Raw genomic sequence first — 72,089 nt, 5'->3', positions numbered from 1 at the left:
ACAGTGTCAAAGTCATCGTCGTCTTCTTCATCTTCGAATGACGATGAGTCCTCCAAACCCATCTCCGTCAACCTCTTCATCTACAATTCAAACGGCTTGGTTCAATCCAAACGACCCGGTTCACAAAGAAACGATAAAAAACTCACCTAGCCAATTCGCCGAACACTTGCGGTGCAGAGGTGGTGCACCGACCGGCCGATGTCGTTCTGACCAAACAGGCCGGCAGCGACGAGAGGGAACAACCTACAACGGTGTGCAATGAACGTGAGATGCGGCGGCCGGCAGAAAAAGAAGAAGAAGAAGAGAAGCAATTCGACGAATCAACAACAAAGGCGACGATGGCCGCGGTTCACCTAATTCCGGTGACGGGGACGGGGGGTGGGGGGGAAGGGTTGGACGTCAGGCAGAAGGGCGGCGGAGGGCAGTGGAGGCAACGTGGCAGTGGTGGGGCCGGCGGGGGTCGTGCCGGCGAAAGTGCAGGTGCAGGGGGCAACGCGAAGGAGTGGCTTACTCAGCCGCCAATCGGCAGAGTAAATTTAGGGAGAGGATTGGAGAGAGGAGTAAAATTTTAGTCCCTTACGACGGATAAGGGATCGGGTAGGTGTCGATTAGAGAAGTAAAACAGAAATTTTACTCTAACCGGTTATAAGGGATCGGTTAGAGTTGCACTTAATGTGCTAAAATCTTAGCAAGTATTTGTATGCAATTGCCACGATTTACCTACCATCTTATTCTTAAGCACTTATTTGATAAGAATTTATCGCTTTCCCAAAAAGTATGTTTTTACCTTGGTAAGTTAATAAAACATGAGACAAGTGATTCCATTTTAGGGAAAATTGATGGGAGGAAAATTAGAAATGAGAGAAAAAAATGTGAACCTTGTAAAGAAGGAAAGTGTGGGACGTATGTAAAGGAAGTTGGACGAAAGAGATGTGAAGTGGGAACCTTGCGTTCTTTTTTAAGTAGTAGAGATAACCTTCGCCGGATGGACGTACACGTTGCCTTTTACTAGTACTCTGTATTACTCCAGTATGTACTCCGTACGTATTACACAAGGAAAGTGACAGCAGCTAGTGCACCCAGTCGGAGTCGGTTTCCGTTACCGACTAGCAATACGGCAACTCCCTGTACCATCTATATATGTGCGTTCCCGCTACACGCAAGGTCGCCAGCTTAATCCACTAGTTCTTTCTTTTAAAATAATCCACTAGTTCTTAATCGTAGGTGCGTCAATTCGGATGGCGGCCTCCTGTTGGTCGGGACTCCCACAACACCTCCTACGGCTGTTCATCGCCCGCCTGCCTTTCCCCGCCGACCGCGCCCGGTTTCGAGCAGTGTGCCGCTCCTGGCGCGCCGCTGTGCACGAGCACGTCTCCTCGCGGCAGCTACCATGGGTGGTTCTACCCGACGGATGCTTCTTGACACCCTCAGACATCGATTTACACCGCCTCCCTTCCTTCCCCGAGAACGCGAGCTGCATCGGCTCCACCGATGATTGGATCATCCTTCGCCGCGATGACACTGACAACTTCATCTTGCACAACCCGTTCTCTGACGCAACAGTGCCGCTTCCTGAGCTAGACACCGTTATCGGCAACAACTCTGAGGTCCGCAAGGTGCTCATGCGGTCCACCGCTGATGATCTCATTGTCGTGATCACTGACAACGGGAACTATCCGGTCATCATAACCCGCCCAGGAAAGGGCTCATGGTTGCCTAGTACATGGGAGTTCCCCTACATCTACATCATCGACGTCGCGTTCTTGGGGGACAAGCTCTACGCAATTACCAAGGCCGAGGATCTCCTTGCAATCGATGTCGGTTCCGATGACGACAACAGACCCACAGTTATCCGTGGCACTCGTGTCATTAGACACCCGCCGGGTTACAATGATTATGATGCATGGTGCGAGGAAGTAGACGAGCTGGAAGCGGCGGGAGATGCGGACCAGGAGGCGGAAGAGGGTGTGGCGATGAATGAACAAGACGGTGGAGGGGCAGCAAATGAGCAAGAGAAAGTGAATGGAAAGGAAGACAAGAGTATCGTAGATGGCGTTGACTATGCATACGACGAACTCGGAGATCGCATCATCATCATCCGCTACCTCGCCGAGTCACGGGGAAAGCTTTTCATGGTGAGACGACGACTACAAACCCGTCGTCAGCAATGTTGTTTCGACTTTACACTTGGGGTGGATATCTTGGAGGCCGATGAGAGCGTTGGCGTGTGGGTGCCCGTCGTCGATGGGCTAGGCGGTGGTCAAGCGTTGTTCATCAGCAGACGCTTCTCTAGATTCGTAGTTGCACCCGGCGGAGATGTGCAGGAAGATACCGTCTATTTTGCCGACACGGGCGAGGAATTTGATGTGCGGTCTCAGACTTTTAGCCCAACAAGGTGGTGTATGCCTTTCAGGGAACCATCCTGGTTGTTTCCCACGCACGAGGCAGTTGTTTAGTAAGGAAACAAATCCGCGTGGTTTTCAAGACATGCTCGATGGTTGCCTGCACGATCCTGCCATTCAGCCGACTTACTGGCTGATGTCAACATTCAACTCCAGATTTGGTTTTCCCGATGCTAAGAGCATCTCTAGCAGCAGCACCCCCCCCCCCCCCCCCCCCCCAAGTGCCTCCCACGGTCATTTTTTTGCACCGGCCATGTAAAAAGGGCAAAAAAACAGCCCAGCTCGCCTTGTTCAAAGATTTCCTGTAGAAACAGAGGATCGACTTCGACGAGGTCCTCGCTTCAGTGGCCCGCCTAGAGTCAGCCTGCCTTCTGCTTGCGCTCGCCGCGCACGAGGGATGGCCAATCCATCACATGGATGTGAAATCGGCCTTCCTCAATGGCGATCTGAAGGAAGAGGTTGACATCTAGCAGCCTCCAGGCTTCATTGTCGTCGATCGCGAGCACAAAGTGCTGAAGCTGCCGAAGGCGTTGTATGGACTCCACTAGGCACCCCGGGCATGGAACGCCAAGCTCGACGCCACGCTCGTCGACACGGATTTCCGCCGCTGCAACTCCGAACACGCTATCTACGCATGTGGGTCAGGCCGCGAGCTCCTACTCCTGGGGGTGTACGTGGATGACCTGGTGATCACCGGAGCCGAAGCCACAGAGATCGACAGGTTCAAGACGGAGATGAAGGCCATGCTTCCGATGAGTGACCTTGGGTTGCTCTCCTACTACCTGGGCATCGAAGTGCGCCAGGTTCCCTCCGGGTGACTGCTACTTGTGAGCTGCGTTAGGATTTTCTCCAAAAAGGAGAGTAGATGAAGTACAGTGAAGATGGCAAGGTTATTGAACCAGTAGGAGAATCACGCAAAGTCTTGTAAACAGCACCTGCACACACATAAACAAATACTTGCACCCAACACGGTCCCCTTGAACTCGTTACTTACAAGAATCAAATCTTATAGTGGTACATAGATAAATTACAAAATAAAATAAAAGGACGTGAAATTGCAACAAAAGTATTTTGAATTTTTATATGATTAAAGTAGACCTGGGGCCATAGTTTTGGAGATGCTACCAATACATGGAAATTGACCCATTTCGCTGCCAATTACGAAAGTTGTTTTAAGATGCTGCAACTTGTTGAAATATGTAGCTTGTGATATATTCGTGCATGTATGTTCTGTTGTAAACGTGATGTACGTCTGGTTGTCAGGCTGTTAGGCTTGATCCTAGTTGTTGTAGAATATCTAGTTAGTTGTATAGATAACATAAGGATCAAGCCAGATCGATAACCCAGATATAAACCTCTCTGTAATTCACACGGCATTGGCATATATATTAACATGCACGCTTCCCTGCAGTAGCATCCGCTTCAGGCAAGTATTATAGTGGTTAATCATTGTACACTACACACATAAAGTATTAGAGCATATACAATGTTCGATAGCGTGGTCTTCTCAAAGATAAGGCTCAATTTGCAACAGAGGTGTGTGTGGGCGGGAGGAGAGGGGAAAGTCTTAGCAAATCCTTCACTAAATCAGTACTAAATATATATAAGCTGACACCATTGCATTAGAGATTTCTTTTTTAGCAAATAAACCAAAGACAGACTTGCCGGAGATCCACACGCCCGCCGACGATACTACACGCACCATCGGAATGGGGGCTCGGCGGGGAGAATAATATTTCTTCTACAAAGAGCCGACACCGTCTCGCCTGCCTAAGTAAGACTCAAACCCTAACAGAACTCGAAGAAATGTCCAAAAACGAAATGGACCAAAGACCACCGGAGGCAGAGGAACCCTAACATCTTTCTGGAGAGGGGGCGGCTGCTGTCCCACCTGAAAGATTCATTGCATTAGACTTGAGCCTGGAGAAATTCTCATGCAGCTTCGGCCCTGGCTCTACTGCAATGGTAACCGCTACAAGTAGATGCCAGCCTTGGTAGCGCCGCTCTCTTTCTACCTAGTAGACATGAGCAAAGACGGTGACTGCGGCATCGCCTGCTTAAGATTAGGGATGGAGCAAGACTGGATTGGGGCAAGCGCAGAAAGCATGAAGAGAAGGGTCTCCTTCACTGCTTTGAACATATTGGTCGTGAGAAGGTAGGACCTTAGGATATGAAGGAACCGAGCAGGAATCTTCCTAGATAAAAGCGTTTGAGAGAGAGATTGGTGAGGTTGAAAAACTGCGAGCTATCGCCACATGATTTAAGGAACCTAAGAAGGTCTAAGAGCTGAACATTTCTAAGCAGTTGTTTTTTAGACTAGTTTACTCCCTCCGTATCAAAATATAAGATATTTTTTAGACTAGTTTAACCTAAAAAACGTCTTATCTTTTGATATAGAGGTAGTACATCTCAATGCAATCTGTACGCCGTTGGAGATGCAGTTATGTTACTTTTTGAGATTTTCAACTGGAGTCCACTAGAATCGCAGACGGAATTTTGTAAATGCATGAACTGTATCAGCTGAGCTTACAAGTTTGCAAGCCATAAATCACATGTGCTCATAAAATAAAGTACGTACACCATGATAGAGCTGCCGGGTCACTACGAGAGTGATACCCGATATAATTAAGCTAAGGTCGTACACCGTCACCAATCAACCACGCCATGATAGAGCTGCGGGGTCACTACCAGAGTGATACGCGATATCAGCTAGGGTCGTACACGTAACCTCACCACACCAACCAACAAGCTTGATAACGACTTCACTGACCGATCTCCTTATCTGAAGGTCCCAACCGCAGGTGGAGAGTGGACACGCCAGGCGTCGGCAATTTGCAGCTAGCTAGCTTCTCCTTTGTCAGGCATGGAGAAGAGCAAGGTTCTTGTGGTCGGAGGCACCGGTTACCTCGGCAGGAGGATCGTGAAGGCCAGCCTGGCCCAGGGCCACGAGACCTACGTGCTGTTGAGGCCGGAGATCGGCCTCGAGATTGACAAGCTCCAAATGCTGCTGTCGTTCAAGGCGCAGGGAGCACGGCTCGTCGAGGCGTCGCTCAACGACCACCGGAGCCTCGTCGCCACCATGAAGCAGGTGGAAGTGGTGGTGTCGGCCATGCTGTTAAGGTAGGCTAACTCACTCAGGGGAATTATAAGTAAATAGTACTCTATGAACTTTTTGTCGCTAAAAGATGGTAACTCTCACAATATCCATTTCGAGAGAGAGAAAAACAAAAGGGGGTTTATATGTCTTTTTTTCAGTTTTTTTTCTGGTGTTGTTTTATATTTGTTTTCTTATTTTCTTTTTGTGTGTGCTTAAATTCATGATGTTTTAAAAAATACATGAATATTAAAAATAGTAAACATTTTCTAAAATATGCACACAGATTTTAATTTCCGAGAGCATTTTATTGAAAATCATGTTACGGAATTTTTTTTGAAAACTTTGAAAAAATTTGTAAACATTTTAAATTTTCGTTGAACATTTCCTAAATTGTCCGAACATTTTTTTAAATACATAATTTTCAGTAGTTGTGGTATGTTTTCCAAAAATAATTGTGAACATGTTAAAACATTCACGCATATTTTTTGATTTGTGATTTTAAAAAAATTATGGATTTATATTCATAATATATTATATTATCTAACTTTGTCAAAACATCCCACGAACAGATTTTTGAAAGGAATTGGACCGAATAAATCGATCAAAACAGGCGGAAAGGTACCGATGCATAGTAGCGGCTGACTGGGCTGGTCCAGTTTACTCATCAATTTGATGCAAAGAGCTTTGAATAGTTTGCAGAAATCTTGTTAAAAAATATCACCTTGCGGATTGAAAATAAGAATAATTAAGAACACGATATGTTGTGATTCTTCTTAATTTGTGTTTTTAACTTGATGAAAACAGCTCGAGTGTAGTCATAATCAATAAATATACAATTTGGCATGCAGCGTTTCCTACCATCTGAGTTCGGCATGGACCCAGCAAGGATGGGGCATGCTCTTGAACCAGGAAGGGTCACATTTGATGAGAAGATGGAGATAAGAAAGGCGATAGAAGAAGCAAACATTGGCCACACTTATATTTCTGCAAACTGCTTTGCTGCTTACTTTGTTCCTAACCTCTGCCAAATGCGTACTCTTCTTCCACCCAGGGAGAAAGTTAATGTATATGGAGATGGCAACGTCAAAGGTAAACATATACAAACATATGTACTTCTAGGTTTTACTTATCGTAGTTGTATGATTACTCCTGGGTTTATGCCGCTCCCTTCAAATTTCCACTTGACTATTTAAAGTTATATCGTACTATGCAGCAATATTTATGGATGAAGATGACATTGCAACGTATACAATCAAGTCCATTGATGATCCGCGGGCCTTAAACAAGACAATATACCTAAGACCGCTGGAAAACATCCTTAGTCAAAATGAGCTGATTGCTAAATGGGAAAAGCTTTCAGGAAAGGCCCTTGAGAAAATTCCCATTCCCAGTGCTGAATTCTTGGCTTCAATGGAAGGTAAGAAAAAAACATTTATTGCTTGAGTGTAAAGTATAATATATCTCATTTTTTTCGCAGCTTAGTAGTACCAACATATGGTGGAAGGGCCACATCAAATTTCTAGGAAAATAATACCCTTTTTCATGTCATTTTCTTACTAGGACAATGGAATTAATTGTGTGAATATTTTTTTAATACAAAGTTCTGTAGGACGATATTTGTCCTTGTGAAGAGTTATCATAGGACATATACAACATAATTATGTTCGACTTCTCCTGAAAACTTGAGAGACATAGTGCAGCGTGAGAAGCAGGCCTTCCTCTAGTCAAGGAATTATCCCTTGTCACCTAATTAATATAACACCTTAATAAGTATTTGTATGTATGTAAAGGCATATACCATGTTCACATGATTTGTAAGAAAAAATTGGCACAATAAATTATTACTAATTGCTAGAGATAACATTAAAGAATAACTAATTATATAATACACATATATCCCTATTATCGTCCATGAGGATGTGTAAGTCTTCCCTACCTTTGTACCCAACTCTCATATGGAACTAAAAATTTAAAATTAAGTGTGTGATTTTTCTCCAGCACAATAAGTAAATATTACCATTTTTTATTACCTCTCTTTGGAAGCAATTAGATAGTACTATGAACAATAGATAGTTCTAGCTAAATAACCGTGTGTTGCAATGGGGCAACTTTATTCTAGTGGTTCAACGTAGGGAATCTTTGCTTTGGTTGAGATTGAGATATGCTGTGGGAAAGGAATCCATAGGAAAAGGCAAGGAAAGTTACAATGTGATTGGGATTGTCTACGTATAACTACGTGATTTCTTCCTACTGGTGATTTATTTGATTTCTGTTTATTAATTTGCAAGGGATTTATTTCCCTATGAACGAGGAGATAGGGGGCAGTTTAGAAGAAAAAAAATGAGGCTTATCGCGTGGTTTAAAAAATCGATATGAGGGGAATACTAGAGATACGAAAACTAGTTAGACTGGTGAGATGAAAATGTCTTCAGTTAGATATTTAGATTGGTTATGAACAACTTTCTGAATCTAGTGATCAAACTTCTTAAAAATATAATAAAAACCATGCCCATGAATTAAGTGATTTGTCATGTACATGATCATTAGTTATAATCAAAATCTAATAAATGTAGGAAAACAATTTCGTGCCCTGAAAGTGTTTTTTAATTGTGTCGCATGTATTCAGCAAGTATTTAGCCTTTCACATTCCAGATTTATTTAAGACCAGGCAAAGAAACAGTTATTTGACTATTTTTAAGAAACTTGCAAAAACCTTTTTTCACTCCAATTGACACATCTACTATATGTTCTATTTGCATGCAGGTACAGACCTTGCAAATCAGGTGGGGGTAGGGCATTACCACCACATTTTCTACGAGGGTTGCCTGACAAACTTTGCCATTGGAGACGATGGAGAAGAAGAGGGTTCTCTACTCTACCCAGAGGTTCAGTACACCAGGATGGAAGAGTACATGAAGCGCTATGCATAACTATCTTAGCTCAATGACACCAGCATACGCTACACACCACCTATGTTTGAAGGAAGTTCCATTGATATGCTATTTGTTGGAAATATGCCCTAGAGGCAATAATAAAATTTTATATTATTTGCATGTCGTGATTAATCTTTATATTCTATAATTGCAATGGTTCTTGAATATGAAATCCATTCGCCGGCGTCCAAGAAGAGATCCCCGGTGGTTGTGTCGTCCTCTGCAAGCGCAACCACAAGATGGACCACACTCTGGCGCGCGTGCGACATCGTCTGGACAGGACGGAGCGGAGGTCCTCCCGGAGCTGCTACCAGGGAGGCGGTGGGGTGTAGCCGGGTGTGACAGTGGCGATGACGGGATGAGCGCCGTCGGGCTAGGGATGAGGAGGTAGAGCACCACCGTGGCCAGTGATGATGGAAAGGAGAAAAAAAATAAAGAAAAAGAGATCACCTGAATCCCATCGGAATCTTGCCAGAATTTGGCGGTCGGAGGTCGGCGGGGCTACAAGGTGTCGGCGGTGGCATGTGGTGAGCAGTGGAGGTAAGGAGGGCAGCTCTAGAGTGGATGCGGCCGAGCAGGGCAAGCGGGTGAGCGAGAATGACAGCGAACAAATTGTGGAACTTATATGAAGACAAAATACACCATATAAATGGAAGCAGCCTTTAATAATTGCAAGCTTGATCATGAGCGCTAAGGGCGACTACATGATGCACACAATGTACTGGAGACGTTACTAATACAAGGAAATTAACCCTTATTAATATGATTTTTCTGCCAATTACGAAAGTTGTTTTGAGATGCTGCAACTTATATTGGTCAATCATTGTACACTACACACAGAAGGTACTAGAGCATATACAATGGTCGTCTTCTCAATGACAAGGTTACCATTTGCAATAGAGGTGTGTGTGGGCGAGAGGGGAGGGGAAAGACTCTGCAAAACCTTCACTACATCATTACTAATTCCAATCAGTGTTTAAATATATAAGCTGACACAATTGCATTGGAGTTGACCCTGGAAAAATGCTCATCTAGCTTCGGTCCTGACTCTACTGCAATGGTAACCGCTACAAGTAGATGCCAGCCTTCATCGCGCCGCTCTCTTTCTACACAGTAGACATGAGCAAAGACGGAGACTGCCACATCATCATACAATTATGTAAGGCTAGTCATAGTGGGAGTAACTTAGCGAGTAACATAGCGTACTTCAAGAAATTTTTACTTATGTGGCAAGTACTTAATGAGAAGTAGTAACATAATATGAAGGCTAGTCATAGTGAGAGTAACTTAGCGAGTAACATAGTGTTACTCCAAGAAATTTTTACTTATGTGGCAAGTACTTAATGAGAAGTAGTAACATAATATGTTATTGTAACATAGCGCTTTCCAATACAAGATGAGTCTATAAGCTAATAAATGAAGCCATCTATGACACTACTACTATGTTAGTTTGCACTATGAATGTAGTAACTTACACTATTGTCATATGCATGACACTACTATAAGTTACTCCACACTATGACCAACCTAAAGGTCCACCTCAACATGCAACCATGCATGGAAAAAGTCAAAAGACCCACCATCACATGCAACCATACATGGGAAAATATTTTTTATCCTATGATTCCACTTATATTTAATAAATATTTTACAACTATGCATAATCCAATATAATAAATTGTATGTATTTTAATTTTGGCTCATATATTATTAATCAAAATATTTATATTACGCACAATCAAATTTTATTGAAATATATTGCAACTAATTCCCGCACCAACGTGCAAGGTACCATCTAGTATATACTATTCACTAACTAGTAACTTATGTTACCCTTTGAGATTTCCAACAGTAAATTTAAGTCCACTGCAATTGCCGATGGAACTTTGTAATATGCGTGAACTGTCAAGCCATAAATCACATGTGCTCATAAAGAAAAGTAGGTATACCAAATAAACGACAGCGCATCAATGCAACCTCAAAATCAACCACCGTGATAGAGCTGCCGTACACGTAATATCAGCTAGGGCCTAGGGCCGTACACGTAATGTCACCACCAACCAACAAGATTGACAACGATTTCACTGACCGATGTCCATATCTGAAGGTCCCAACCAGGTTGACACGCCAGACTTCGGCATAAAAATAGCAGTCCGGGCAGCAATTTGCATCTAGCTTCTTCTTTTGTGAGGCATGGAGAAGAGCAGGGTTCTTGTCGTTGGAGGCACGGGCTACATCGGCAGGAGGATCGTGAAGGCGAGCTTAGCACAGGGCCACGAGACCTACGTCCTGATGAGGCCGGAGATCGGCCTCGACATTGACAAGCTCCAGATGCTGCTGTCGTTCAAGGCGCAGGGAGCGCGGCTCCTGGAGGCATCCCTCGACGACCACCAGGGCCTCGTTGCCGCCATGAAGCAGGTAGACGTGGTGGTGTCGGCCATGTCCGGGGTTCACTTCCGTAGCCACAACCTCCACCTGCAGCTCAAGCTGGTGGAGGCCATCAAAGAAGCTGGAAATGTCAAGGTAGGCTAACTCACTCAGTGGAATTAATATGTGTGTATATATGCATCTATAAGTTACTGTGAACTTTTTCTCGCAACATAAAAAAGTTTGCATGATCCATTTTTTTGAGGAAAGTGTAAAGTTTATTACTATTATTTTCCTTTTAGGGGATTTATTACTATTAGTTAGTTGACGACCTTCAACCGTTGTCTCTGTCCAACAAAAAAATTCGGATCTACTAGAAAATTACATTTCTATATGCATGACAAGTTTCTCGCAGCTTTTTGTGCAACACAAACTCCCACCATGTGCATTTGATCGGCCTGTAGAAAATTATAAGTGGCAATTTCAAAATTCCTTTTTCATTACATGCATAAGAATATATGTTCGATACTCAATAAAACTGGTTTTTTTTGTGTGTGCATTTTTGGAGGATTCCATCTGCTATTCATCTGCTCAATGCTCTCCGGTTTTTTCTTAGATACATAGAAAGAAAATGCAGAAACTATGTTTTGATCTGCCTTTACAAATGGACTCCAGCAAATTCTTGTGTGTGGCAGATTTCCATAGTTTCATTGCCACAAAATTAGAACAGTAAGTTCAGTCGCCAGGGCCACTGCAGAGCTCTTTGCTGAATTACTGTTTGTAGATCTTGACAAAATAACGAGCACCAACCTCCAGTAAACTGAAAGCCTTTGCTTGGTTACTTTCTGGTAAAATATCTTCTCTATTATTGGTCATAACTGTTGAATTGACGTGGGTCACGGAAGTTGCACACAGCAACAGCAGCGCTAGATCTCACTGCCCCCTTTTTGGCTGGTGCATTATTGGAGCTTCATTCGTAAAAAAGAGATATAAGAATTAGGCTCCCTTTTTCTATGTCATTTCATTTATACCATTAACTAAACTTAGTACCGTGATTTTGTATCTCATAAACCGCATACAAATAGAGTAGTTATTTGTTAAGATCTTTTGTTAGCCAGCCAAATAGACTATGTATCCCAGCGGAGGGGTATTATTTAAACTCTGTTCGAGACTATACCATGTGGAAACACATCAAAATTTGAAGGCGTGGAGGATATGAAGCAGTGGCCAAGATAGAGGGGAAAGCGGTACTGTAATAGTGTTGAACAATAGCCTCTCAGTCAACATAGGAATCTTTGGTTCTAAGGTGTATTTTTTTGAAGTTAAACTTTCTATGTTTAACCAAGTTTCAGAGGAAAAAAATTCCAGACCAACATTGCCAAATCAGTCCGTTAGATCCACCACGGAATGTTTCCATATTTTCATTTGGCATTCTAGATACTGAAAAAAAAATCCCCATAAACTTGGTCCAATATAAAGATGCCTCACTGTTCAAAAAAGTCTTGCGCCTTACATTTTGGAAAGAATGAAGTAGATAATACTCCCTTCGTTTCATATTATTTGTTGCTCAAACGGATGCATGAAGCACTAATTATATTTAGATACATCCATTTCAGCCACAACTAATATGGGACGGAGGGAGTTGTACTCTAAGTTTGGATGTGTTACCCTTTGCAGAAATTGTTCATCTCATGTGATTAACGGCTCATGTTAGTTTGGATGTCTCTTTTCTCAAAAAATAGTCGACAACAAAATATGCACAAGTATTTTAATTGCGGGGATATGCACAAGTAATTTAGCTATCAGCATTGAATAGCATCATCACCACGTGAAATCTTCACTTTTATGATGTTTGTTTTCACTAGTTTTCTTTCCTTTTTTCCTCCAATCTTCCCAATAAAATTCCGTTGAGTGGTCTCTCGGTTTCTATTTTTCTTTTTCCTTCCTTTATTTAGTTTACTTCCATTTGGTTTTCGCCAGGTTTCTTTTTTACCTTTCGATTTTTTTCCATTTTAAAATTCGTGAAATTTTTTTAGGATACATCGAGATTATTAAAAATTCTTGAATACTTTTTAAACATGAGAACATTATAAAAAAATAAACAGACTTTTAATAAATAGTAAACTTTCTAATTTCAAGAACATTTTTAAAATACATGATAGCAAAATACATGACGACATTTATAATACCGATGATATTTTTAAAAAGTTCTGTTTTCTAAAAAAGTAGTGAACATTGCACTTAAATTCTTTTATATTTTCATAACATAGTGGACATTTTTTTTAAAATCCTGTAACTACGAGTTCTTAAAATATGTAACTAAATTGTGGACCCTCTTTTTTTAAGAGAAAACAGGGAAAAGAGACATATAATTGCTCCAGTGCTAGAGCGTTGAAGTGCATAGTCTGTCGTTACTATGTGAATGCCCTCCAGTACAATGTGCCGGAGGAGCTCGGGAGTCTTTGTGACACTCTGTGCATCAAAATGTCGCCCAGAAGCAAAGAGCATCCCTACCTTTCCCGGTCCGACTAAAAACCAAATCGAGCATAAAACAAAAATAGCTTGCGAATATACTGTAAATCGTAGACAACTAGTCTCGTTTTTTAACACGGTACAGATGCAAGTGCTCATATATACGCACATACACTCATCCCTATAAACGCACACACGCACACTCTACCTCTACGAGTACCTTCGAAAGACTGGGACGGCACATCATCTTGAAATTTCTCTGTAGTGGCGCGATTAATGTAGCATTGATTTTTAAATGTCCAATGTTTTCACAAAATAACGAACCTTTCTTAATATTGGAATGGAAGCGGATATTTTTTAGAAAAAAACAATTTTCGAAAATTCTGAACATTTATAGAGAAAGCTATTCTTTAAATACAAACATTCTTTGAATTTTTGTAACAAATTTGAAACTTCATCATTTCTGAAACTAGATTCTTTAGAAAAATAGATCATTTTCGGAAAAAAAAATTAAAAAGTAAGAAAATGGGAGCTTTTTTAAAATGTAAGAACAATTGTTCCAACATGAACTGTTCTGAAATTCTGAAGATAATTTGAAAACACAACCATTATTTGTATTTCCAAAGAAAATTTGAAAGAGAGACCATTTTTTTAAATTTTGATGACACAAATAATTTTAGAAATTGCTAACTATTCTTGGAAAAGGGGAATGTTTTTGAATTTATGATTAAAAAACGAAACATTTTTCGAAATTCTGAAGAATTTTCAAAATTTCCGATCATTAAGAGAAAATATTTGAAGACAGAAAATCAAAATCAAAATAAAAAAAGGAATGTGAAAAAGGAACCGAAAAAACCATGGTAAAAGAAACGGTGGATAAAAAGAAAAGAAAAATGGACCTGAACCGGTAATGAAGCTTAGAATGTTCCAAAAATTGAGTCCTACAGTATTTTTCTGCGCTGGTCCATTTAGGTTGCTCGCTTGCTCTGCCCTATGCATTCCAGTGACATTTTATCAAAAGTCGCATCATATATACCACGGAGGAGGAGAGATCCTCTTCGGCGCACTCAATGTCGCTTAGGCTAGTTGGCGCTCGAAGCTGAGCGGTAGTTGGCCACCCCAGCATCGCTCGCAACCAGCAACAAGCTCAAAACAATATACGGGAAGAAAAAAAAATCTTCACCATGTTATTCTGCAAGATGTGGGATTCAAACCTGCATGCCAATGCCCACCAAATTTGCACAATAACCATTGATGTGTTATATCTGAAAACAGTGCTATTTGACCCTTGTCCCAGTCCTAGTAAAAATTATTTGTAAAAAGAAAACATAAATTTGAAGAAGAATTCATGAATTTTAGATAAGTCATCCAAAAATTTTAAAATCATGGATTTACAAAAAAAATGTTCACAAAATCGGAAAACGTTTTAAAAAATCATGAAATTGAAAAAAGTTCACCAAATTTTGAAAAAATGTTTACGGATTTGCAAACGTTTTAGTTCATCGATTTTTGACAAAAAAGTTCATCAGATTTTGAAAAAAAATCACGGATTTGAAAAAGGTTCATCAATTTTGATAAAATAAGTTCATGAATTTGAAAAAGATCACAGGTTTTTAAAAAATTATGAATTTGGAAAAGTTCATCATGTTTGAAAGAAAAATCACGAATTCGAAAAAAGACCATTGCATCCGTGACGTGGGCCACCCAGTAGTCGCCTCCGGCTGCTCCCTCGATCGTCCGTCTCTGGTAAGCTTTTTTTGCTTGTCTTTTGGTGTTGGTGAACTGAATAATTGTTGACAGGTTTAAAAAATTAGGAATTTAAAAATATATTGGTGTACTCAGGAAAATGTTATCAAATTATTTTAACGAAATTATAATAATTTTAATATTTGCAAAAAAGTGATTGTAAATTATAGTAAAGTTAATGGGTTGGAAAGAAATCACGAATTTGAATAAGTGATTGAAAATTTTGAAAAAAATTGAAAATGTGTTCCACCAATTTTAAAAATGGTCGTGAATTTTACAGAAATATTTATGTCTCACTAAAACTAAGTAATAGGTGAAAACGAAAGAAAACATGAGAAAATCTGCATAAACACAAAGAGAATTAAAAAATCACCCGCACTAGATTCAACATTTTGGAAACTTCCCAACAACGGGAGGAAGCTTTCCGCTCAGCTTATCTGGGCCTATCCATGAGCAAGGGATGCTAGAGCCGGGTGTGTGAAACTTATCGTCCTATTTGGCACCTAGGTAATGTCGACTCACCAACCCTCACTGCCTTCAAAAGGTTCACATACTTTTTTTAAGTGTTTGCGATTTGATAACTGTTCATGAATTAAAAAATATTCAAAAATTTTTAAAAAAAATCATAAATTTAGAAAATATTCATGAATTTAAAAATATTTGCTAATATAAAGTATGTTCACGAATTTAAAAATCATGGACTTGAAAATGCTAATGGATTTTAAAATGTTCACAAGTATTAAAAATATTCACCAATTTTAAAAGTGTCCATGATTTTTTTTTGAATTACAAATTAGAGAAATAGTACGAAGAAAACAAAAAGGAAAAACCAAAGAAAATACCAGTTAAACCTACGGAGGACAGGAAGGAAATCAAATAAAATAGATGACCCAAAAGCCTTCAAAAACCTTCCATTTACCGGGAACTCAAGGAGCGTACACAGACTGGCCCATTAGTGAGAACAACTCTCGGGAGGGTGTACCCCGAAGGTTTCCTGAAGTTCAATGTTGGTGCAAGAGTTGTCAAGGTCTTGGCTAGAGGTGCGGAGGCGGTTGTGTGTGGGGCGTATTAGCATAGGGGGTCCAATGTAACTGCTCATAATTTAGTTTGTGGCGCTTTGTTGCTATATAGTGGTCAGCTTGTATGGCCAGGGGCAGCCCTGGGACACCGCCATGGGGCCCATGAATACTAATGAATGAAGATCACTATTTCCCCCTATAAAAGGCAGGGCTGGGAAATAGGAGATGCCAACAAACTATTAGCACTTCAAAAAAATTCATTGTGGCGAGTGAGCTTGTCTAGGGAACTGATGCAGGTAATAAAACAAGCCCTAATCGGTGTGACAAAAAAAGTTGCTAAAACCACCTTTGTGTGTGTGCGTGCGTGCGTGCGTGCGTGCGTGTCTGTTTATTAAGAACATGAAATGTGGGGATCCTTCTTAATTCTTTTTAAAATTGATAGAGACATCATTAACAATGACCTCATGTCCATTTATAATGAACATACAATTTTGCTTGTAGTGTTTCCTACCATCTGAATTCGGCATGGACCCAGCAAGGATGGAGCATGCCCTTGAACCGGGAAGGATCACATTTGATGAGAAGATGGAGATAAGAAGGGCGATAGAAGAAGGAAACATTCCCCACACCTACATTTCTGCTAACTGCTTTGCTGCTTACTTTGTTCCTAACCTGTGTCAAATGCGCACCCTTCTTCCACCCAAGGAGAAAGTTCACATCTATGGAGATGGCAACGTCAAAGGTACCGTAAGATTCGGTTTTGTTCGTTTATTTGGTTTGTTCCATTTGTGCACGCTGCCTATGTTGAGGGCTTTATTAATTTAAAGCCGGACGTCTCTGACGTCTATGTTCTAAAAAAAAGGTACGGTAAGCAAATATTACTTGTACTATTTAATTTCTCCTAGTTTGTAAGACTCCTGCTTTTGAGTGTATTTGACTCCCTTCGGATTTCCACTTCTGATTGTGTATTGTTATATCATACTATGCAGTGATATTCGTGGACGAAGATGACGTTGCAGCATACACAATCAAGTGTATTGATGATCCACGGGCCTTGAACAAGACAATATACCTACGGCCACAGGAAAACATCCTCAGTCAAAATGAGTTGATTGCTAAATGGGAAAAGCTCTCAGGGAAGGTTCTTAAGAAAATTCCCATTCCGAGTGATGAATTCTTGGCATCAATGAAAGGTAAGAAAAATCATTTATTTGTTGAGTATACAGTATTTGAAATCTCAGCTTATTAGCACAAAAATGGTCAAAGGGCCACGTGGAATTTCTAGGAAAATATTACCGTTTTGTCATGCCATCTCCTAATTACAAGGACAATGGATTAATTGTGTGAAAATACATTTTGTATATAACCGTTTTTGCTTCTGGGGAATATCTTAGGACATGTGTACAACAGAATTATGTCCGACTTCTCCCGAAAATTTGGGACAGAGAGAAACATGACTTCATCTAGCCAAAGAATTATCACTTGACCTTAACTATTCTTTGTTTTTAGATAAAGTAGTTATACCTTGTTCACATGATTTCGAATAGTTTCTGTTTTTGACACATGAAATCATTTAAGACTAACTAATGATTTCTAATAGTTTTTATTTTTGACTACATTAAAGAATGACTAATTAAATTATATTTATTATTTATTCCTATTATCGTTTATGAGGATGCGCAAGTTATCATCGCCATTTTAGATGACTCTCTTATGGAAGTGGAAATATATAATTAAGTGCAGGATTTTCTCCACGAGAAATAGTAAATATTATCATTTTTTATTATTACTTCTGTTTGGAAGCAACTATTTAGTATAAAAAAATTATATTTGCACAATGAATTTTCTAATTATATTTAGATTGGTCACGAACACACATTTAAATTCATATAGAACATAAATCAAGGATCTTTAAAACTAAAAGACCATAACAATGCATGAAATGAAATATGAAGTCATGTACATGATTATAAATTATAATTAAATGCAGATTAGAAAAATGCGAGAAATATGATTCCCTCCACCATAAGAAACTTTTTGTTATTGTGTTGTGTGTATTCATAATGTTTACTTAAGGTTGGGCAAAAGATATGTTAATTTAAACCTCTTTTTAGCACCTTGCAAAATCTAGTTTCACCCCAATTGCCATACCTACTACATACTCTACTCTCATGCAGGTACAGACCTTGCTAACCAGGTGGGGATAGGGCATTACTATCACATTTTTTATGAGGGTTGCTTGACAAACTTTGACATCGGAGATGATGGGGAAGAAGAGGCTTCTCTGCTTTACCCAGAGGTTCAGTACACCAGGATGGACAAGTACATGCAACGCTATTTATAACTACGAACTTTATGAACCTGAACTATATCATCTCAACGACACCAGCACACAGTATGCACCACCTATGTTTGAAGAAAGTTCCATTGATATGTTACTCAACATGGGCATAGATATTGAAGTTGTAATCAAGTTAATTATGTGTTATGTACCATCTTTAAGTTCCGTGGAGATTCCCTAGAAAAAAAAAGGTGTTCCTTGGAAATGGAAATGAAGACTCCGTCAGCTTGCAATAGTGTGGATTCTATTTGTTTTAGCTTAGAACTTATAAAAAAATATTTATTTGAATTAGATGTAAGGAACTTTGAATTTATTATTTGGATTGTATGTATATGAAAACTAGTTGTAGCATGCATGTCGTAAAATGTTCTATCCTTGAATATTTCAGCCACTAATCCTTTATATTCTCCAATTTACGAATGCTAGCCAGTGCTTACATGATACGCGCAAAATGAAATAACCGTGTAGATTTAGGGCTACCAAGAGTCGAGTAAGGAGTTTCACCCTATACTCAAGGAGCTTAGTCCAGGTCAACAAGAGGACATTGGGTATGAGGTAAAAGCTTAGATGTCAAGGTCGTTGGATAGGTATGATAATGCTGCACTCGCTCAAGTTATTTTTTTCTTCATATAAAATATTTAGCCAAGCAGTAAGTAGGGAGAAGAATGTTGAACATAAGTAATCTACAAGGCTGGAATGACACATGGAGCAAGCTTCAGTTGAAGGACTATGTGATATGCCACAAATATATATGGTTGGAAACTTCATTTGACGCTAAATCCGATATAATTGTTGGAAGTGAGTACTCCCTCCATTCCTTTATGTAAGGTGTATTATTTTCAGCATGGTAACCAAGTCACATGATTATAAACAATTTAGGATGAAATTACTCTGGTCTAATTTGTGGACTAGCGGCAAGTAAATCATTTTGTCTAGGAAAGGAAGAGATACACACAATCGGGAGATAGATAGATACTTTCCTTTTTCTGGAGGGTCAAGATCCGAATTACGAGGAATTAGAACAGATGCACCTTACATTGTGAATTTTTATTAAAAAAACTAATACACATTATATAAAGAAATGGACGGAGTATTTGTTAAGTTAGCAAACTGATGCTGACTACACACGTCGGCGTTGATTGTACCAGCGAAGTCGGCAAGAGAGAGACGCGATTCTGTTACAAGACATGATTTCTGAATTCCCCCCAAATAAAAAATGATTTCTGAATTTTGATCGATCTAAACAATCATCTACGTCACTGTCAAGTCGACGGCGTGCTGACAATATCTGAAGCCTATGTCTTGGGTATGATGATTCACTGGTTTCAAGCCTGGTCAAGTGCCAGCTTCCAATACACAGAGCACCGGACCAAACCATATCCATAGTCAACGGCGTACAGAGCTATATGTAATTATGTATGCAAAGTAAGTAAGCTGATAGCATATATGCAGTGCATATGACACCACTTGAGCCAAAAGAAGGGTAGCCATGGCCCATTGTAAACGCTGCCTGCATGCTTATCCAATGGAGGTCATGGGGTGTAAGAGGTACTTAATCGAACGAGCTAAGAGTGCGGTGCAGGGGCACCCCTAGCCACACAAGTTGATCCACGTGATCATATTTTTAGCCGTGTGCGGTGCCCCCTTCCACTATAATCCTTGATAATATTGTAGCGGTGCTTAGACGAAGCCCTGCGACGGTAGAACATCAAGATTGTCACCATGCCGTCGTGCTGACGGAACTCTTCCCCGACACTTTGCTGGATCGGAGTCCGGGGATCGTCATCGAGCTGAACGTGTGCTAGAACTCGGAGGTGCCGTAGTTTCGGTGCTTGATCGGTCGGGCCGTGAAGACGTACGACTACATCATCCGCGTTGTGCTAACGCTTTCGCTGTCGATCTACAAGGGTACATAGATCACACTCTCCCCTCTCGTTGCTATGCATCACCATGATCTTGCGTGTGCGTAGGAATTTTTTTAAAATTACTACATTCCCCAACACTGGCATCCGAGCCTAGGTTTTATGTGTTGATGTTATTTGCACGAGTAGAACACAAGTGAGTTGTGGGCGATATAAGTCATACTGCTTACCAGCATGTCATACTTTGGTTCGGCGGTATTGTTGGACGAAGCGGCCCGGACCGACATTACGCGTACGCTTACGCGAGACCGGTTCTCCCGACGCGCTTTGCACAAAGGTGGCTAGCGGGTGACAGTTTCTCCAACTTTAGTTGAACCGAGTGTGGCTACGCCCGGTCCTTGCGAAGGTTAAAACAGCACCAACTTGACAAACTATCGTAATGGTTTGATGTGTAGGTAAGATTGGTTCTTGCTTAAGCCCGTAGCAGCCACGTAAAACTTGCAACAACAAAGTAGAGGACGTCTAACTTGTTTTTGCGGGGCATGTTGTGATGTGATATGGTCAAGACACGATGCTAAATTTTATTGTATGAGATGATCATGTTTTGTAACCGAGTTATCGGCAACTGGCAGGAGCCATATGATTGTCGCTTTATTGTATGCAATGCAATTGCGCTGTAATGCTTTACTTTATCACTAAGCGGTAGTGATAGTCGTGGAAGCATAAGATTGGCGAGACGACAACGATGCTACGATGGAGATCAAGGTGTCGTGCCGGTGAAGATGGTGATCATGACGGTGCTTCAAAGATGGAGATCACAAGCACAAGATGATGATGGCCATATCATATCGCTTATATTGATTGCATGTGATGCTTATCTTTTATGCATCTTATCTTGCTTTGATTGACGGTAGCATTATAAGATGATGTCTCACAAATTATCAAGAAGTGTTCTCTCTGAGTATGCATCGTTGCGAAAGTTCTTCGTGCTGAGACACCACGTGATGATCGGGTGTGATAGGCTCTACGTTCAAATACAACGGGTGCAAAACAGTTGCACACGCGGAATATTCAGGTTATACTTGACGAGCCAAGCATATACATATATGGCCTCGGAACACGGAGACCGAAATGTCGAGCGTGAATCATATAGTAGATATGATCAACATAGTGATGTTCACCAATGAAACTACTCCATCTCACGTGATGATCGGACATAGTTTAGTTGATTTGGATCACGTAATCACTTAGAAGATTAGAGGGATGTCTATCTAAGTGGGAGTTCTTAAGTAATATGATTAATTGAACCTAAATTTATCATGAACTTAGTACCGATAGTATCTTGCTTGTTTATGTTTGATTGTAGATAGATGGCCCGTGTTGTTGTTCCGTTGAATTTTAATGCGTTCCTTGAGAAAGCAAAGTTGAAAGATGATGGTAGCAATTACACGGACTGGGTCCGTAACTTGAGGATTATCCTCATTGCTGCACAGAAGAATTACGTTCTGGAAGCACCGCTGGGTGCCAGGCCTGCTGCTGGAGCAACACCAGATGTTATGAACGTTTGGCAGAGCAAAGCTGATGACTACTCGATAGTTCAGTGTGTCATGCTTTATGGCTTAGAATCGGGACTTCAACGACGTTTTGAACGTCATGGAGCATATGAGATGTTCCAGGAGTTGAAGTTAATATTTCAAGCAAATGCCCGGATTGAGAGATATGAAGTCTCCAATAAGTTCTATAGCTGCAAGATGGAGGAGAACAGTTCTGTCAGTGAGCATATACTCAAAATGTCTGGGTATAATAATCACTTGATTCAATTGGGAGTTAATCTTCCAGATGATTGCGTCATTGACAGAATTCTCCAATCACTGCCACCAAGCTAAAAGAGCTTCGTGATGAACTATAATATGCAAGGGATGAATAAGACTATTCCCGAGCTCTTCGCAATGCTGAAAGCTGCGGAGGTAGAAATCAAGAAGGAGCATCAAGTGTTGATGGTCAACAAGACCACTAGTTTCAAGAAAAAGGGCAAAGGGAAGAAGAAGGGGAACTTCAAAAAGAACAGCAAGCAAGTTGCTGCTCAAGAGAAGAAACCCAAACCTGGACCTAAGCCTGAAACTGAGTGCTTCTACTGCAAGCAGACTGGTCACTGGAAGCGGAACTGCCCCAAGTATTTGGCGGATAAGAAGGATGGCAAGGTGAACAAAGGTATATGTGATATACATGTTATTGATGTGTACCTTACTAATGCTCGCAGTAGCACCTGGGTATTTGATACTGGTTCTGTTGCTAATATTTGCAACTCAAAACAGGGACTACGGATTAAGCGAAGATTGGCTAAGGACGAGGTGACGATGCGCGTGGGAAATGGTTCCAAAGTCAATGTGATCGCAGTCGGCACGCTACCTCTACATCTACCTTCGGGATTAGTATTAGAACTAAATAATTGTTATTTGGTGCCAGCGTTAAGCATGAACATTATATCTGCATCTTGTTTGATGCGAGACGGTTATTCATTTAAATCAGAGAATAATTGTTATTTTCCGTTTTGACAATTTTTTAAAATCACAAAATTCCAAAGGGAAAATAGAGTTTTTGGGCGTTTTAGACGTTTTTTAGACGTTTTTAGCGTTTAGTGCTAGGGTTTAGATTTCAGAGTTTACGGTTAGGTTTTATGGTTTAAACCCGTAGTTTTTACTGTTTAGCATAGAGTTTCCGACGTTTTAAGTCCCGGGTTTAGGGTTTAGGACAATTTTTGAAATGACAAAATTGTAAAAGGAAAAAATATATGCTCTAATTTATGTTTTTTTGAATTTTGGTTAAATCTTGTCAAACCGGTCAAACAACTGATTTAAGAAATATAGAGTGTTACTAAATAATTACGCAATAATATTAGTGTTACTAAATAAGTATCTCAGTTTTTTTGAATTTTGGTCAAATCTGGTCAAACTGTGGTCAAACTACTTATTCAAGAAATATTAGTGTTACTAAATAATTATTGTTTTTTAGAATAATAGTTTCAAACTCAAATAGTGAAACGTGTGACTTCATGCTCAAGCTAAACTCCTGAGGGTTAATAGGATTCACATCTTACTATTGTGAGGAAAACAACAAGTGTAGACTTGGAAACGAGGGAGAATAGAACCTGGAAGTTAAGCGTGCTCAGGCTAGAGTAGTGAGAGGGATGGGTGACCGGTCGGGAAGTTAGATGATTTGGAATGAGTGATCCACACTTGAGCAGTTAAGATGGGCCATTAGAGACTAAATCATCAAATAATTCAGAAAATTGAAAATCGAAAAAAAACAAAAAAAATTTCCAAAATTTTCAAAAAAAAAACCTTTAGTACCGGTTGGTAAGCTCGCGCCCTGGTATGGGGGACCTTTAGTACCGGTTATGAAACCGGCACTAAAAGCCCTTACGAACCGGCGCTAAAACTCCGTTTTCTACTAGTGTACCTACGGCCACAGGAAAAAATCCTTAGTCAAAATGAGTTGATTGAGTTGATTGCTAAATGGGAAAAGCTCTCAGGAAAGGTTCTTAAGAAAATTCCCATTCCGAGTGATGAATTCTTGGCATCAATGAAAGGTAAGAAAAATCATTTATTTGTTGAGTATACAATATTTGAAATCTCAGCTTACTAGCACAAAAATGGTCTAAGGGCCACGTGGAATTTCTAGGAAAATATTACCGTTTTGTCATGCCATCTCCTAATTACAAGGACAATGGATTAATTGTGTGAAAATACATTTTGTATATAACCGTTTTTGCTTCTGGGGAATATCTTAGGACATGTGTACAACAGAATTACGTCCGACTTCTCCCGAAAATTTGGGACAGAGAGAAACATGACTTCATCTAGCCAAAGAATTATCACTTGACCTTAACTATTCTTTGTTTTTAGATAAAGTAGTTATACCTTGTTCACATGATTTCGAATAGTTTCTGTTTTTGACACATGAAATCATTTAAGAGTAACTAATGATTTCTAATAGTTTTTATTTTTGACTACATTAAAGAATAACTAATTAAATTATATTTATTATTTATTCCTATTATCGTTTATGAGGATGCGCAAGTCATCGTCGCCATTTTAATGACTCTCTTATGGAAGTGGAAATATATAATTAAGTGCGGGATTTTCTCCACGAGAAATAGTAAATATTATCATTTTTTATTATTACTTCTGTTTGGAAGCAACTATTTAGTATAAAAACTTTTTATATTTGCACAATGAATTTTCTAATTATATTTAGATTGGTCACGAACACACATTTAAATTCATATAGAACATAGATCAAAGATCTTTAAAACTAAAAGACCATAACAATGCATTAAATGAAATATGAAGTCATGTACATGATCATAAATTATAATTAAATGCAGATTAGAAAAATGCGAGAAATATGATTCCCTCCACCATAAGAAACTTTTTGTTATTGTGTTGTGCGTATTCATAATGTTTACTTAAGGTTGGGCAAAAGATATGTTAATTTAAACCTCTTTTTAGCACCTTGCAAAATCTAGTTTCACCCCAATTGCCATACCTACTACATGTTCTACTCTCATGCAGGTACAGACCTTGCTAACCAGGTGGGGATAGGGCATTACTATCACATTTTTTATGAGGGTTGCTTGACAAACTTTGACATCGGAGATGATGGGGAAGAAGAGGCTTCTCTGCTTTACCCAGAGGTTCAGTACACCAGGATGGACAAGTACATGCAACGCTATTTATAACTACGAACTTTATGAACCTGAACTATATCATCTCAACGACACCAGCACACAGTATGCACCACCTATGTTTGAAGAAAGTTCCATTGATATGTTACTCAACATGGGCATAGATATTGAAGTTGTAATCAAGTTAATTATGTGTTATGTACCATCTTTAAGTTCCATGGAGATTCCCTAGAAAAAAAGGTGTTCCTTGGAAATGGAAATGAAGACTCCGTCAGTTTGCAATAGTGTGGATTCTATTTGTTTTAGCTTCGAACTTATAAAAAAATATTTATTTGAATTAGATGTAAGGAACTTTGAATTTATTATTTGGATTGTATGTATATGAGAACTAGTTGTAGCATGCATGTCGTAAAATGTTCTATCCTGGAATATTTCAGCCACTAATTCTTTATATTCTCCAATTTACGAATGCTAGCTAGTGCTTACATGATACGCGCAAAATGAAATAACCGTGTAGATTTAGGGCTACCGAGAGTCGAGTAAGGAGTTTCACCTTATACTCAAGGAGCTTAGTCTAGGTCAACAAGACACTACTAGGAAAATGGTTTTTAACGACGGCATATGTGGTCGTCAAAAATCAGATTGTGGTCGTTAATGATCATTAACGACCGCAATATGCTGGTCGTAATAGGCTCTGTCGTTAAAAGTATAACGACCACATCTTGTGGTTGTTATTTTTTAGCGACCACATATTGTGGTCGTTATACTTTTAACGATAGGATAGTGTGTCGTCGTCAATCCCAAGGAAATAACAACCACACTTAGTATTAACGACCACTTTTAACATCAGTAATAGTGTTCTCATGGTTACTAAAGTATCATTAATAACCACTTTATAGTATAACAGACAATCTTTTCATCATTATGATATCCTTCATAATCACTTATATTTAGTATAACTTCTGTTCAACAATCACTTTATGAATCATCCAACTTTGAGTATTAACATCCACATTAATATAGAAACAAAAGAATATTATTTGAAAGGATCTTAACCTCTTTATTAATAGAAATCGGATAAATTAACACAATTCCGACATACGTTTCTCAAATTAAAAGAATGGTAAAAAATTGTGGCAAAATAACTCCTTATATGACCAATATACTTGCTCATATCTAGAAAATGAGACAACTAGAAAAGATAATATTTATTAATCTTCAATCAAGGGACACCATCATTGCTTGAATGGATATCATTCTTTGTTGGCAATCACAATGCCTCCTAATTCTTCTAAATATCACAATCGACCATCAGTCCTACAAAAAGTTGAGTAATTTATCAAAGTCAGTCCATATAAATAAATTGGCACAAAGTATGACATAAAATAAATGTACGAGAACGACTTACTTGATCATACTTGCTTTTATCATAACTATCACTTAGAGATGTACTGAACAAAGCCGCTTAATTTCTAACAAAGCTGCTTAGAGATGTATTGAACTTTTCTTCGAGTACTATTTTCGTTTGATCAGAAGTTTGAAGTTTAGAAACCAATTCAGCCTTAATTAATGCTGGTCCCACGGACCATGTTCTTTTCACCCGTTTGAGATGCTGCACAATCAAAATACATGTGTGTAGAAACCAATTCTATTGACTTGCGTGTAGCCTTTTAGAGATCGGCTTGATATGTTTCCCATGACTGCACTGTCCCTGCTCTGTCCATGGAGATCCAAATTACCATACTAAAGAAATAGGAGAAGTACCATTCATAAAAAAAGATAAAAAATACTACGATGTTGCTTTTGAAGATCTTACCTCCACATCTCACATTAACTTCTATCAGCGACTGCATATGAGGGAATCTTTCAGCTTCACAAAACGTACATCTGTAGTCATCAAAAATGCAAACATCTAATAAAAAATCAGGTTGATAACACATAAATATCAACAGTGCAACAAGCTCTTGCAACCCCGTGATAGCTTCCTAGAAATTTTGTATGCTATAGTAATAATAAAATTGTTAGGTGATCAATCAAGCAATGAATAATGTAATAGGCCATGAAGACCATGTTTAAATAATGTATACCCTGGCTTCAGTTAAAAAAACATCCTGGCTTGTAATCCATTGTGATTGAAAAATAATACAAGAGTATAGGCATGTTCGCACGTCATATGACTTAGGCTATAGAAATTTCGGTGCCTTCTACTAGTATAGATGCGATCAGCTAGCTCTGCACGTACGCGTCTAGTCGGAGCTCATCTTCATGTGTATCTCTCACCATAACTTCGTAGGTGTGTACCTCGCCGAAAATTACTTGGCGAGTAGCATCAAAGTATCTAGTCTGCACCAATTTATAGTACGTGTGTGCCGCGGTCTCCATAAGTTCGTGCAGATGACCTCCACAGGGCCAACATGACTGTCGGTCATGACTGGAAGAGAGCAACATAAAACAAAGGTTCCTAGTATTACATTTGCATTACCTCGAACATCTGATGGGCGGTCCTGGAACAGAACATCACGCCACGACTTCACCTTCCAAAAAGAGAGTCTGCTGGCTCTTCTTGGGACTGTAGCTGCGGCAGATGATGGAGCAGATCTGCAAAGGCGGCTGGACCTTGATAATCGTAAACAAATCCAAAGAGTTCGTCTAGGGCTCTCGACGCCCAACTTCTGTGGCACAGGAAATAGAAGGTTGTACGTGAGGTCGATCAACAAATTATTTCGATATATATAATGGGCGCAAACCTTTCATGGAATTCGAAGGACGAACTCGGATGTACACATATATTATATCCAAATCACAACTAGTCTTCGGCTGCTGCGCTCCCTCCTAACCGAGACCATGGAGATGCTCCAAGGGCCATGGCCGCCTTCAATCCATGAGAGGGGATTCCACCACTCCGCCGCCATGGTTCTCATGGACGAACGGGAGTCTCAGTTAGGTTAGGAAACCTAGACTAAGATTGATATTTATCCTTTCTCTCATCTAGCTCTCACGATGTAAATAAAGAGATAAGGAATACCATCCCTCAGAAAAAAAAGATAAGGAATACCAACTTCGGAAAGTACGCTAATTGTGCAACGACGAACTTGACGATGGGAAGTCCCTAGAGTTCTCACGGGCCAAAGTTGGATGTGGGGCTGGCCCGTGGTGGTAGTAACGACCAAGCATTATTTGAGGCTCGTCGTTAATGCTCTAATTTGTAGTAGTGAGAGGACATTGGGTATGAGGTAAAAGCTTAGATGTCAAGGTCGTTGGATAGGTATGATAATGCTGCACTCGCTCAAGTTATTTTTTTCTTCATATAAAATATTTAGCCATGGAGTAAGTACGGAGAAGAATGTTGAAGATAAGTAATCTACAAGGCTGGAATGACACATGGAGCAAGCTTCAGTTGAAGGACTATGTGATATGCCACAAATATATATGGTTGGAAACTTCATTTGACGCTAAATCCAATATAATTGTTGGAAGTGAGTACTCCCTCCATTCCTTTATGTAAGATGTACTATTTTCAGCATGGTGACCAAGTCACATGATTATAAACAATTTAGGATGAAATTACCCTGGTCTAATTTGTGGATTAGCGGCAAGTAAATCATTTTGTCTAGGAAAGGAAGAGATACACACAACCGGAAGAAAGATAGATACTTTCCTTTTTCTGCAGGGTCAAGATCCGAATTACGAGGAATTAGAACAGATGCACCTTATATTGTAAATTTTTATTAAAAAACAAATACACATTATATAAAGAAATGGAGGGAGTATTTGTTAAGTTAGCAAACTGATGCTGACTACATACGTCGGCGTTGATTGTACCAGCGAAGTCGGCAAGAGAGAGACGCGATTCTGTTACAAGACATGATTTCTGAATTCCCCCAAATAAAAAATGATTTCTGAATTTTGATCGATCTAAACAATCATCTACATCAGTGTCAAGTCGACGTCGTGCTGACAATATCTGAAGCCTATGTCTTGGGTATGATGATTCACTGGTTTCCTGGTCAAGTGCCAGCTTCCAATACACAGAGCACCGGACCAAACCATATCCATAGTCAACAGCGTACAGAGCTATATGTATGCAAAGTAAGTAAGCTGATAGCATATATGCAGTGGATATGACACCACTTGAGCCAAAAGAAGGGTAGCCATGGCCCATGGTAAACGCTGATGACGTGTTTGGTTACCCGCATGAGGCCCAGCCTGGCCTAGGCAGGAAGAATTTGGCCCGTTTGATTTCCTGCATTCACTGTACGGCCCGCATTGCACGAAGCTTAAAGTACGTCCAGGCCTGGCCCAGGGGCAACGCACGAATCAGCAATAGCTCGCGAGCCTGGCCAGGACGAGGCAGGGGAGGGCGACGCGCTTCTCCCCTCGTGCAAGCAGGGGAGATGGCGCGAGCTCGCCCGCATCGCCGAAAAATCGGCGGGAGGATTTCGGCTCACCTCCCGCTGCTCCACCCCCTATTTAGCCCCTCCCTCACCGCCCCAACTCCCGCCACCATTCTTTCTCCGTTCGCGCTTTCCCGCCGACGCGCTGTTGGGGAACGTAGCAGAAATTCAAAATTTTCCTACGTGTCACCAAGATCTATCCATGGAGAGACCAGCAACGAGGGGAAGGAGAGTGCATCTACATACCCTTGTAGATCGCTAAGCGGAAGCGTTCAAGAGAACGGGGTTGATGGAGTCGTACTCGTCGTGATCCAAATCACCGATGATCCTAGTGCCGAACGGACGGCACCTCCGTGTTCAACACACGTACAGCCCAGTGACGTCTCCCATGCCTTGATCCAGCAAGGAGAGAGGGAGAGATTGAGGAAGACTCCATCCAGCAGCAGCACAACGGCGTGGTGGTGGTGGAGGAGCATGGTGATCCAGCAGAGCTTCGCCAAGCACCGCGAGATATGAGGAAAAAGAGAGGTAAGGCCGCGCCAACAAGGAGAGGAACACGTGTGTTGTGGGCAGCCCAAACCTCAAGTATATATAGGGGAAGGGGAGGGGCTGCGTCCCCACCTAGGGTTCCCTCCCTAGGGGTGGCGGCAGCCCCCTAGATCCCATCTAGGGGCGGCCAAGGGGAGGGAGAGGGGGAGGCGCACCAGGGTGGGCCTTAGGGCCCATCTGCCCTAGGGTTTGCCCCCCCTTCCCACTCCCTTGCGCCTTGGGCCTTGGTGGGAGGCGCACCAGCCCACCTGGGGCTGGTCCCCTCCCACACTTGGCCCATGCATCCCTCCGGGGCTTGTGGCTCCACTTGGTGGACCCCCGGGACCCTCCCGGTGGTCCCGGTACGTTACCGATAAAACCCGAAACTTTTCCGGTGACCAAAACAGGACTTCCTATATATAAATCTTTACCTCCGGACCATTCCGGAACTCCTCGTGACGTCCGGGATCTCATCCGGGACTCCGAACAACATTCGGTAACCACATACAAACTTCCTTTATAACCCTAGCGTCATCGAACCTTAAGTGTGTAGACCCTACGGGTTCGGGAACCATGCAGACATGACCGAGACGTTCTCCGGTCAATAACCAACAGCGGGATCTGGATACCCATGTTGGCTCCCACATGCTCCACGATGATCTCATCGGATGAACCACGATGTCAAGGACTTAATCAATCCCGTATACAATTCCCTTTGTCTATCGGTACGATCCTTGCCCGAGATTCGATCGTGGGTATCCCGATACCTTGTTCAATCTCGTTACCGGCAAGTCTCTTTACTCGTTCCGTAACACATCATCCCGTGATCAACTCCTTGATCACATTGTGCACATTACGATGATGTCCTACCGAGTGGGCCCAGAGATACCTCTCCGTTTACACGGAGTGACAAATCCCAGTCTCGATTCGTGCCAACCCAACAGACACTTTCGGAGATACCCGTAGTGCACCTTTATAGCCACCCAGTTACGTTGTGACGTTTGGCACACCCAAAGTATTCCTACGGTATCCGGGAGTTGCACAATCTCATGGTCTAAGGAAGTGATACTTGACATTAGAAAAGCTTTAGCATACGAACTACACGATCTTGTGCTAGGCTTAGGATTGGGTCTTGTCCATCACATCATTCTCCTAATGATGTGATCCCGTTATCAATGACATCCAATGTCCATGGTCAGGAAACCGTAACCATCTATTGATCAACGAGCTAGTCAACTAGAGGCTTACTAGGGACATGGTGTTGTCTATGTATCCACACATGTATCTGAGTTTCCTATCAATACAATTCTAGCATGGATAATATACAATTATCATGAACAAGGAAATATAATAATAATCAATTTATTATTGCCTCTAGGGCATATTTCCAACAGTCTCCCACTTGCACTAGAGTCAATAATCCAGTTCACATCGATATGTGATTAACACTCAAGGTCACATCCCCATGTGACTAACACCCAAAGAGTTCTGGGTTTGATCATGTTATGCTTGTGAGAGAGGTTGTAGTCAACGTGTCTGAATTGTTCAGATCCGTGTGTGCTTTACAAATCTCTATGTCATCTCCTAGATGCAGCTACCACGTTCTATTTGGAGCTATTCCAAATAACTGTTCTACTATACGAATCCAGTTTACTACTCAGAATAATCTGGATTAGTGTCAAAGTTTGCATCGGCGTAACCCTTTACGACGAACTCTTTTACCACCTCCATAATTGAGAAAATTCCTTAGTCCACTAGTTACTAAGGATAACTTTGACCGCTGTTCTGTGATCCATTCTTGGATCACTCTTGTACCCCTTGACTGACTCATGGCAAGGCACACTTCAGGTGCGGCACACAGCATAGCATACTGTAGAGAGCCTATGACAAAAGCATAGTGGACGACCTTCGTCCTTCCTCTTTCTTCTGCCGTGGTCGAGTTTTAAGTCTTAACTTCATACCTTACAACTCAGGAAAGAACTCCTTATTTGACTGATCCATCTTGAACACCTTCAAGATCATGTCAAGGTATGTGCTCATTTGAAAGTACCATTAAGCGTTCTGATCTATCCTTATAGATCTTGATGCTCAATGTTCAAGTAGCTTAATCCAGGCTTTCATTGAAAAACACTTTTCAAATAACTCTGCATGCTTTCCAGAAATTCTACATCATTTCCGATCAACAATATGTTAACAACATATACTCATCAGAAATTCTATAGTGCTCCCACTCACTTCTTTGGAAATACAAGTTTCTCATAAACTTTGTATACACCCAAATCTTTGATCAAAGCATACATTCCAACTCCTAGATGCTTACTCCAGTCCTTAGAAGGATTGCTGGAGCTTTGCATACTTGTTAGCATCTTTCAGGATTGACAAAACCTTCCGGTTGTATCACATACAACCTTTCCTCAAAAATCATCGAGGAAACAATGTTTTTGACATCCTGTCTGCAAGATTTCATAAATAATGCAGTAATTGCTAATATAATTCCAACAGACTCTTAGCATCGCTACGAGTGAGAAAGTCTCACCGTAGTCAGCTCCTTGAACTTGTCGGAAAACATCTTAACGACAAGTCGAGGTTTCTTAATGGTGACACTTACCATCATTGTCCGTCTTCCTTTTAAAATCCATCTGTACTTAACAGCCTTACGACCATCGAGCCGTTCTGCCAAAGTCTACACTTTGTTTTCATACATGGATCCTCTCTCGGATTTTATGGCCTCCAGCCATTTATCGGAATCCGGGCCCATCATCGCTTCTCCATAGCTCGTAGGTTCATTGTTGTCTAGCAACATGACTTCTAAGACAGGATTACGTACCACTTTGAAGTAGTACGCATCCTTGTCATCCTACGAGGTTTGGTAGTGACTTGATATGAAGTTTCATGATCACTATCATAAGCTTCCACTTCAATTGGTGTAGGTGCCACAGGAACAACTTCCTGTGCCCTGCCACACACTAGTTGAAGAGACGGTTTAATAACCTCATCAAGTCTCCACCATCCTCCCACTCAATTCTTTCAAGAGAAACTTTTCCTCGAGACAGGACCCGATTCTAGAAACAATCCCTTATTGCTTTCGGATCTGAGACAGGAGGTATACCCAACTATTTTGGGTGTCCTATGAAGATGCATTTATCCGCTTTGGGTTCGGCTTATCAGCCTGAAACTTTTTCACATAAGCGTCGCAGCCCCAAACTTTTAAGAAATGACAGCTTAGGTTTCTCTAAACCATAGTTCATACGGTGTCATCTCATCGGAATTACGTGGTGCCCCTTTTAAAGTGAATGTGGTTGTCTCTAATGCCTAACCCATAAACTATTGTGGTAATTCGATAAGAGACATCATGGTATGCATCATATCCAATAGGGTGCAGTTATGATGTTCGGACACACCATCACACTATGGTGTTCCAGGCTGTATCAGTTGTGAAACAATTTCCACAATGTCTTAATTCTGTGCCAAACTCGTAATTCAAATATTCATCTCTATGATCATATCATAGATACTTTATCCTCTTGTCATGACGATCTTTCAACTTCACCCTGAAATTACTTGAACCTTTCAATAATTCAGACTCGTGATTCATCAAGTAAATATACTCAACATCTACTCAAATCATCTATGAAGTAAGAACATAACGATATCCACTACACACCTCAGCACTCATTGGACTGCACACATCAAAATGTATTACTTCCAACAAGTTGCTTTCCAGTTCCATTTTACTGAAAACGAGGCTTTCAGTCATCTTGCCCATGTGGTATGATTTGCATGTCTCAAGTGATTCAAAATCAAGTGAGTCCAAACGGTCCATTTGCATGGAGTTTCTTCATGCATATACACCAATAGACATGGTTCGCATGTCTCAAACTTTTCAAAAACGAGTGAGCCCAAAGATCCATCAACATGGAGCTTCTTCATGCGTTTTATACCGATATGACTTACGTGGCAGTGCCACAAGTAGGTGGTACTATCATTGCTATCTTATATCTTTTGGCATGAACATGTGTATCACTTCGATCGAGATTCAATAAACCATTCATTTTAGGTGCAAGACCCTTGAAGGTATTATTCAAATAAACAGAGTAACCATTATTCTCCTTAAATGAATAACCGTATTGCGATAGACGTAATCCAATCATGTCTATGCTCAACGCAAACACCAAATAACAATTATTTAGGTTTTAATACCAATCTCAATGGTAGAGGGAGCGTGCGATGCTTGATCATATCAACCTTGGAAACACTTCCAACACATATCGTCAGCTCACCTTTAGCTAGTCTCCGTTTATTCCGTAGCTTTTATTTCGAGTTACTAACACTTAGCAACCGAACCGGTATCTAATAACCTGGTGCTACTAGGAGTACTAGTAAAGTACACATTAACATAATGTATATCCAATATACTTCTATCGACAGTCTTCTCATCTACCAAGTATCTAGGGTAATTCTGCTCCAGTGGTTGTTCCCCTTTATTACAGAAGCACTTAGTCTCGGGCTTGGGTTCAACTTTGGGTTTCTTCACTTGAGCAGCAACTGACTTGTCGTTTCATGAAGTATCCCTTTCTTGCCCTTGCCCTTCTTGAAACTAGTGGTTTCACCAACCATCAACAATTGATGCTCCTTCTTGATTTCTACTTTTGTGGTGTCAAACATCGCGAATATCTCAAGGATCATCATATATGTCCCTGATATATTATAGTTCATCACGAAGCTCTAGCAGCTTGGTGGTAATGACTTCGGAGAAACATCACTATCTCATCTGGAAGGTCCACTCCCACTTGATTCAAATGATTGTTGTACTCAGATAATCTGAGCACAAGCTCAACAATTGAGCTTTTCTCCCTTAGTTTGTAGGCTAAGAAAATCGTCGGATGTCTTATACCTCTTGACATGGGCACGAGCCTGAAATCCCAATTTCAGCCCTCGAAACATCTCATATGTTTCGCGACGTTTCAAAATGTCTTCGGTGCCACAACTCTAAACCGTTTAACTGAACTATCACGTAGTTATCAAAAAGTGTATGTCAGATGTTCGCAACATCAACAAACGACATTCGAGGTTCAGCACACTGAGCGGTGCATTAAGGACATAAGCCTTCTATGAAGCAATGAGGACAATCCTCAGTTTACAGACCTAGTCTGCATAATTGCTACTATCAACTTTCAACTAAATTTTCTCTAGGAACATATCTAAACAGTAGAACTGAAGCGTGAGCTACGACATAATTTGCGAAGACCTTTTGACTATGTTCAGGATAATTAAGTTCATCTTATGAACTCCCACTCAGATAGACATCCCTCTAGTCATCTAAGTGATTACATGATCCGAGTCAACTAGGTTGTGTCCGATCATCACGTGAGACGGACTAGTCAACATCGGTGAACATCTTCATGTTGATCGTATCTACCATACGACTCATGCTCGACCTTTCGGTCTCTTGTGTTCCGAGGCCATGTCTGTACATGCTAGGCTCGTCAAGTCAACCTAAGTGTTTTGCATGTGTTCCGAGGCCATGTCTGTACATGCTAGGCTCGTCAACACCCGTTGTATTCGAACGTAAGAATCTATCACACCCAATCATCACGTGGTGCTTCGAAACGACGAACTTTCGCAACGGTGCACAGTTAGGGGGAACACTTTCTTGAAATTTTAATGAGGGATCATCTTATTTACTACCGTCGTTCTAAGCAAATAAGATGTAAAACATGATAAACATCAGATGCAATGAAATAGTGACATGATATGGCCATCATCACTTTGCTCCTTTTGATCTCCATCTTCGGGGCTCCATGATCATCATTGTCACCGGCATGACACCATGATCTTCATCATCATGATCTCCATCATCGTGTCTTCATGAAGTTGTCTTGCCAACTATTACTTCTACTACTACAGCTAACGGTTAGCAATAAAGTAAAGTAATTACATGATGTTTATGTTGACACGCAGGTCAAAAATAAATTAAGACAACTCCTATGGCTCCTGCCGGTTGTCATACTCATCGACATGCAAGTCGTGATTCCTATTACAAGAACATGATCAATCTCATACATCACAAATCATTCATCACATTCTTCTTGGCCATATCACATCACATAGCATACCCTGTAAAAACAAGTTAGACGTCCTCTAATTGTTGTTTGCATGTTTTACGTGGCTGCTATGGGTTTCTAGCAAGAACGTTTCTTACCTACGCAAAAACCACAACGTGATATGCCAATTGCTATTTACCCTTCATAAGGACCCTTTTCATCGAATCCGATCCGACTAAAGTGGGAGAGACAGACACCCGCCAGCCACCTTATGCAACTAGTGCATGTTTGTCGGTGGAACCGGTCTCACGTAAGCGTACGTGTAAGGTTGGTCCGGGCCGCTTCATCCCACAATGCCGCCGAATCAAGATTGGACTAGTAACGGTAAGCATATTGAACAAAATCAACGCCCACAACTACTTTGTGTTCTACTCGTGCATAGAATCTACGCAATAGACCTAGCTCATGATGCCACTGTTGGGGAACGTAGCAGAAATTCAAAATTTTCCTACGTGTCACCAAGATCTATCCATGGAGAGACCAGCAACGAGGGGAAGGAGAGTGCATCTACATACCCTTGTAGATCGCTAAGCGGAAGCGTTCAAGAGAACGGGGTCGATGGAGTCGTACTCGTCGTGATCCAAATCACCGATGATCCTAGTGCCGAACGGACGGCACCTCCGTGTTCAACACACGTACAGCCCGGTGACGTCTCCCATGCCTTGATCCAGCAAGGAGAGAGGGAGAGATTGAGGAAGACTCCATCCAGCAGCAGCACAACGGCGTGGTGGTGGTGGAGGAGCGTGGTGATCTAGCAGAGCTTCGCCAAGCACCGCGAGATATGAGGAGAAAGAGAGGTAAGGCTGCGCCAACAAGGAGAGGAACACGTGTGTTGTGGGCAGCCCAAACCTCAAGTATATATAGGGGAAGGGGAGGGGCTGCGCCCCCACCTAGGGTTCCCTCCCTAGGGGTGGCGGCAGCCCCTAGATCCCATCTAGGGGCGGCCAAGGGGAGGGAGAGGGGGAGGCGCACCAGGGTGGGCCTTAGGGCCCATCTGCCCTAGGGTTTGCCCCCCTTCCCACTCCCTTGTGCCTTGGGCCTTGGTGGGGGGCGCACCAGCCCACCTGGGGCTGGTCCCCTCCCACACTTGGCCCATGCATCCCTCCGGGGCTTGTGGCCCCACTTGGTGGACCCCCGGGACCCTCCCGGTGGTCCCGGTACGTTACCGATAAAACCCGAAACTTTTCCGGTGACCAAAACAGGACTTCCTATATATAAATCTTTACCTCCGGACCATTCCGGAACTCCTCGTGATGTCCGGGATCTCATCCAGGACTCCGAACAACATTCGGTAACCACATACAAACTTCCTTTATAACCCTAGCGTCATCGAACCTTAAGTGTGTAGACCCTACGGGTTCGGGAACCATGCAGACATGACCGAGACGTTCTCCGGTCAATAACCAACAGCGGGATCTGGATACCCATGTTGGCTCCCACATGCTCCACGATGATCTCATCGGATGAACCACGATGTCAAGGACTTAATCAATCCCGTATACAATTCCCTTCGTCTATCGGTACGATCCTTGCCCGAGATTCGATCGTGGGTATCCTGATACCTTGTTCAATCTCGTTACTGGTAAGTCTCTTTACTCGTTCCGTAACACATCATCCCGTGATCAACTCCTTGATCACATTGTGCACATTACGATGATGTCCTACCGAGTGGGCCCAGAGATACCTCTCCGTTTACACGGAGTGACAAATCCCAGTCTCGATTCGTGCCAACCCAACAGACACTTTCAGAGATACCCGTAGTGCACCTTTATAGCCACCCAGTTACGTTGTGACGTTTGGCACACCCAAAGTATTCCTACGGTATCCGGGAGTTGCACAATCTCATGGTCTAAGGAAGTGATACTTGACATTAGAAAAGCTTTAGCATACGAACTACACGATCTTGTGCTAGGCTTAGGATTGGGTCTTGTCCATCACATCATTCTCCTAATGATGTGATCCCATTATCAATGACATCCAATGTCCATGGTCAGGAAACCGTAACCATCTATTGATCAACGAGCTAGTCAACTAGAGGCTTACTAGGGACATGGTGTTGTCTATGTATCCACACATGTATCTGAGTTTCCTATCAATACAATTCTAGCATGGATAATAAAAAATTATCATGAACAAGGAAATATAATAATAATCAATTTATTATTGCCTCTAGGGCATATTTCCAACACGCGCATCGGCACCGGCGAGCAGGTAAGCGGCATCTTCATCGGCCGGCTGTCCACGGCGTCGAAGCTCCTTCACCGGCCGTCGTTCATCTTCCACCACCGTCCCCCCTCATCCTCAAGCTGCAGCCATGGCCTCTGTGAGTTCAATCCCCCTTTCTCTTTGTTCCTTCTAGCTAGATCTGAGCTGCAGCTAGGGTTTGATCTAGATGCATGGTTGATTAGTGGTCTGATCTGTGAGCTGATATGGTTGGTTGCTATGCTGCGGTTACAATTTGTGGTAGGGCTAGATGTTCAAGCATGTGGTAGGCTAGATTAGTAGTAGAGTTTGAAGTTGAACCTTGTGCTTGTGTTGAATCATGCTCACATCTGTGATTTGTAGCTATTGGTTGTCATGTGCTTGCTATGATAGTGATGAACCATGTACATGTATGCTTAGTATGATAGTGATGAAGCATATGCTTACTATGATAGTGATGAACCATGTACATGTATGCTCCTGCTTTCATGGATTGTCCGGTATGTTGTGTGATATGCTCACTGTCAATGTGTGCCACGATTGTAGGACATGACCACGCAGACGCAAGATCTTAGTCAGGCCCTTGTCGTGTCCGACAGCCAGTTTGCTCCATCATTTGTCGAGGACTCGCAGCCTATGGCCCAGATGGCACCTGATTCAGAGGTGTTCGAGTCTGATTCCCTCTATGTGCCAGTAGTGCTCATTGAGCCAACTATTGCTGCTGTTGCTGCTGCCGCTGCACTCAAGCTAGCAGCAACAAAGGCAAAGAAGGATAGTAGGTCGAACAACATGAAGTGGCAGCCGTTCATGTCCACGTTCGTGCTGAACAAGATGTGTGAGCTCATCCCTAGTGGAGTTAGGACTGACAAAGGCTTCAAGGAGGTGCACTTGAACACCGTTGCGAAGCAGGTGTTCGAGTTCTGTGGGCAAGAGGTGTCTGCCACCCAGGTGTACAACCACACCTGAGGAAGTGGAGAAGTCGATGGGTCCAAGTGTCCAAGTTGAGAGACCTTAGCGGCACCTCATGGGATGAGAACACTTGCTCCATAGTTCTGGAGGTAGAGCACTACGCCGGCCATGTCGCGGTTAGCTCACAGCCCTCTTCCTTTTCATACTGTCCACCATTGCCTACTCCTAATCGCAACTAACAACACTTGTGTTTCATTCTTAGGACCACCCAAGGGACGCTGAGTTCCTCAACATACCCATCCAGAACTACAACCAGATGCAGCACATCTTCTCCTTCGGGTTGGCAATTGAGAAGCATGCCATGGGCTCGGGGGAGCCTCTTGGTTCTCCCATGCCTGACTTCCCTGGGACCCCGGATGTCGAGATCCTTGATGGCCCTGACAAGTCCGCTGCGAAGCCCTTCGACAAGCCATTTGACCCCGTTGATAGGAAGAGGAAGAGAGGAGGCCTGATGGAGGAGGAGATCAATGTCTTCTGCAGCATGACTGAGGCGGTGAAGGAGGTGGCAACAGCCATTAGGGAGTGCAAGCCCCTCGACGTCCACCCTGACCTGTATGGCGCTGTCATGACCCAAGGTGGCTTCAGCGACGAGACTCTCATGGCAGTTCTCAGCCACCTGCTTGACAACAAGGCCCAGGGTGTTGGGTTCGTTGCCATGGCCGACGCTCACAGGGTGTTGTGGCTCAGGAGCTGGCTGGACAAGCACTACTACTAGAGTAGTGCTGCCTGTGAGCGTGCATGATCCCCGACGGCGATGGTGGTGGCAACGACGACGACGATGACGACGTACATTTTGTGTAGCTAGTGCTCAAAAACTTTGATGGTCGGTATATTTTGGTGGGGTGGTATATACTAACCCCTCACGATGACGGTGAACTTGCGGTGGTAGGACGACACCCTCTTTTGGATATGGTGGTAGGTAAACACCAAGATAGTGCTAGGAAGAACTTTCTATGCCGTATCATCATGCATGCTTTACTTCTTCTCTTTTGCTCCATTGTTGTTTGTGTGCTACTTTGCTTGCTACTTGTGTGCTCCATTGATTTCTGCTTCAACTCTTGCTCTTGTGCACTGCTAGGGCAAGTGGTATGCCGTGTTCATTGGTGAGGTTCCAGGGTTTTATAGTTCATGAGAAGAAGTCAATGCACAAGTGGCATCGTATAGCAACAACAACTATAGAGGGTTCAAAACAAAGCAGGCAGCAGAACAAGCTTACTCCGCCTGGGTGCGAAAGCACGGAGGCAGCAGTGTCGACAGTGCCAAGATTGGAGCTGTCAAAGTGGAAGCTGCTAAGGTGGATCGTCAGTTCGGCCTGAAGCTGAAGAACTTCATCATCTTCTCCCAGTTCGTCACCATTGCTGTGTTGTGGCGTTGGTGTGCTAAGTGTGATCATTATGGATAAGCTCACCAACTATGGTACAAGGTAAGCACAATATATACGACGTATGCAACCAAACGCCGTGTTCATGTGTCGCTAGGGCCAATGCAGCCAACCAAACAAAGTGTACTTGCGTATTACCTAATGCAAGGACTAGGAATGCAAACAACCAATCAAGTTGCATATGGCGTATTAGGGCCTGTTTTTGCTCAATCAAACTGGGCTGAGAAGTGCATGCGATGCGAGAATTGTTGACAACGGCAACCAAACACGCCCTGCCTGTATGCTTATCCAGTGTCGGTCATGGGGGTGTAAGAGATACTTAATCGAACGAGCTAAGAGACAACTAAATGGCCTTGATGGTCCACAACTAATTAAGATGATGCTCAGCTTGATAAGATTCCAGCGCCTGGAGCCCCATTCGCCAGTTCAGTCAACCGCCAATTTACAAAAGAAGCACGCGGGAAAGCACCCATGCATGATGCATCGGCTGCAGTGATGCATGAACCTTTTATATTTGTGTACTTCTTCCACGAAGGTACCAAGGGGGTGTTTGTTTCTAAAAACTTTTTTACGTAGGGATTAGAAAAAGTTCCTTTTAGAGATTTTTTTACCAAACGAAAGGGGCTTTTTAAGGACTAAACTAGTCATTTGGGACTAAATGAAGAAGACTCTCAAGAAGAGTTTTTTTGGGACTTTTCCAACAATGCCCTTCCATGCACCCGTTGGTCCGTCACCTCATGGTGTTATTTAATTGTTATTTTTTTATATATTAGGGGCAACATGGTCATTTAATAACCTCTAAGAAGGGACTAGGACTTTTTAATCTCTGGAAACAAACAGAGAGGGACTTTTCAGGGACTAGGGACTTTTTAGTTGGGACTAGAAGTCCTAAGACTAGAGAACCAAACACCACCCAAATAATTGTGTACTTGGCCGCATGCATCGTTATGATGCAGAGGTCGGGGGTTAACCTTCTTTTTGAAAAAAAAATCGTAAATAATTGTGTATTTATCCATAGACAATGCAATAGCAAATGATGAGTGAGTGACGCTTATGCTAGGAAGCCACAGTAAAGCATATAGCGGCTTGATGTACATAATGCAAAGAGTGGTATCTATTGTTAAAGCATTTCAAGTCCTATTCGAATAGGATTTAAATTCGATTCTGAAACAATCGAATTTCATTAAATTTGTTTCGCTGTCAAATATGTAATTAGTTGTTATTTTATACAATTTTGATATTTAGAATTTCAATCTAGAGCCCACACATCAAAATGATACAGAGGCCGGAGGTTTCAACCTCCTTTTCGAAAAAATCTTGTGCCCAGACAAAAACTTTACTCGATAAAATGCAAAGGACCTACTTGGAGCTTCTTGCCCAATCATAACATGAAGTCGGGTCCGTGCAACAAGGCCACCATGCCATGCATCCAGTCCACACATGGGCGCCAGATCCGTTGTGGCGCCAAGACAACACCTCGCTCTACCCCTGCCGTGGTAGGAGGGAAACACCACCATCACCATGCCTCGACATCCAAGCACCAGCAAAACATCATCGATGTCGAGCAACGCCGCCATGTCCAGATCAGCAGCGACCACCCCACATGAGGAGAGAGACCCTGCGCCGCCATCCATCGAGCGAGTGTTGCTTGTCGGCTTATTCCGGCGGCGGCAAGGGGAACAAAGAGAAAGGAGAAGGTTGGGGCGACAGCGGCTAGAGTTCATCGGTGCCGACATGAGTTCATGTAAACATGAAATCAGCGTACATGTAATGGTTGCGAGTATGAATAAGTTACATACGTTTCTAAAAAAAAGGCCAGAAAATAAATACAAAGAAATGAAAATCGGAAAGAAAACCGGTAAACCAAAAAATAAAAATGAATCAAAATCCTTCTGAAACCTTGCCAAAACCAGGCAAAAGGTTCTAGAAGGTTCCTAAGGCCAACGTTGGCCTCTCGCGTCCACCCACTAACGGGGTGACATGATAACAACGTGTAGTGAGCGATCCACTTAGTATTGCTTGTAATGGCCAACCTATAGCATTTTTGTTTAAATTTACGGGTGGTCGGCCCCAAGCATGACCTAGTAACCACATAGTTTATATTTTTTGGAAAAATATTTTAAACTTAAAAGATTTTTGAAATGTTATGAAAACCGGTTTAAATAGTTTTAAAATGCATATATTCTAGAAAATAGAAAAAATCATCTTCCTCAATATAATTGTTAATATATTTAAAATAAATCTTCATCTCATGCTTCAAAAAGTTTTTGTATTAAAAATATTCATGTATTCGAAAAAAAAGTCCACTTGTTCTACGAAACTGCTGTGTATTAAAAAAATGTTCATGTAAGTCTAGATATATCTTCATATACTTTGAAGAATTTTTTTAATTATTTCCCCCCAAAATAATGTAAAACGAAAATAAGTACTGAAAAACAAAACAGAAATAAAATTAATGCACCTTTTGAAGTTTCTATGCATATGTTTTAAAATTAACGCTCCTTTGATTCAAAGGATTTATCATAACATTTTTAGAGAATTAGAATCTTTATATATTTCTCCTACATTGTCGTTCGATTCATAGGAATGAATCCTATACGGATTCTTTCATTTGTACTACATTCTAGCATCCATTCCAACCTATTGGAAACAATCCTTGTTTTTCATGTGACACAATGAGACAAACCCAAATCATGTAGAATTTAAATGAGCATGATATTCCTTCCCGTGTTTTTACTGTCCATGCATTTTACAACCATGCGAATCAAAGAGACCCTAACTTGTCAGAAGGGTGGAGTTGCATGTTTTATGTCTATCATGAAGATCATTATCCACTGCATTTGAACATGTACTAAATACTACTCCCTCCATCTCAAAAGAAGTTATATAAATTTTGCGTGAAGCCAATCGGTGGGTACTTTGGCCATGTTTGTAGGAAAAACCATCACAATTACTACAACACTAATAAAGACATAATATGACAAATATATTTTATCATGTATCTAATGACATTTATCTGGTGTCAGAGTTTTCGATAGTTTTATCTACAAATTTGGTCAAAGTTGCACTATTTGCCTTCCGACAAAATTTTAGGCCTTTTTCCAGACATGCTGAGAGTAGTAAAGTAGATTTTCATGTTAGAAATGAATTAAACGGAACCCAAAATAATACATTTATCAGTTTTGCTAGAACTCATCTAGATGAGATATAATTTGGTCTCATTCACCTTTTATAGCCATTGGATGTGATGCTATAAGATGCATGTGTGCTGACGTGGGTTGTATTTGTTCTTGTTTTCAAAGTGAATGAAACCAAATTATATCTTATCTAGATGAGTTCTAGGTACTCCCTACCCATACTTTAGATTTTGATTTACTTCCGAAACTAATTAACTTACAACGATATGGTCTAAGAAGGGAAACAAAAGAAGCTTCCAAAACGAGAAAGATGCATGAACAAATTACATGATGGATTTCCCCGGTTACGGGACGCCACTACCGTCAGCTGTCCCAGGCCTGTCCGTGATGCCGGCGTGCAGGAGCAGCGCCCACACGAGCGTGACGAACTCCCCGCCACGACCCATAGCCTCGACGTGGCCCTTGACGTTCTTCGACGGTGCGACGAAGAGCACCATCTCCGACCAGAAATCCGCCAGGAACCGCCACGCCGCCGCCTCGTCCTCGGCGTACGCCTCCACCAGGCGTCTCCCAAGCTCGGCGCCGCGCTGCAGCACCTCGTCCCTGCTAGTCGCGCTCAGCTCCTTGAGCAGCCACTCGTACCTTTGCGCCGTCGAGTCGCTAGCGCCGTCGTCGTCCTTTCCCAGCGCCGCCTTCACGTCCGCCACCACTTCCTTGTACCGCTTGTCGGTCCACGCCGAGCTGTCCGGCAGCAGCCCCGGTGCAGCCGCCACCAGGTACGCGCAGTAGTACGACAAATGGCTGGCGGCTGTCATGTCAGCCGCCGCTAACGTTGGGCACGCCGCGTTCGAGTACTTGATCTCGAAGAGCCGCGCGCCGATGTGGCAAGCGAGGATATGCTCCATGGTGCTGCTGGTGCCGCTTCCGGCACCGATGGCCGGCAACGCCCAGCTGTCGACCTTGCCGCCGAGGCCTACCCGGTGCGCCGCCCCCGTGCTTCCTTTTTCCAGTCCCCCATAGCTGCTCTTCAAGGACCTGAGCACCGCGTCCTTCACGGCCTGCGAGACTTCCACTGACCTCATCAGCCCCGCGCGCCCGTACAGCTTCTCTGAGAAAAGCCCTGATCGCCGGCAGAATCGGCGGGGCTCCAGCACCGAGTTTTGCCCGAACTTGTTGCTCCAGCGCTTCGCCGGCCTGAGATGCAGCACCGTGTCCAGGGCCGCGTTGGTCCAACGTCTCAGCGTGCCACTTCTGATGTAGTGGCCGATCAAGGCCAACTTGGTCCAGTTGGAGCACACGCCAGCGATGATCTCACACGCTTCAGTGAGCACGGCGGCGAGTAGGAGGAACAAGGTGATGAAGTAGTAAGCTACCTGGTACAATTCTGGATCCTTAGCTCGGTCCACTTTAGCCCAGTCGGGACCGACAACGATCACCCTTCTGATTTGATAAAGCACTCCCACTCCAATAGCTCCGGCGATGATGAGGACCGACAGGAGATAGTTGAGGGCGGCGCACCACCCACTGAAGGAGCACAGCGGGAGCGGCGAGTAGTAGAAATCACTTGCGAACCAGAGCTCGTCCACAAGGACTCGGAACACCCGCTTGGCATCCACGCCTGCTTTGCCGTCGCCGGCCGCCGTGTCCATGCCCCTGAGCACGAAGTCAAGAGCGTTGCTGGACCCTTCCTCGGCCAGCGGGTACCCTGAGAGGCGACGCCGGAGACTCTTGAAGAGGGAGAATGAGAGACAGAGATCCCTTAGCTCCAGCTTCTTGGCGAGGAAGCCGTCGCCGTGATCGGACAGAGTCCACACCCGGTCGAGCGTGATAAGAGCGCCGAGCTTGTCCTTGTTTTTCTTGAGTGGGTCGCTTTCGCGCTTGATGCGGTACCCTTGGGGCTTTTCCTCAACGTGCTCCTTGCTCTCCCCTACAACCAGATAAGCAGGCACATGGCCATGACCATCCTCGGCGCCCTCCTCGACCAGCTGCGCCATGTAGCCGGAGACAAGCCGGGCGTTCTTGCCGACGGCGTAGGAGTTGCTCGCCATGAGGAAGGCGACCAGCTTGAGCACAACCTTGGCAAAGCCGAGCAGGAAGAAGACGACGAAAATCGCCTTTCCCTCGAACTTCAACCATTCCGCCTCAGGAATACACTCCACGATGAGCCACACCACGACGGCATACGTAGCCAGGAGCTCCACTGGGGTCCGGACCTTCTGGCCGTCGACACCGACGTCGCCCGCGGAAGGGGAGGCGGAGGCGGCGGCTGCCGAGGCCGCGGCCGTGTCGGCGTTGCCCTTGATGATGAGGATGAGGACGCTCCACAGGAGGAGCGTCCACATGGTCTGGACCTCTGGGCTGTACTTGCCGCCTTTGCAAGCCGGGTCTTCGCACTCTTTCAACAGCTTGAGCATCTTCCTCTGCCCCAGCAAGGCGTTGATGGCGGAGGAGGTGAGCGGGATGAAGGCGATGGAGGCGCTGGAGATGATGAGGCGGAGTGCTGGGTGGCGGCAGCGACGGCCATACGTGCTAAGCGCCACCACCAGAATGGCGAGCACCGCGGAGGCGACCACCTGGACCTGCACGAAATCGACCCCTACTTCTTGGACCTTCTTCACAGCAGACTGAACTATACCTATACTGCTCATGTTCACTCCTTCTTACTAGCACAAGAGGTTATCAACGGTGGTGTGTGCAAGTATGTTGATGCAGTGGAGAGTGATGGAGCGTGCCCATTTATAGGGGAGAGCGGCCGGCGAGACTGTCGTTTTGGAGCCACTGAAATGAGCTGGTGCCATCCCCTCTGCCAGCCAAGTCGGCACCAAGCCACCTCACGTATGATTTTGGAAAATAAGTAAACGGAATTGGAAATTGTGCGTAAATATTTGCTATTTTACTATGATTTGTGGCTATAAGTTGACTTCACCCGGATGATATCGTACTCTAATTCCAGTACCACAGCTGCTATGAATGTGGGCTTATTTATCATTTGGACCGATGAGATAGGCGAAACCTGCCGGTAATACTAATATAATAATCATGCACGCGCAAGAGCATAACATGTTGAAAAGTCAAAGTGTAGGTAGGGCAAGTCGGCATGAGGTTGATGGAACTGAGTTTTATTTTTGTCCCGTACACATCACACTGTCGTGTCCATAAGACCACAACTAAGCTACGCATAGTCTATTCATCTGCTGGCAGATAACCTGTACTACCTCTGATCCTTCTGGTTTACTAGTCCTCTTCATGAAAAAAAATGGTTTATTAGTTCCCTCGTATTTTGAATCATATTTTGTCATGATTGTAACTTTTAAAATAAAAGTGATATGTTGCAAAAATAATATCACTGAAAACAAATACTAATTCAACGAAATATTTTTCGATGACATGCATTAACATTTTTGCTAACCAAATATGTGGCCAAACTTTGACCCAAAATACAATAAGGACTAATAAAAAGGTAGCAAAATCATTTTTCTGTAAAAGAGGATTACCCTCGGCCTCTGCATCTGAACAATGCATGCAACCATTTTATTAGTTATTCACAAAGACCTTATAAAGTAGTACATCAGGTAGTCTGAAATCACCATCTTAGCAACAACTGTCGCTACTCCTATCCACTTGATGAAGGGGTGCCGATAGTCCGAACCTGATACCAAATAGACATCGCACCAAAGCCTAACATCTAAAGCCGGAGACCCCAACCGAGCCACATACTGGGTTTTGGGTACAAACCGGTCCGATGCACTCTCATGTGCCGTCGCCCCCGTCTTCCACCAATCCATCTTCAGAGCAGAAACTAAAGCACCGACCTGGCCATGCCTCTGTATCATCGACGGCACCATGACGCCAGACAGCGTCCTCCTCCTGCGCGAATCTATCTCCGTGCATCGGACGCCGAGTCTCCACTACGACATGCCGCCAAGATCCGCCGCCATCAATGAGTAAGATGAAGCATCGCTCCACCAAAGAAGCCGTCCATTGGTCCCTCGAGCATGTGTACACCTCCAAGAATGGCGCCCTCAAGGGGGAAACGACATCAGAGCGCCACTGTCATCTGATCTACTAATCTAGGGTTTCCCCGGGAGGTAGAGGATAGAGGTCTAGAGCTTTTCCACGGCGATGCCTTCAAGAAGGTAATGACATAAAAGAGCGCCGCCATCACCGGTCTTCGCAACAAGCGGAGAACGAGGTTTTCACCCGGATCCGCTCGATGAACCTCCATATCGCATCGTGCGCACGGACCACCACCGATCTCTCGCACACCACAGAGACATGGGACGAAACCCTAGTGCCTCCGGAACTCTACTCTAGATGATGGTGGTATGAGCTTGTATGACGAGTGGATCAGCTGAGAGCGCGGACGTCAGAGTTGAAGAGGGCACCTCTAGTATGGTGTCGTAGTGGTGTGAGGTGGTGGTGTGTGTGGGCTGGAGCCATGACGCCGAATTAAGGGCTGGAGCCATGACGCCGAATTAAACTTTATGAGTGGACGAATTCAAACTTTATGAGTGGATTTGGGCTTCCTTGTTGCGGCCAAGGTCGACAACCAAGCGTGGGAAGCTTGGAGGCCAACACAGTGGTTCTGGAGATGGTCATGGAGGTGACATTTCGAGAGCAGGGTGGCAGGACCCTTACACAATTGTGGATCTATGCTGGCATGCTTGTATTAGCACATGAAAGCCATAACAACGACTCTGTGATGTGGTGGCTTTGGTTCAATGTTTATCGTCATGTGAGTAGCGGGCGCTAGATAGTCTTTGTCCAACCGATCTTCTGGTGGTGGCGTAAGATGGTGTGATGGTTGATGAAGTCCTGATGCGAGACGTGGCGAGTTGTCTACTTGTCTTTGCACTTATCAAACAATGGCATTGGTTGTGGATTTTAGGGAAAAGATCTTGCATGTCTTATATTGTTCTAGAATCCTGGGGCAGCATTTCCTTCAACAAGCTATGCCTTGGAGTGACGGATCCTTGATAATTTGGGTCAAAATCTAGGTCCATCTTGGTGGATTGAATGACGGGTGTATCCAACACCGCTCATTTCTTAGCAGTGTTCTCATGGATATGTGAGTGACCCCAGACCCCCTGGTTGGCACATGAGTTGATGTTAGTAGGCATTACTGGTAGGGGGTCAAGGCCTCCAGGCTCATTGTGGTGTGGTTGCTTATCCTTTTTCGACAGAGTTGGAGAGGAACAAACCAAGTTCTCTTTGGCTCTCTCTCTCTCTCTCTCTCTCTATCTGTGTGTGTGTGCAGAACCCGTAGTTTGTTGTGCTCAATGTTTAAGTGTTCATGTCTTGTCACAGCGATCCCCGACCTATTTTTTTCTTGGCAACATGTTTGTGGAGTCGTTTCCCCCTAGTTTTTTCTACTTGACTGAGTTATAAGTTTTCATGATTCATTCCACTTGTAAAATGAATCAGTTATGTTATATTTGTGGAATCGCATGAACCATTGACTTTTTTATGAGGTCCATTAACAAAATCCAGCATTGCTAATGCATGTGTTCTCGTTTTTTTAACCTTGTACAGTAGAACAATAGTTCTTCCGTAATATATTAATAAAAAAATTACAAAGCCCATACAAGTACATGTCATTCAGCAATACCCTCTCTCTCAAACATGATCAACTAAATTACAATTTGTTCTCTAACAAGCATGTGTTCTCGTTATATGACCAAGCCAACTATTTACTATGAACAAAGAATCAACTAAAACCAATGGATCCCACAAACCCATCAAACATGCAAAGTTCCTCCTATGAAAATTTTCTCATCTTCATTAAGTTTTGGTAGATTAATAGCAATTGCGGTATAAACACGCTTTAATTTCTAAATACCGAAGTTTTGCATAGGCTAGATCCACAAACTTGTGTGGCCCCACCTACTCACTCGGCATTGTCAATATATACAGAGTTGTTCGACTATGCACCTATTTAGTTGAAGAAAACATATCATTTATGAAAAATCATGATGTGAATGCATGGTTGAAATTTAAAATATCAAAAGGTTTAGGGAAGTTACCCTCTACAACTACAAGTACATGTTGGGGAACGTTGCAGAAAACAAAAATTTTCCTACGGTTTCACCAAGATCCATCTATGAGTTCATCTAGGAACGAGTGATCGGATGCATCTACATACCTTTGTAGATCGCGAGCGGAAGCGTTCAAAGAACGGGGATGAGGTAGTCGTACACGACGTGATCCAAATCACCGGAGATCCTAGCGCCGAACGGACGGCACCTCCGCGTTCAACACACGTACGGTCAGCGTAACGTCTCCTTCTTCTTGATCCAGCAAGGGGGAAGGAGAGGTTGAGGAAGATGGCTCCAGCAGCAGCACGACGGCGTGGTGGTGATGGAGCTGCAGTACTCCGGCAGGGCTTCGCTAAGCTCTATGGAGGAGGAGGAGGTGTTGGAGAGGGAGAGGGAGGCACCAAAGGCCAAGGTATGAAGTCCTCCATCTCCCCACTATATATAGGAGGCCTAGGGGGGGCGCCGGCCCTAGGAGATCCAATCTCCTAGGGGGGCGGCGACCAAGGGAGGATTCCCTCCCCCCCAAGCCACCTAGGGGGTGCCTTCCCCTTGTGGGACTCTTCCCCTTTGAAACCCTAGGCGCATGGGCCTCTTGGGGCTGGTGCCCTTGGCCCATGTAGGCCAAGGCGCACCCCCTACAGCCCATGTGGCCCCCCGGGGCGGGTGGCCCCACCCGGTGGACCCCCGGGACCCTTCCGGTGGTCCCGGTACAATACTGGTGACCCCGAAACTTGTCCCGATGGCCGAAATAGCACTTCCTATATATAATTCTTTACCTCCGGACCATTCCGGAACTCCTCGTGACGTCCGGGATCTCATCCAGGACTCCGAACAACATTCAGGTTACTGCATATACATATCCCTACAACCCTAGCGTCACCGAACCTTAAGTGTGTAGACCCTACGGGTTCGGGAGACAAGCAGACATGACCGAGATGACTCTTCAGTCAATAACCAACAGCGGGATCTGGATACCCAAGTTGGCTCCCACATGCTCCACGATGATCTCATCGGATGAACCATGATGTCGAGGATTCAAGCAACCCCTTATACAATTCCCTTTGTCAATCGGTATTTTACTTGCCCGAGATTCGATCGTCGGTATCCCAATACCTCGTTCAATCTCGTTACCGGCAAGTCACTTTACTCGTACCGTAATGCATGATCCCGTGACCAGACACTTGGTCACTTTGAGCTCATAATGATGATGCATTACCGAGTGGGCCCAGTGATACCTCTCCGTCATACGGAGTGACAAATCCCAGTCTTGATCCGTGTCAACCCAACAGACACTTTCGAAGATACCCGTAGTATACCTTTATTGTCACCCAGTTACGTTGTGACGTTTGGTACACCCAAAGCACTCCTACGGTATTCGGGAGTTACACGATCTCATGGTCTAGGGAAAGGATACTTGACATTGGAAAAACTCTAGCAAACGAACTATACGATCTTTATGCTATGTTTAGGATTGGGTCTTGTCCATCACATCATTCTCCTAATGTTGTGATCTCGTTATCAATGACATCCAATGTCCATAGTCAGGAAACCATGACTATCTGTTGATCAACGAGCTAGTCAACTAGAGGCTTACTAGGGACATGTTGGTGTCTGTTATTCACACATGTATTACGATTTCCGGATAACACAATTATAGCATGACTAAAGACAATTATCATGAACAAGGAAATATAATAATAATGCTTTTATTATTGCCTCTAGGGCATATTTCCAACAGTCTCCCACTTGCACTAGAGTCAATAATCTAGTTACATTGTGATGAATCGAACACCCATGGAATTCTGGTGTTGATCATGTTTTGCTCCAGGGAGAGGTTTAGTCAACGGATCTGCTACATTCAGGTCCGTATGTACTTTACAAATATCTATGTCTCCATCTTAAACATTTTCACGAATGGAGTTGAAGCGACGCTTGATGTGCCTTGTCTTCTTGTGAAACCTGGGCTCCTTGGCAAGTGCAATAGCTCCAGTGTTGTCATAGAAGAGTTTGATTGGCCCCGACGCATTGGGTATGACTCCTACGTCGGTGATGAACTCCTTCACCCAAATTGCTTCATGTGCTGCCTCCGAGGCTGCCATGTACTCCGCTTCACATGTAGATCCCGTCACGACGCTCTGCTTGCAACTGCACCAGCTCACTGCCCCACCATTCAAAATATACACGTATCCGGTTTGTGACTTAGAGTCATCCAGATCTGTGTCGAAGCTAGCGTCGACGTAACCATTTACGACGAGCTCTTCGTCACCTCCATAAACGAGAAACATTTCCTTAGTCCTTTTCAGGTACTTCAGGATATTCTTGACCGCTGTCCAGTGTTCCTTGCCGGGATTACTTTGGTACCTTCCTACCAAACTTACGGCAAGGTTTACATCAGGTCTGGTACACAGCATGGCATACATAATAGAACCTATGGCTGAGGCATAGGGGATGACACTCATCTCTTCTATATCTTCTGCCGTGGTCGGACATTGAGCTGAGCTCAATTTCACACCTTGTAACACAGGTAAGAACCCCTTCTTAGACTGATTCATATTGAACTTCTTCAATATCTTATCAAGGTATGTGCTTTGTGAAAGACCTATGAGGCGTCTCGATCTATCTCTATAGATTTTGATGCCTAATATATAAGCAGCTTCTCCAAGGTCCTTCATTGAAAAACTCTTATTCAAGTAGGCCTTGATGCTGTCCAAGAGTTCTATATCATTTCCCATCAAAAGTATGTCATCCACATATAGTATGAGAAATGCTACAGAGCTCCCACTCACTTTCTTGTAAACGCAGGCTTCTCCATAAGTCTGCGTAAACCCAAACGCTTTGATCATCTCATCAAAGCGAATGTTCCAACTCCAAGATGCTTGCACCAGCCCATAAATCGAGCGTTGGAGCTTGCACACTTTGTCAGCATTCTTAGGATCGACAAAACCTTCCGGCTGCATCATATACAATTCTTCCTTAAGGAAACCATTAAGGAATGCCGTTTTGACGTCCATTTGCCATATTTCATAATCATAGAATGCGGCAATTGCTAACATGATTCGGACGGACTTTAGCTTCGCTCTCGGTGAGAAAGTCTCATAGTAGTCAACCCCTTGAACTTGTCGATAACCCTTAGCGACAAGCCGAGCTTTATAGATGGTCACATTACCATCCACATCTGTCTTCTTCTTAAAGATACATTTATTTTCTATGGCTCGCCGCTCAACAGGCAAGTCAGTCAAAGTCCATACTTCGTTTTCATACATGGATCCTATCTCAGATTTCATGGCTTCTAGCCATTTGTCGGAATCCGGGCCCGCCGTCGCTTCTTCATAGTTCGAAGGTTCACCGTTGTCTAACAACGTGATTTCCAAGACAGGGTTGCCGTACCACTCTGGTGCGGAACGTATCCTTGTGGACCTTCGAATTTCAGTAGGATCTTGATCAGAAGTATCTTGATCATCATCATTAACTTCCTCTCTAGTCGGTGCAGGCACCTCAGGAACATTGTCTTGAGTTGCGTCATTTTCCGGTTCAAGAGGTAATACTTCATCAAGTTCTACTTTCCTCCCACTTACTTCTTTCGAGAGAAACTCTTTCTCTAGAAAGGATCCATTCTTGGCAACAAAGATCTTGCCTTCGGATCTGAGGTAGAAGGTATACCCAATAGTTTCTTTAGGGTATCCTATGAAGACGCATTTTTCCGACTTGGGTTCGAGCTTTTCAGGTTGAAGTTTCTTGACATAAGCATCGCATCCCTAAACTTTTAGAAACGACAGCTTAGGTTTCTTCCCAAACCATAATTCATACGGTGTTGTCTCAACGGATTTTGACGGAGCCCTATTTAAAGTGAATGCGGCAGTCTCTAAAGTATAGCCCCAAAAAGATAGTGGTAAATCGGTAAGAGACATCATAGATCGCACCATATCTAATAGAGTGTGATTACGACGTTCGGACACACCATTACGCTGAGGTGTTCCAGGCGGCGTCAATTGTGAAACTATTCCCCATTTTCTTAAGTGTGTGCCAAATTCATGACTCAAGTATTCTCCTCCACGATCTGATCGCAAAAACTTGATTTTTCTGTCACGTTGATTCTCAACCTCACTCTAAAATTCCTTGAACTTTTCAAAGGTCTCAGACTTGTGTTTCATTAAGTAAACATACCCATATCTACTCAAGTCATCAGTGAGGGTGAGAACATAACGATAGCCACCGCGAGCCTCAACACTCATTGGACCGCACACATCCGTATGTATGATTTCCAATAAGTTGGTTGCTCGCTCCATTGTTCCTGAGAACGGAGTCTTGCTCATTTTACCCATGAGGCATGGTTCGCACGTGTCAAATGATTCATAATCAAGAGACTCTAAAAGTCCATCTGCATGGAGCTTCTTCATGCGTTTGACACCTATGTGACCAAGGCGGCAGTGCCACAAGTATGTGGGACTATCATTATCAACCTTACATCTTTTGGTTTTCACACTATGAACATGTGTAGTATTACGCTCGAGAAAGAATAAACCATTCACCATCGGAGCATGACCATAAAACATATCTCTCATATAAATAGAACAACCATTATTCTCGGATTTAAATGAGTAGCCATCTCGAATTAAACGAGATCCCGATACAATGTTCATGCTCAAAGCTGGCACTAAATAACAATTATTGAGGTTTAAAACTAATCCCGTAGGTAAATGTAGAGGTAGCGTGCCGACGGCGATCACATTGACCTTGAAACCATTCCCGACGCGCATCGTCACCACGTCTTTCGCCAGTTTCCGCGTATTCCGCAGCTCCTGCTTTGAGTTACAAATGTGAGCAACTGCACCGGTATCAAATACCCAGGAGCTACTACGAGTACTGGTAAGGTACACATCAATTACATGTATATCACATACACCTTTTGTTTTGCCGGCCTTCTTGTCTGCTAAGTATTTGGGGCAGTTCCGCTTCCAGTGACCACTTCCCTTGCAATAAAAGCACTCAGTCTCGGGCTTGGGTCCATTCTTTGGCTTCTTCCCGGCAACTTGCTTACCGGGCGCGGCAACTCCCTTGCCGTCCTTCTTGAAGTTCTTTTTACCCTTGCCCTTCTTGAACTTAGTGGTTTTATTGACCATCAACACTTGATGTTCCTTCTTGACTTCTACCTCTGCTGATTTCAGCATTGCAAATACCTCAGGAATGGTCTTTTCCATCCCCTGCATATTGAAGTTCATCACAAAGCTTTTGCAGCTTGGTGGAAGCGACTGGAGGATTCTGTCAATGACCGCATCATCCGGGAGATTAACTCCCAGCTGAGTCAAGCGGTTATGTAACCCAGACATAGTGAGTATGCGCTCACTGACAGAACTATTTTCCTCCATCTTACAGCTGAAGAATTTGTCAGAGACTTCATATCTCTCGATCCGGGCATGAGCTTGGAAAACCATTTTCAGCTCTTCGAACATCTCATATGCTCCATGTCTCTCAAAACGCTTTTGGAGCCCCGGCTCTAAACTGTAAAGCATGCCGCACTGAACGAGGGAGTAGTCATCAGCACGTGTCTGCCAAGCGTTCATAACGTCTTGGTTCTGTGGGACAGGCGGGTCACCTAGCGGTGCTTGTAGGACATAATCTTTCTTGGTAGCTATGAGGATGATCCTCAGGTTCCGGACCCAGTCCGTATAGTTGCTGCCATCGTCTTTCAGCTTGGTTTTCTCTAGGAACGCGTTGAAGTTGAGGACTACGTTGGCCATTTGATCTACAAGACATATTGTAAAGATTTTAGACTAAGTTCATGATAATTAAGTTCATCTAATCAAATTATTCAATGAACTCCCACTTAGATAGACATCCCTCTTCTAGTCATCTAAGTATAACACGATCCGAGTCAACTAGGCCGTGTCCGATCATCACGTGAGACGGACTAGTTAACCTCGGTGAACATCTTCATGTTGATCGTATCTTCTATACGACTCATGCTCGACCTTTCGGTCTTCTGTGTTCCGAGGCCATGTCTGTACATGCTAGGCTCGTCAAGTCAACCTAAGTGTTTGCATGTGTAAATCTGTCTTACACCCGTTGTATGTGAACGTTGGAATCTATCACACCGATCATCACGTGGTGCTTCGAAACAACGAACTGTCGCAACGGTGCACAGTTAGGGGAACACTTTCTTGAAATTATTATGAGGGATCATCTTATTTACTACCGTCATTCTAAGTAAACAAGATGCAAAACATGATAAACATTACATGCAATCAAATAATAATAGTGACATGATATGGCCATTATCACATAGCTCCTTTGATCTCCATCTTGGGGCTCCATGATCATCTTGTCACCGGCTTGACACCATGATCTCCATCATCATGATCTCCATCATCGTGTCTCCATGAAGTTGCTCGCCAACTATTACTTCTACTACTATGGCTAACGCGTTTAGCAATAAAGTAAAGTAATTTACATGGCGTTTCTCAATGACACGCAGGTCATACAAAAAATAAACACAACTCCTATGGCTCCTGCCGGTTGTCATACTCATCGACATGCAAGTCGTGATTCCTATTACAATAGCATGAACATCTCATACATCACATATATGTCATTCATCATTCATCACAACTTTGGCCATATCATATCACAAACCACTTGCTGCAAAAATAAGTTAGACGTCCTCTAATTGTTGTTGCAAGTTTTACGTGGCTGAAATAGGGTTCTAGCAAGAACGTTTTCTTACCTACGTGAAAGACACAACGTGATTTGTCAACTTCTATTTACCCTTCATAAGGACCCTGTTCATCGAATCCGCTCCAACTAAAGTAGGAGAGACAGACACCCACCAGCCACCTTATGCAACTAGTGCATGTTAGTCGGTGGAACCGGTCTCACGTAAGCGTACGTGTAAGGTTGGTCCGGGCCGCTTCATCCCACAATACCGTTGAAGCAAGATAAGACTAGTAGCGGCAAGAAAGTTGACAACATCTACGCCCACAACAAATTGTGTTCTACTCGCGCAAGAAGAACTACGCATTGACCTAGCTCATGATGCCACTGTTGGGGAACGTTGCAGAAAACAAAAATTTTCCTACGGTTTCACCAAGATCCATCTATGAGTTCATCTAGAAACGAGTGATCGGATGCATCTACATACCTTTGTAGATCGCGAGCGGAAGCGTTCAAAGAACGGGATGAGGTAGTCGTACACGACGTGATCCAAATCACCGGAGATCCTAGCGCCGAACGGACGGCACCTCCGCGTTCAACACACGTACGGTCAGCGTAACGTCTCCTTATTCTTGATCCAGCAATGGGGAAGGAGAGGTTGAGGAAGATGGCTCCAGCAGCAGCACGACGGCGTGGTGGTGATGGAGCTGCAGTACTCCGGCAGGGCTTCGCTAAGCTCTATGGAGGAGGAGGAGGTGTTGGAGAGGGAGAGGGAGGCACCAAAGGCCAAGGTATGAAGTCCTCCATCTCCCCACTATATATAGGAGGCCTAGGGGGTGCCGGCCCTAGGAGATCCAATCTCCTAGGGGGCGGCGGCCAAGGGAGGATTCCCTCCCCCCCAAGGCACCTAGGGGGTGCCTTCCCCTTGTGGGACTCTTCCCCTTTGAAACCCTAGGCGCATGGGCCTCTTGGGGCTGGTGCCCTTGGCCCATGTAGGCCAAGGCACACCCCCTACAGCCCATGTGGCCCCCCGGGGCGGGTGGCCCCACCCGGTGGACCCCCGGGACCCTTCCGGTGGTCCCGGTACAATACCGGTGACCCCGAAACTTGTCCCGATGGCCGAAATAGCACTTCCTATATATAATTCTTTACCTCCGGACCATTCCGGAACTCCTTGTGACGTCCGGGGTGTCATCCGGGACTCAGAACAACATTCGGGTTACTGCATATACATATCCCTACAACCCTTGCATCACCGAACCTTAAGTGTGTAGACCCTACGGGTTTGGGAGACAAGCAGACCTGACCGAGACGACTCTTCGGTCAATAACCAACAGCGGGATCTGGATACCCATGTTGGCTCCCACATGCTCCACGATGATCTCATCGGATGAACCACGATGTCGAGGATTCAAGCAACCCCGTATACAATTCCCTTTGTCAATCGGTATTTTACTTGCCCGAGATTCGATCGTCGGTATCCCAATACCTCGTTCAATCTCGTTACCGGCAAGTCACTTTACTCGTACCGTAATGCATGATCCCGTGACCAGACACTTGGTCACTTTGAGCTCATAATGATGATGCATTACCGAGTGGGCCCAGTGATACCTCTCCGTCATACGGAGTGACAAATCCCAGTCTTGATCCGTGTCAACCCAACAGACACTTTCGGAGATACCCGTAGTATACCTTTATTGTCACCCAGTTACGTTGTGACGTTTGGTACACCCAAAGCACTCCTACGGTATCCGGGAGTTACACGATCTCATGGTCTAAGGAAAGGATACTTGACATTGGAAAAACTCTAGCAAACGAACTATACGATCTTTATGCTATGTTTAGGATTGGGTCTTGTCCATCACATCATTCTCCTAATGATGTGATCTCGTTATCAATGACATCCAATGTCCATAGTCAGGAAACCATGACTATCTGTTGATCAACGAGCTAGTCAACTAGAGGCTTACTAGGAACATGTTGGTGTCTGTTATTCACACATGTATTACGATTTCCGGATAACACAATTATAACATGAATAAAGACAATTATCATGAACAAGGAAATATAATAATAATGCCTTTATTATTGCCTCTAGGGCATATTTCCAACAGTACAATGTAGCTTATGTGGTCAATGAAGAGGCACAAAGCAGATCCTCTGCGCTTGAGCAAAATTCAATTGACTTTCAGGGGAAAACAATATAGTGAGTTCGGGGTTGACATTACCAAACCCTTACAAAAGTCTCCCTACAAGTCTGAGACCCAATTGGACGTTCATGGCCGGCCGACAACCTCTAAGTAGCTCCTTTGCATAAATAACCGATTTGGAGTAAACTTTTCAAGTGAGCGTGAGATTGGAATTCTGATCAATGAAGTTGTACGAAATAAACTAATTACTTTTTTTATTTGTGAGAAAACTAATTACATCTTTGACAACTGACTCCCCAAACAAATATAACGGAATTGGAACGTTTGAGGATCAAATGTAATCTTCTATTAGAATAGGATTTGAAATGCTTTAACAATTAAAAGTACTCTCTGCAACATTTAATGCTACATCAAGTTGTTTTTTCAAACTATAAACCACACGGTGTTGGCACTACGCCAATCTCGTGCATGCTCTAATGTGGCTTCCTAGTATAAGCGTCGCTCACTCACTATTGGCCATTGCACTGTCCATGGATAAGAACACAATTATATGTGGTACCCTCGAGGAAGATAAACCCATGGGGGGATGCATCACTTGAACAGATGGGACGATGCTTTCACGCGTGCTGGTGAAGCCTTTTGTAATCGGAGGTTGACTGAACTGGCGAATAGAGCTTCAAGCACTGGAATCAAACTGACCTGCCAAGCAAGAGACGTCTCTGCCTGCCAACTTGCACCAAAGCTTTGTTTAATTTATGCTCCTACTTGCCAGGAAGCAATCAAGCAATCCGGAGGTATGTGCGTGCATGCTGAAACGATTATCCTTCCTCCGTTCCTAAATATTTGTCTTTGTAGAGATTTCAAATGGACTATCACATATGAATGTATATAGACATATTTAGAATATAGATTCACTCATTTTGCTCCATATGTAGTCACTTGTTGAAATCTCTAGAAAAACAAATATTTAGAAACGAAGAGAGTATATCTTTTGGGGATGAAAATTTTCACGGCCGGTAAAATATGGTTATGTTTGAAGTTTGAACGGCCGAGATTGCACAACTAAACAGTCACTTGGCCCCTGGATGTTTACATGTATTTGGTAGTTTAGGATTTGTAACCCGCCTCATACCTTATCTCTAGGAGAGGTTTCTTGCCCTTCAAGTTTGTACTTTCATATATACTCGCATGTGAGGCTCAATACAATATCCAATGCATTACGCCAATTCTCTCTATTCCCTTAGCCTAACCGATCCAAACCTTAGCCGTCGCAGCCGCTTCCACTCTGCGCCGCCCCCGGGGCGGTCGGTCTCCATGATCGCCATCTCGTGCCGCCCGTATCTAGGGTTCGTTTGCCGATCCAGTTAATCGGCTGCCCTAAAGAGTCTTTTTCCCGATCCTTTGATCTGGATTTTCTTTCTGCCGGTCGTCTTGATCGGCGTTTTGTTGTTGGTTTTTGATCTACAGATCGCTTTGCGTCGCCCGCCACCACCGTCGACCCCCGCGCCTCTACTCCGACACTGGTGCGACCACCCGGCCTCTTCTCCGACTCGGTGGCCTTGCATGACGCGGCGGCCCGTCACGGCCGTCATCCGCGCGTCTGCCCGCCATCGCCGCCCTGCTCCGAACGGGACTCGTCCATCACCTCCCACCTCCGCTGTGTATGTATGGCCGCCTTTGCATGGCGCCGTGTTTGCCGTGACGCTCCTATTGTTAGCAACACCACCGCTACGACTGCGGGGGGTGTTTACATGTATTTGGTAGTTTAGGATCTGTAATATGTCTCCTACCTTATCTTTAGAAGAGACTTCTTGCCTTCAAGTCTATACTCTTATATATACTCGTATGTGAGGCTCAATACAATACAACATCCAACGCATTACGCCAATCCTCTCTATTCTCCTTTTACAGTGCAAATATAATACTCACGTTCTGGACCATCACGACCAGTGAACCGTCGCCGAACCCGTAAAAAAAAAGGTCGCTTATCTCGCTGGACTAGTTAAACTGATGTTACACACCCATCAACATCTCCCATAACCTCCATTGGACAAGCAATTAAGCATTCAGGCTCGGTTTTCGATAACCCTGCTTTTGGCTCAAGTGGTGTCATATGCATTGCATATGGGCTTAGGGCAGCTGTCCCTGCCAAGCAAGAGACGTCTATCCCTGCCAAGTTGCACCAAAGCCTTGTTTACTTATGCTCCTACTCCCTCCGTTCCGAATTACTTGTCTTAGATTTGTCTAGATACAGAGATATCTAGCACTAAAATGAGTCTAGATACATCCGTATCTAGACAAATTCAAAATAAGTAATTCAAAACGGAGGGAGTACTAGCCAGGAAGCAATCAAGCAACCGGGCCGTACGTACGTGTACTCTGCAACGATTATCTTTTGGAGATAAAAATTTGCACGGGCGTTAAAATATGGTTCAGTTTGAGTTTGAACGGCGGGTTGCACTACTAAACAGTCACTTGGCCCTGTCGAAATAGAATACTCACGTTCTGGACCATCACAGCCAGTCAACTGTCGCTTAGCTCGCTCAACAAGTTAAACTGATGATACACACCCATCCACATCTCCCAAAACCTCTGTTTCCACTGGATAAGCAATTAAGCATTCAGGCTCGGTTTTCCATGGTAACCCTTCTTTTCGCTCAAGTGGTGTCACATATGCATTGCATATGGGCCTAGGGCAGTTGTTTGGGAAATTTTGACCCTTCAAATGCAAAAGTGCGTCCATTCAGTGTCTAGGCGTGTCTGTTCTAAGCCATATTTGCGTGTGCAGTCATACTTCATTTTCCCTATTGTATGTCGGGTCATATGCATTTCATTGGTAGGGATGAAACGGAGAAAGAAAAGAAAGAACAAGAAAAGAGAAAAGGTGATCCAGGGTGGGCCAAATTCTAAATGGCGCATTGTCCGAATGCATTAGGACATCCTCTCCATACATGGTCTGGATGTGAGGGTGTGCGGACTGCCGAGACATATGAAGACAAAGTGGTGTTCTAGTTGAATCATCTTTTTTTTTCTTTCTTTTGTACGGACAATGACCAGATTGTGACTGTCCACCCAAACGTTCAAGGATGATTATATATATAGGAAAATGGGTTAGTACTCCTAGGAGTATGTACTCCCACCTCCATGCACCATCCCATCTTATCCAGACTATTTCATGCTTCTAATAATTAAATTGAATTATGTATGGATAATCACGTGGTAGTTCAAAATCGCTTAAACAGAATCCTTGTTTTTAGGGATAAACAAAACGACACTCCCACTTGCGTGAAAAACCCCATCGTCATTTGTTACATCCCAAACGCCGTACGGCTCTCGTCAAGCTCCGCCGCCGCCAGCGTCGACGACTGCGAATGATGGTGACAATCGTCGTCCCCGTATATACCCAGCAGGTCTCCGGCATCTAGATCAAGCACTCTCCTTCGGCGCTACTCCACCTGGTAGAATTGGCCAGATCTCAAACCGGGTACGCTGCACTTACGTCCAAGTATCACCATTGTTTTTCCCGTACAGGTAATTAGTGGACGGGAGGTAATTGGAGGAAGGGTATGGAACTATCAAGTTGTGTTCAGGTATATTTACAAGATGATGTAGGTGCGTCAAGCTTTCTTACTGTATTTTTTCTCCAGTTGCTTGTTGTAGGTCACAATAATGAAGTCAGCGGGGCTTCTCAACGAGGAAGAGGAGATGAGGCCAGCCGGCGGCTCAACAAGACGGCTCGACCATGCATGCATGCATGCATGCAGATGTGATGCGTCGCGATGGCTCGACTATGTAGACTAATGCATCCGGCGACGGGTTGACAACGTTTTCCGTGACAACAGACAACTCCATCGTAGTTAGCGTTTTGGTCGCTCATAGTCAAGTTACTTCATCCATGGTGTGGCCATAGATCCAATTGGACATGGATGTGGCATAGTCGAGCTTTTTCTTTGCACTAGTCTTCTGCGGACCCAACATGCGCGAACGTGTTGTCAGGGTGCAGAATATGTAAATCAATCTGCATCCAACTATCCAACATGTATATACTTTCTTATGGATAGCACGTACTTCTTTTTGGGTAGCTTATATACTCCTTTGATCTGTACAAGATATACTTCATGCCAAAAATTTCAAGTATAAAGTCCATAAGGTAACAAGTACGTACATACTCTTAATGTACGTCAATAATGCCTCTTTCACATAATAAATAATGTTCGTTGCAAAAAAAAACATACTAAATAATGATGCCTCATTTTTGGATGCTTGGCACATACCACTTAAATAAAAAAGTATATGCGAAGAAAATGCAGTATATACTACCTATGAAAAATCAGTACATACATACCCATTCATTAAAGATGTACATACTAATTTGGATGTTTAATATATACCACCCAAAACTCAGTATATACTACTTTAAAAAATAGGTGGTATTATATACCTCACATAGAACATTTTAAAATATAGTACATACCCCTTTAAAGAGAAGTATATCTCATTTGAGAAAAGAACCATATACTCCTTCCCAACAATCAGTTATCATCTTTGCAAAGGAAAAAAAATCAGATATCAATATATACTGATCAATATTGCATGTTTCATATGAAGGATACTCCACCATAAACATACGGTAGTATATACTATGAGAATAGTAGTATATACTCCATTCAAAAAACAGATATGTATATACTCCTTTGAAACAATCAGTAAGTATGTAGACGTTTTTACATAACCCCATGTCCAGATGCCAATAAATAATTAATTCAAACTTGAATTGCATGGTTCAGTCTAATCTCTTGTTAGCTACGCATGCATGGGGGAGTTCTGGCGGGCTGGTTGTTAGATCTGTTCGGCCACCATTTAAGGAATTGGGTATAATAAAAAAAACTAATGGTGGGAGTACATACCCCTGGGAGTATAAAAGAGGAGTATAAAAGAGGAGTATATATATTTATACTCCCTGGCGTATATAACTTGCTAGCCATTTTCTACTTGCCTGGCCAATGGCACCAACATCTCCCCTTGTTCGACATCTTGTAAGTTGGCATATTTTTTTTGAAAAGGGACAAATCTATTAAAAATGATTCATCAAAAGTATAAAACATCTCAAACATATAAAAATTACATCAAGGTCTATGGACAACTGAACAACCATTGTTGCCGTCAGAACGAGACGTTATTGTTGCTTCCATACCGGAGCCGGCCAGACCTTGTCGATTGCAGCCGGAAGATCTTCGTGCATGTGCCACTAAGCATCAGTGCCCGGGCCCATAGCCGTCATCGTTGAATCAATCTGAAGAGTCTGACACCAAATCTTGCCGTTGCGTAAGCACGACGAGAAGCCCTAGTCTCGTCACCCTGAAGAGCTGGCAGGAATCTGAAGGAAATATGTCCTAGAGGCAATAATAATGTTATTATTTTATTTCCTTATATCATGATAAATGTTTATTATTCATGCTAGAATTGTATTATCCGGAAACATAATACTTGTATGAATACATACACAAACCAAACGTCACTAGTATGCCTCTACTTGACTAGCTCGTTAATCAAAAATGGTTATGTTTCCTAACTATAGACAAAGAGTTGTTATTTGATTAATGGGATCACATCATTAGGAGAATGATGTGATTGACATGACCCATTCCATTAGCTTAGCACCCGATCGTTTAGTATGTTGCTATTGCATTCTTCATGACTTATACATGTTCCTATGACTATGAGATTATGCAACTCCCATTTACCAGAGGAACACTTTGTGTGCTACCAAACGTCACAACGTAACTGGGTGATTATAAAGGAGCTCTACATGTGTCTCCAAAGGTAAATGTTGGGTTGGCGTATTTCGAGATTAGGATTTGTCACTCATTGTCGGAGAGGTATCTCTGGGCCCTCTCGGTAATACACATCACATAAGCCTTGCAAGCATTACAACTAATGAGTTAGTTGCGAGATGATGTATTACGAAACGAGTAAAGAGACTTGCCGATAACGAGATTGAACTAGGTATTGAGATACCGACGATCGAATCTCGGGCAAGTAACATACCGATGACAAAGGGAACAACGTATGTTGTTATGCGGTCTAACCGATAAAGATCTTCGTAGAATATGTAGGAGCCAATATGAGCATCCAGGTTCCGCTATTGGTTGTTGACCGGAGACGTGTCTCGGTCATGTCTACATTGTTCTCGAACCCGTAGGGTCCGCATGCTTAAGGTTTCGATAATAGTTATATTATGAGTTTATGCATTTTGATGTACCGAAGTTTGTTCGGAGTCCCGTATGTGATCACGGACATGACGAGGAGTCTCGAAATGGTCGAGACATAAAGATTGATATATTGGAAGCCTATATTTGGATATCGGAAGTGTTCCGGATGAAATCGGGATTTTACCGGAGTACCGGGAGGTTACCGGAACCCCCCGGGAGGTATATGGGCCTTAGTGGGCTTTAGTGGAAGAGAGGATAGGTGGCCAGGGCTGGGCCGCGCGCCCCTCCCCCCCTAGCCCGAATAGGACAAGGAGAGGGGGGCGGCGCCCCCCCCCTTCCTTCTCTCTCTCCTCTTCCCCCCTTCCCGAATCCTATTCCAACTAGGAAAGGGGGGAATCCTACTCCCGGTGGGAGTAGGACTCCTCCTGGCGCGCCCTCCTCCTGGCCGGCCGCACCTCCCCCCTTGTTCCTTTATATACGGGGGCAGGGGGCACCCCTAGACACACAAGTTGATCCACGTGATCATATTCTTAGCCGTGTGCGGTGCCCCCTTCCACCATAATCCTCGATAATATTGTAGCGGTGCTTAGGCGAAGCCCTGCGACGGTAGAACATCAAGATCGTCACCACGCCGTCGTGCTGACGGAACTCTTCCCCGACACTTTGCTGGATCGGAGTCCGGGGATCGTCATCGAGCTGAACGTGTGCTAGAACTCGGAGGTGTTGGAAATATGCCCTAGAGGCAATAATAAAAGTATTATTATTATATTTCTTTGTTCATGATAATTGTCTTTATTCATGCTATAACTGTATTATCCGGAAATCGTAATACACGTGTGAATACATAGACCATAATATGTCCCTAGTAAGCCTCTAGTTGACTAGCTCGTTGATCAACAGATAGTCATGGTTTCCTGGCTATGGACATTGGATGTCATTGATAACGGGATCACATCATTAGGAGAATGATGTGATGGACAAGACCCAATCCTAAGCATAGCACAAGATCGTGTAGTTCGTTTGCTAGAGCTTTTTCCATTGTCAAGTATCTTTTCCTTTGACCATGAGATCGTGTAACTCCCGGATACTGTAGGAGTGCTTTGGGTGTATCAAACGTCACAACGTAACTGGGTGACTATAAAGGTGCACTACAGGTATCTCCGAAAGTGTCTGTTGGGTTGACACGGATCGAGACTGGGATTTGTCACTCCGGATAACGGAGAGGTATCACTGGGCCCACTCGGTAATGCATCATCATAATGAGCTCAAAGTGACCAAGTGTCTGGTCACGGGATCATGCATTACGGTACGAGTAAAGTGACTTGCCGGTAACGAGACTGAACGAGGTATTGGGATACCGACGATCGAGTCTCGGGCAAGTAACATACCGATTGACAAAGGGAATTGTATACGGGGTTGTTTAATCCTCGACATCGTGGTTCATCCGATGAGATCATCGTGGAGTATGTGGGAGCCAACATGGGTATCCAGATCCCGCTGTTGGTTATTGTCCGGAGAGTCGTCTCGGTCATGTATGCATGTCTCCCGAACCCGTAGGGTCTACACACTTAAGGTTCGGTGACGCTAGGGTTGTGAAGATATGTATATGCAGTAACCCGAATGTTGTTCGGAGTCCCAGATGAGATCCCGGACATCACGAGGAGTTCCGGAAAGGTCCGGAGGTAAAGAATTATATATAGGAAGTGCTGTTTCGGCTATCGGGACAAGTTTCGGGGTCACCGGTATTGGACCGGGACCACCGGAAGGGTCCCAGGGGTCCACCGGGTGGGGCCACCTATCCCGGAGGGCCCCATGGGCTGAAGTGGGAAGGGACCCAGCCCATAGTGGGCTGGGGCGCCACCCCCTAAGGGCCCATGCGCCTAGGGTTTAGGGGAAACCCTAAAGGGGGGCGCCCCCTTGCTTGGGAGGCAAGCCCCCCACCCCTTGGCCGCCGCCCCCCTAGGAGATCCCATCTCCTAGGGCCGGCCACACCCCTTGGGCACCCCTATATATAGTTGAGGAGAGGGAGGACTTCATACCTCAGCCTTTGGTGCTTCCCTCTCCCCTGTTACATCTCTCCCTCGCAGTACACGGCGAAGCCCTGCTACTGTGACGCCCTGCATCCACCACCACGCCGTCGTGCTGCTGGATCTTCATCAACCTTTCCTCCCCCCTTGCTGTATCAAGAAAGGAGGAGACGTCATCCGCTCCGTATGTGTGTTGAACGCGGAGGTGTCGTCCGTTCGGCGCTTGATCATCGGTGATTTGGATCACGTCGTGTTCGACAACATCAACCCCGTTCTTTGAACGCTTCCGCTCGCGATCTACAAAGGTATGTAGATGCAATCTGAATACTTGTTGCTAGATGAACTCATAGATGGATCTTGGTGAAACCGTAGGAAAATTTTTGTTTTCTGCAACGTTCCCCATCAGTGGCATCATGAGCTAGGTCTATGCGTAGTTCTTCTTGCACGAGTAGAACACAATTTGTTGTGGGCGTAGATGTTGTCAACTTTCTTGCCGCTACTAGTCTTATCTTGCTTCAACGGTATTGTGGGATGAAGCGGCCCGGACCAACCTTACACGTATTCTTACGTGAGACCGGTTCCACCGACTAACATGCACTAGATGCATAAGGTGGCTGGCGGGTGTCTGTCTCTCCTACTTTAGTTGGAGCGGATTCGATGAAAAGGGTCCTTATGAAGGGTAAATAGAAGTTGACAAATCACGTTGTGGCTTTAACGTAGGTAAGAAAACGTTCTTGCTAGAACCCTAATTCAGCCACGTAAAACTTGCAACAACAATTAGAGGACGTCTAACTTGTTTTTGCAGCAAGTGGTTTGTGATATGATATGGCCAAAGCTGTGATGAATGATGAATGATCTATATGTGATGTATGAGATGTTCATGCTATTGTAATAGGAATCACGACTTGCATGTCGATGAGTATGACAACCGGCAGGAGCCATAGGAGTTGTCTTTATTTTTTATATGACCTACGTGTCATTGAGAAACGCCATGTAAATTACTTTACTTTATTGCTAAACGCGTTAGCCATAGTAGTAGAAGTAATAGTTGGCGAGCAACTTCATGGAGACACGATGATGGAGATCATGATGATGGAGATCATGATGATGGAGATCATGGTGTCAAGCCGGTGACAAGATGATCATGGAGCCCCAAGATGGAGATCAAAGGAGCTATGTGATATTGGCCATATCATGTCACGTTTATTATTTGATTGCATGCGATGTTTATCATGTTTTGCATCTTGTTTACTTAGAACGACGGTAGTAAATAAGATGATCCCTCATAACAATTTCAAGAAGTGTTCTCCCCTAACTGTGCACCGTTGCTAAAGTTCGTCGTTTCAAAGCACGTCGTGATGATCGGGTGTGATAGATCCTTACGTTCACATACAACGGGTGTAAGACAGTTTTACACATGCAAAACACTTAGGGTTAACTTGTCGAGCCTAGCATGTGTATAGACATGGCCTCGGAACACAGAAGACCGAAAGGCCGAGCATGAGTCGTATAGAAGATACGATCAACATGAAGATGTTCACCGACGTTGACTAGTCCGTCTCACGTGATGATTGGACACGGCCTAGTTAACTCGGATCATGTAATACTTAGATGACTAGAGGGATGTCTAATCTAAGTGGGAGTTCATTAATAATTTGATTAGATGAACTTAATTATCATGAACTTAGTCTAAAATCTTTGCAATATGTCTTGTAGATCAAATGGCCAACGTTGTATTCAATTTCAACGCGTTCCTAGAGAAAACCAAGATGAAAGACGATGGCAGCAACTATACGGACTGGGTCCGGAACCTGAGGATTATCCTCATAGCTGCCAAGAAAGATTATGTCCTACAAGCACCGCTAGGTGATCCACCCGTCCCACAAAACCAAGACGCTATGAACGCTTGGCAGACACGTACTGATGACTACTCCCTCGTTCAGTGCGGCATGCTTTACAGCTTAGAGCCGGGGCTCCAAAAGTGTTTTGAGAGACATGGAGCATATGAGATGTTCGAAGAGCTGAAAATGGTTTTTCAAGCTCATGCCCGGATCGAGAGATATGAAGTCTCCGATAAGTTCTTCAGCTGTAAGATGGAGGAAAATAGTTCTGTCAGTGAGCACATACTCACTATGTCTGGGTTACATAACCGCTTGACTCAGCTGGGAGTTAATCTCCCGGATGACGCGGTCATTGAAAGAATCCTCCAGTCGCTTCCACCAAGCTACAAGAGCTTTGTGATGAACTTCAATATGCAGGGGATGGTAAAGACCATTCCTGAAGTATTTGCAATGCTGAAATCAGCAGAGGTAGAAGTCAAGAAGGAACATCAAGTGTTGATGGTCAATAAAACCACTAAGTTCAAGAAGGGCAAGGGTAAAAAGAACTTCAAGAAGGACGGCAAGGAAGTTGCCGCGCCCGGCAAGCAAGCTGCCGGGAAGAAGCCAAAGAATGGACCCAAGCCTGAGACAGAGTGCTTTTATTGTAAAGGGAAGGGTCACTGGAAGCGGAACTGCCCCAAATACTTAGCGAACAAGAAGGCCGGCAACACCAAAGGTATATTTGATATATACGTAATTGATGTGTACCTTACCAGTACTCGTAGTAACTCCTGGGTATTTGATACCGGTGCCGTTGCTCATATTTGTAACACACAGCAGGAGCTGCGGAATAAACGGAGACTGGCGAAGGACGAGGTGACGATGCGCGTCGGGAATGGTTCCATGGTCGATGTGATCGCCGTCGGCACGCTACCTCTACATTTACCTACGGGATTAGTTATAAACCTCAATAATTGTTATTTAGTGCCAAGTTTGAGCATGAACATTGTATCGGGATCTCGTTTAATTCGAGATGGCTACTCATTTAAATCCGAGAATAATGGTTGTTCTATTTATATGAGAGATATGTTTTGTGGTCATGCTCCTATGGTGAATGGTTTATTCTTTATGAATCTCGAACATAATGCTACACATGTTCATAGTGTCAGTACCAAAAGATGCAAGGTTGATAACGATAGTCCCACATACTTGTGGCACTGCCGCCTTGGTCACATAGGTGTCAGACGCATGAAGAAGCTCCATGCAGATGGACTTTTAGAGTCTCTTGATTATGAATCATTTGACACGTGCGAACCATGCCTCATGGGTAAGATGACCAAGACTCCGTTCTCAGGAACAATGGAGCGAGCAACCAACTTATTGGAAATCATACATACTGATGTGTGCGGTCCAATGAGTGTTGAGGCTCGCGGTGGCTATCGTTATGTTCTCACCCTCACTGATGATTTGAGTAGATATGGGTATGTCTACTTAATGAAACACAAGTCTGAAACCTTTGAAAAGTTCAAGGAATTTCAGAGTGAGGTTGAGAATCAACGTGACAGGAAAATCAAGTTTCTACGATCAGATCGTGGAGGAGAATACTTGACTCATGAATTTGGCACACACTTAAGAAAATGTGGAATAGTTTCACAACTCACGCCGCCTGGAACACCTCAGCGTAATGGTGTGTCCGAATGTCGTAATCGCACTCTATTAGATATGGTGCGATCTATGATGTCTCTTACCGATTTACCGCTATCTTTTTGGGGCTATGCTTTAGAGACTGCCGCATTCACTTTAAATAGGGCTCCGTCGAAATCCGTTGAGACGACACCGTTTGAATTATGGTTTGGGAAGAAACCTAAGTTGTCGTTTCTAAAAGTTTGGGGATGCGATGCTTATGTCAAGAAACTTCAACCTGAGAAGCTCGAACCCAAGTCGGAAAAATGCGTCTTCATAGGATACCCTAAAGAAACTGTTGGGTATACCTTCTACCTCAGATCCGAAGGCAAGATCTTTGTTGCCAGAAATGGATCCTTTCTGGAGAAAGAGTTTCTCTCGAAAGAAGTAAGTGGGAGGAAAGTAGAACTTGATGAAGTATTACCTCTTGAACCGGCAAATGGCGCAACTCAAGAAAATGTTCCTGAGGTGCCTGCACCGACTAGAGAGGAAGTTATTGATGATGATCAAGATACTACTGATCAAGCTCCTACTGAAATTCGAAGGTCCACAAGGACAATCCGCACCAGAGTGGTACGGCAACCCTGTCTTGGAAATCATGTTGTTAGACAACGGTGAACCTTCGAACTATGAAGAAGCGATGGCAGGCCCGGATTCCGACAAATGGCTAGAAGCCATGAAATTCGAGATAGGATCCATGTATGAAAACGAAGTATGGACTTTGACTGACTTGCCCGTTGAACGGCGAGCCATAGAAAATAAATGGATCTTTAAGAAGAATACAGACGCGGATGGTAATGTGACCATCTATAAAGCTCGACTTGTCGCTAAGGGTTATCGACAAGTTCAAGGGGTTGACTACGATGAGACTTTCTCACCGGTAGCGAAGCTGAAGTCCGTCCGAATCATGTTAGCAATTGCCGCATTCTACGATTATGAGATATGGCAAATGGACGTCAAAACAGCATTCCTTAATGGTTTCCTTAAGGAAGAATTGTATATGATGCAGCCAGAAGGTTTTGTCGATCGTAAGAATGCTAACAAGGTGTGCAAGCTCCAACACTCGATTTATGGGCTGGTGCAAGCATCTCGGAGTTAGAACATTCACTTTGATGAGATGATCAAAGCGTTTGGGTTTACGCAGACTTATGGAGAAGCCTGCGTTTACAAGAAAGTGAGTGGGAGCTCTGTAGCATTTCTCATACTATATGTAGATGACATACTTTTGATGGGAAATGATATAGAACTCTTGGACAGCATCAAGGCCTACTTGAATAAGAGTTTTTCAATGAAGGACCTTGGAGAAGCTGCTTATATATTAGGCATCAAGATCTATAGGGATAGATCGAGACGCCTCATAGGTCTTTCACAAAGCACGTACCTTGATAAGATTTTGAAGAAGTTCAAAATGGATCAGTCCAAGAAAGGGTTCTTGCCTGTTTTGCAAGGTATGAAATTGAGCTTAACTCAATGTCCGACCACGGCAGAAGAGATAGAAGAGATGAGTGTCATCCCCTATGCCTCAGCCATAGGTTCTATTATGTATGCCATGCTGTGTACCAGACCTGATGTAAACCTTGCCGTAAGTTTGGTAGGAAGGTACCAAAGTAATCCCGGCAAGGAACACTGGACAGCGGTCAAGAATATCCTGAAGTACCTGAAAAGGACTAAGGAAATGTTTCTCGTTTATGGAGGTGACGAAGAGCTCGTCGTAAATGGTTACGTCGACGCTAGCTTCGACACAGATCTGGATGACTCTAAGTCACAAACCGGATACGTGTATATATTGAATGGTGGAGCAGTGAGCTGGTGCAGCTGCAAGCAGAGCGTCGTGGCGGGATCTACATGTGAAGCGGAGTACATGGCAGCCTCG

General features: G+C 43.5%; 5 protein-coding genes and 1 long non-coding RNA gene across 6 annotated transcripts in view; 4 read left to right on the top strand and 2 right to left on the bottom strand.

Moving 5' to 3' along the window:
• LOC147983659 (uncharacterized) overlaps positions 1–62 on the bottom strand; it is a 660-nt gene extending 598 nt beyond the window's left edge. Inside the window, exon 1 of the mRNA XM_087540818.1 lies at positions 1–62. This exon is cut by the window's left edge and continues 598 nt beyond it. Coding sequence (XP_087396944.1) covers positions 1–62 — 62 coding nt within the window.
• Positions 63–5,173: 5,111 nt separating this feature from the next.
• Positions 5,174–8,552, top strand: LOC125535498 (isoflavone reductase homolog). Its single transcript, XM_087540817.1, has 4 exons — positions 5,174–5,522; positions 6,335–6,588; positions 6,713–6,916; positions 8,263–8,552. Exons 1-4 carry the CDS (start codon positions 5,266–5,268, stop codon positions 8,427–8,429), a joined length of 882 nt encoding a protein of 293 aa, XP_087396943.1. The 5' UTR covers positions 5,174–5,265; the 3' UTR covers positions 8,430–8,552.
• A 2,007-nt stretch (positions 8,553–10,559) lies between these two features.
• Positions 10,560–18,708, top strand: LOC125535496 (isoflavone reductase homolog). The gene is made up of 4 exons (XM_048698556.2): positions 10,560–10,955; positions 16,538–16,778; positions 17,026–17,229; positions 18,214–18,708. Exons 1-4 carry the CDS (start codon positions 10,626–10,628, stop codon positions 18,378–18,380), a joined length of 942 nt encoding a protein of 313 aa, XP_048554513.1. The 5' UTR covers positions 10,560–10,625; the 3' UTR covers positions 18,381–18,708.
• Positions 18,709–23,745: 5,037 nt separating this feature from the next.
• LOC147983658 (uncharacterized) lies at positions 23,746–25,291 on the top strand. The gene is made up of 2 exons (XR_015614999.1): positions 23,746–23,828; positions 24,814–25,291. It is a non-coding gene; the product is annotated as an uncharacterized LOC147983658 (long non-coding RNA).
• Positions 25,292–38,961: 13,670 nt separating this feature from the next.
• Positions 38,962–39,838, top strand: LOC125534901 (uncharacterized). The gene is made up of 2 exons (XM_087539572.1): positions 38,962–39,239; positions 39,326–39,838. The coding sequence occupies exon 2, from the start codon at positions 39,380–39,382 to the stop codon at positions 39,836–39,838; it is 459 nt and encodes a 152-aa protein (XP_087395698.1). The 5' UTR covers positions 38,962–39,239; positions 39,326–39,379.
• Positions 39,839–43,840: 4,002 nt separating this feature from the next.
• Positions 43,841–46,395, bottom strand: LOC125540913 (uncharacterized). Its single transcript, XM_048704437.2, has one exon. It carries the CDS (start codon positions 46,287–46,289, stop codon positions 43,986–43,988), a length of 2,304 nt encoding a protein of 767 aa, XP_048560394.2. The 5' UTR covers positions 46,290–46,395; the 3' UTR covers positions 43,841–43,985.
• Positions 46,396–72,089: the final 25,694 nt, after the last annotated feature.

The sequence above is a fragment of the Triticum urartu genome, chromosome 2A (genome assembly GCF_056163025.1).
Source record: "Triticum urartu cultivar PI428250 chromosome 2A, HENAU_Tu73, whole genome shotgun sequence".
In the NCBI taxonomy this organism is placed as follows: Eukaryota; Viridiplantae; Streptophyta; class Magnoliopsida; order Poales; family Poaceae; genus Triticum; species Triticum urartu.
Note: the sequence above shows the minus strand (reverse complement) of the source record. Positions and strands in the feature narration are given on the sequence as shown.

Bases quoted from the DNA above. Each gene is read 5' to 3' on its own strand.
- LOC125535498 (XM_087540817.1), top strand. From the start codon at position 5,266: ATGGAGAAGAGCAAGGTTCTTGTGGTCGGAGGCACCGGTTACCTCGGC. The intron at 5,523-6,334 runs GTAGGCTAACTC...AATAAATATACA, and splicing joins GTGTCGGCCATGCTGTTAAG to ATTTGGCATGCAGCGTTTCC. The intron at 6,589-6,712 runs GTAAACATATAC...CGTACTATGCAG, and splicing joins TGGAGATGGCAACGTCAAAG to CAATATTTATGGATGAAGAT.
- LOC125535496 (XM_048698556.2), top strand. From the start codon at position 10,626: ATGGAGAAGAGCAGGGTTCTTGTCGTTGGAGGCACGGGCTACATCGGC. The intron at 10,956-16,537 runs GTAGGCTAACTC...TTTTGCTTGTAG, and splicing joins AAGAAGCTGGAAATGTCAAG to TGTTTCCTACCATCTGAATT. The intron at 17,230-18,213 runs GTAAGAAAAATC...ACTCTCATGCAG, and splicing joins ATTCTTGGCATCAATGAAAG to GTACAGACCTTGCTAACCAG.
- LOC125534901 (XM_087539572.1), top strand. From the start codon at position 39,380: ATGCAGCACATCTTCTCCTTCGGGTTGGCAATTGAGAAGCATGCCATG.
- LOC125540913 (XM_048704437.2), bottom strand. From the start codon at position 46,289: ATGAGCAGTATAGGTATAGTTCAGTCTGCTGTGAAGAAGGTCCAAGAA.